The sequence below is a fragment of the Triticum aestivum genome, chromosome 2B, assembly GCF_018294505.1.
Source record: "Triticum aestivum cultivar Chinese Spring chromosome 2B, IWGSC CS RefSeq v2.1, whole genome shotgun sequence".
Classification (NCBI taxonomy): domain Eukaryota; kingdom Viridiplantae; phylum Streptophyta; class Magnoliopsida; order Poales; family Poaceae; genus Triticum; species Triticum aestivum.
Genome location: NC_057798.1, coordinates 60532269 through 60603971, shown reverse-complemented (window position 1 = coordinate 60603971; position 71703 = coordinate 60532269). Strand labels below are relative to the sequence as shown.

The 71703-nt window shown below is 44.9% G+C and overlaps 2 protein-coding genes and 1 long non-coding RNA gene across 24 annotated transcripts; 1 reads left to right on the top strand and 2 right to left on the bottom strand.

The window, feature by feature from the left end:
• Window positions 1-29613: 29613 nt before the first annotated feature.
• LOC780625 (NAD-dependent protein deacetylase SRT1) lies at window positions 29614-38919 on the top strand. Of its 2 annotated transcripts, none has more exons than XM_044465939.1 (15): window positions 29614-29745; window positions 31054-31204; window positions 32028-32057; window positions 32145-32237; window positions 32575-32694; window positions 33109-33209; window positions 33328-33436; window positions 33910-33989; window positions 35664-35742; window positions 36500-36553; window positions 36629-36722; window positions 37102-37181; window positions 37350-37417; window positions 37538-37640; window positions 38348-38919. In XM_044465939.1, the coding sequence occupies exons 2-15, from the start codon at window positions 31106-31108 to the stop codon at window positions 38633-38635; spliced, it is 1398 nt and encodes a 465-aa protein (XP_044321874.1). In that variant the 5' UTR covers window positions 29614-29745; window positions 31054-31105; the 3' UTR covers window positions 38636-38919. The 2 variants fall into 2 exon arrangements, with proteins under 2 accessions (XP_044321874.1, XP_044321873.1); XM_044465938.1 differs by lacking the exon at window positions 29614-29745 and adding an exon at window positions 29813-30617.
• A 313-nt stretch (window positions 38920-39232) lies between these two features.
• Window positions 39233-43327, bottom strand: LOC123043478 (uncharacterized). 2 transcript variants are annotated; one of them, XM_044465937.1, is made up of 2 exons: window positions 42791-43327; window positions 39233-40108 (listed from the first exon to the last, which is right to left on the bottom strand). In XM_044465937.1, exons 1-2 carry the CDS (start codon window positions 42855-42857, stop codon window positions 39525-39527), a joined length of 651 nt encoding a protein of 216 aa, XP_044321872.1. In that variant the 5' UTR covers window positions 42858-43327; the 3' UTR covers window positions 39233-39524. The 2 variants fall into 2 exon arrangements, with proteins under 2 accessions (XP_044321872.1, XP_044321871.1); XM_044465936.1 differs by having other exon boundaries at window positions 39234-40111; window positions 42791-43325.
• Window positions 43328-50510: 7183 nt separating this feature from the next.
• On the bottom strand, window positions 50511-56947 carry LOC123043476 (uncharacterized). Of its 20 annotated transcripts, none has more exons than XR_006419235.1 (9): window positions 56533-56936; window positions 56146-56415; window positions 54950-55059; window positions 54203-54260; window positions 53959-54080; window positions 53722-53887; window positions 52390-52638; window positions 51746-51861; window positions 50511-50965 (listed from the first exon to the last, which is right to left on the bottom strand). It is a non-coding gene; the product is annotated as an uncharacterized lncRNA (long non-coding RNA). The 20 variants fall into 20 exon arrangements; XR_006419234.1 differs by having other exon boundaries at window positions 54950-55011; window positions 56533-56935; XR_006419230.1 differs by having other exon boundaries at window positions 54950-55021; window positions 56533-56934.
• Between the last annotated feature and the right edge of the window lie 14756 nt (window positions 56948-71703).

Below are 71703 nucleotides of genomic sequence, written 5' to 3'. Positions count from 1 at the left end.
AGATGGACTCACGTAGGTGGAGGTCGTTGTTTGTCATTGTGGTGGCGTCGATGGCGGACGACCTGCCAAGGCTAGCGTAGGTCGTCGTCTGGCGTCGTGGTGACGTTGATGGCAGAGGACCTGCCATGGTTGACACCCCAATCTTCTCTGAAGATGGACCAGTGGAAGATGGGCGACGACACATGTGAGTGTGTCGGACCGGTGTGTGCCCCAGACCCGGTAGATGGCTCGGTCAGGGTCTCCAGCTTTAGATGTTAGGCTTAGGTGAGAAGTCTGGATATGTGGCCCAGCTTGCACCCCTTCATCATATGGATAGGAGTAGCGGCAGATGTTGTCAAGATGGCGGTTTCAGGCATATTGTTGTTCTACTTTGTAAGGTCCTCGAGAATAATCAATAAAATGGCCACATGAATCTCCCAGATGCAGAGGCCGGGGTCATACTCCTTTTCTAAAAAAAAAGTTATTTTTCTCAAACTGGCAAATCAAACCAACAAGTCAAATGATGTGGTAGATGTCAGGGTGAATCTACCTGTACTTAAGGGAGTACGTAGTATAGGAGCAGTGCAGTGCAGCTGGCTCAACAACGTTCACCAAGATTTGACACAATTCATAGACTTTGACATAACTTGACATGCCACCAGTGAATACGTGTACTACCACGTCAACCTAAGAGTGGCGCTGCTTCTCAGTTTGCAGAAATTAATAAGTAAGGAAAAAGTTGTCATAAACTCACGACTAACGAGCAAAAATATAGCAAGCTAAATGATGTAAAAAAAATCACAAAGTCATGGCATGAGGGCAAAATATGGAATATACCAATGAGATAGTAGTAGTACTATTAACTGCCAAGATGATTACATTCTATCATAACCGAGTAATTATATTGTTTTACCCGCATATGTAAACAACAAAAAAGTCAGAAGTGTTTATATGAACACGCACTTGTAGTATTGTAGATAATGTAAATGAAATTAATAGGGTAACACATGTTGCATGAGCATCCTTCAGGAATACATAAACTTCACATCAAAGCATGTTTCTGCAGGATACACAGTTACATCAACATGAGCTTGGAGATGTTACTATCACTAGTAGAATTGATGTTACATTTCACTGAGATATCAGCGCTGCAAAATAAATTAGAAAACTATGGTCCAAATGACATCTGAGGATAAAAAGGCAAAAAATTGACATACGAAACAATAGGATATAACATGCAGAATACAATGAGAAAACATGCAAAATGCGTAGCTTAAGGAAATATATTCATGATGTATTCAACTGATGATGACTACCTAAGAAAGTACAATTTTTCATGATGTGGTCTCAATTTTATCAATTCGGCCATTCAAAAACATAATTTGGCACTCTTATCCATCAACAAGGAACAAACATAATTAACCGGTTTCAGAAAATGGACAGTATACATATAAAATTAGGAAATGCACAGCTACTGTTTTTTTAACGGAGACAAAAGTTTGGCCTCATCACATTAGTTAAGAGGAGGTTTAAATTTACAGCCAACAAACATGTAACAACAAGCCTACTCCCATGAGGTGTGGTATATAGCTCAAGTGTTTTTCCCCAGCGATTCCCGAAATAGCAGCCTCGCTCTTGATCTTGGCCACTATGGAAGTGGCATGGAAAGAACATTGTGAAAGCAACATGCATTTCCTCATTCCAGAGTATCCGAGGAATAAGCATCTACACATCACTTGTTACTGTCATTAAAACAGAATCCAAAGAATGGCTCAAATGGTCAAATCTACTAGAAAGAATAGGACCAATGCATAGACTAGTTAAGCTAGTTTGCCTGGATCCACTAACCATTATATATAATGTCAACGCTTAGAGCGACACAACTGTGAATTTGGAAGCAGCCATGAACACACATCGCAGATTAAAACGGCGGGAATGATGGATCTAGTCGGCCATGAGGAAAATTTGAGCATCTATTTTGTCAACTATAATTGTGTACGTCACTAAATCTGGGTACATATGATGTATGGATGTTTCTCTTATGTGGAACACAATCGTACAAGGAACATAATAAACTGAGATGTATTATGTAGTATAGTAGTACGTACTCATTAGTAAGTCAATGAAGAAAGCCTCGGTGTTACAAATATCGATGCAATTAAAATTTATTGTTGAGCATCTTTTTTCTCTAATTGAAAAAAAACTCAAATTGTTTTGTTTTTTTAGTGTAGTTAAATTTTTTGTTATGAGTTTGACTTTTTATATTGCCAGCGATGTTTGTTGGTAATCCTCAAGGCTCCATTTATCAGCGACCTTTATATTACATCTTTTCCCTATGTTGTTGGTTCATGCTCATGAACAAGAGTTTGCTCATTTTTCACATTACTCGTGGACGACAACTTGTTGCTTCAACGGAATATTTGTGATCTTGTCTAAGACACTTCACCTTACCAACTCTGTACATTTATCTGATGGCAATCCAAACTCCCACAACTCATGTATAAACCATCGTATGTTGGTTTCAATTATTTCTGTGCCACACGATGCCCCCCCCCCCCCACCCACCCACACACACTCACACAAAAGAAGGCCGACGGCGTTCTCATGCAGGGCGACGTTGATGTTAAAATGACAAAGATATTTTCCCATTGGATGTGTGGAGCACTTTCGTAGGTTCGGTAAATGAAAGCTCCAAAGATAGCAAAGTCAAAAGATGTACATGACAAGAAAAATCAAAAGGAAAAGGCACATCCATCGTATAAACATCACAAGTATATTGTGTCTTCATGCTGTGCTCGTTTAGTGTGTAGGAATGTACATGATGATTTCTTGATTTTATTATTTTGTCAATTCATACCAAAATAAACATAGAACCTAAATCTTGAAAGAATAAACACATGATGCACCAAGTTTGGAACATTGGGTACACGTCAGATTGCTTTGCTATAGATGAATATAGAGTGAAGAATAGTCGACTGTCCCATATTCTGATAGTCACATGCAGTAAAAAGAATAAGAACAACTCAAAGACTAAGCGAGACTAACTAGATCCACTACCATCACATATGAGTAGTTTAAAGGATCCAAGCGAGGAAACCATGCCTTTTGAAAGCAGCAAGGAACACCTAGATCTACTAATTCATGTTACCTTACCTGCAGAATCGTACCCTTGGAAGCATATACACGACTGGAACATCGGGGAGGGTGGATCGAGTCTTCCACTAGGAAGGAAGACGGGAGCATCTATTTTGTCAACTTCAAATACGTACATTGTCATATCTGGGTGTGTATGAGTTATGTCATTTTTTCTTATAGAACTTGATTGTACGTGAAACATAAGAGACTGAGATGTAAGTATGTAGTATAGTAATACATATTAATTAGCAAGGCTACGGAAAGCATGATGTGATGTAATTATCAATGTAGTTAGAACTCACACACCTTTGTTTCTAATTGTATAAAATCTCAAATTGTTTCATTTATTGCAAGAATAATTAATCTGATTCGATATGTGTTCGACTTTACTACTAGCGATGTTAGTCGGTGATCCCCAAGATACCAGTTACCGGCAACCTTTTCCCCCCATTTTTGTATGTTGATGTGTCTGTGCTCCTGAACAACTATTTGTCAATTTTTACATTACTTTTAGATGACAATTTGGTTTTTGAATGGAACATATGTGAGCTTGTTAAGATACTCCAACACGCCAATTCAGTACAATGCTATGATGCTAAGTGCAAACACCCGCTCTCATGTATGAACCAACTTATAATGATTTCAATTAATTATATGTATACTTGTCTAATATCATATTGAAATTCTATGCCCGACAATGAGATATTTTTTCGAAAATGTGAGTAAACCTTGACCTCATGCCAAGTAGTGATGATGTTGTTAAGGTGACTAAAGATATTTCCATCAGGAGTGTGTGAAATACTTTGCTAGATTGGGTAAATGGAAGATTCTAGGAAGGCAAAATTTAAGATGTACACAACAAGAAAAAATACGTTTGTGGTATAAACATCACAAGTTTATGGTGTCTTCATGATGTGTTCAGTTAAGAGTATACATGATGAGAGTAGGAAACTACATGGTATGTTTTTAGTTTTATTAATTGATCCATTCAAACGGGAAAAATAGAATCTTAATCCATCAAGCAATAAACACCCAATATCCGATTTTGAAACAATGGGCAATACATATAAATCAAGAAATATAGATAATTTTCCAATGTTATGGAAATATGTTGAGCGAAGAATCACTCATAGTCAGAATAAGACTAACATATAGACTTAGCTAGACTGCCCCTAGAGCCACTAGTTTAATCACTCGGATCGAGGGAACCGGGCCTTTTAAAAGCAGCAATGAGAGACTAGATCCACTATTTTGTGTAACTTTGCTTGCAGAATCGTACCATTGAATGCATATACAATATTGGAATGATGTGAAGGGTAAATCGAATCTGCTAGTAGGAAGATGCGAGCATATATCTTGTCAACCTCAGTTACGTCACCAGATCTAAGTCTGTATGACGTATATATGAACCTTTTAGTACAATTTGACCATACGAGGTATAGCGTGAGAGGTGTAAGTGCATGTGTATAAGTCAATGACTAAACCTCGGCGTCGCATTATTTCTAGACCAACGCAAATACAATTTATGCGCTTATTTTCCAACAGGATTAATACGAACGACGAGAAAATACCTCAAATAGATTAGATTATTCAATGTACTTAATTCAACGCAAGATTGGCTTGACTATTAGTCGGTGATCGTTGGCATCTCTCTCCCCATGATACCCCTGTCTTACCTAATTATCTCGAACTCCTCGTAGAGTTGCATGCTATGAATTTTTATTACTTGTTCCCAATGCTCATATGTGGCGCCGTTTCTAACAGTTTGTGTAAAATTATTTATTATATATTATATAATTGATAATGAGAGATAATGAATTGTTTTTATAATAAATATAGTCTCTTCACACAATCCAATATTGAGGCATTACAATAAATACTCATTATCCCATTAAACTCACATAAATAGATCAGTAAAAGTGGAGCTACTGCATTAAATACTGCCATATATAGAAAGACACATCGAATTTGCATAAAACTAATAACTAGGCTACCTTTTGGGATCGACCTATGAGGAGTAACTTGTACCTATGTTACAAAATATATAGATGACATTAGACCTCCTACGGTGGGGCATCATAACACTAGTAGAAAAAGGGTCAAACGTGAAGCACATTAGTGCCGGCTTGTATTTGAGCCGGCACAAATGTATACATTAGTGCCGGTTCCAACGGCTAGCCGGGCCGTTCTCATTAGTACCAGTTCGTGGCTAACCTTTAGCACCGGTTCGTGCCACGAACCGGTACTAATGAGAGTGGTGGCAGGATGTTGTCAGTCTGTGCCCCCTCCAGCACCTTTAGTACCGGTTCTTGGCACGAACCGGTACTAAAGGTCGTCCTACATAAACCCTTCGTCCACCCGAGCTCGCTCTGTTCTTCCCCTTTCCCCTCTCCTCTCTGTTCTTCCCCTCTTCCTCTCGAGCTCATCACACATTTTGCCCAAAAATTGTCAAGATTTGAAGGCCCCCATCCATTCAAATGATCACAAAGGTTAGCAACTTTGTCCTTTCATCTCTCATTGCTAGATTAGCTCTTGCAATGCTTTATATAGTTATTAATTTGTGAGTTTAGTAATTTGGGAGGAAATATATATATGTGCTAGTATTTGATTTATATGCAATTTGAGGTTAAAATAACACTTAGTTTGCATATGTATGTGTGGTTTACTTAGTGCCTTCTAAATCTCCGTCGTAACCACCGTCGATCGCCCGCACCGTCCCGTCGCCGGCACCACCTTGTGGTGAGCCTCTTGTTCATGAAATTTTATATAAAAAATTGATGTTTGTGTGATTTGGATATATAGTTACTCGTATAATAATTATCTTACCCGTACGTTATTTGTTATACATAGTGCCATGGTTTTGATATCCGTCCCCGTCGGCCCTCGTCCTTGTTATGATTCGGATGTGGTATATTCTCTTTTAAAACTATTTGTTGCATTTTGTGTTTATGACAAATTATGCCCATCAAGTTGACATAGATATTTTTATCTAGGAGGTACGTGAACCGGAAATTCCAACCGACCCTATTGTCGAGAGGTTAAATTTAGGTGAAAGAGAAAACGAGTACTTGAAAGAAAAATTGAAAAGAATTGAGGGGGAGAAGATGGAATTGGAGTTGCATGTTGCCGATGTCATCGATGATCACAAGATCAAGAAGGAGAAAATGCGCTTGAAGATTAGAAAGATTAGAAAATATGTCATCGATAGTGAGGCTTGGTATCATTATACTGTTGGATCAATTGTTACCTTAGTTGCGATCTTGATCGCATTTGTTGTTGCATTTAAATGCTTTAGCTAGAGAGTTATTTGTTTGTTGCATTTAAGTGTTGTATGAACTTTATGTATGAACTTGTATTAATTTGGTCTATTCGGTGTTGTGTAATGAAGATGAGCCGGCAATGGATGTACGATGATCGATGCTCTCCCCAGTTCATTGAGGGCGTGCATACTTTTCTGCTTGCGGCTGAGGCAAACAAGTGGGCGGATGGTTTTATGCCTTGTCCATGTGCTGGCTGTAAGAATGGTCGCAATTACTCTACGTCAAGAACCATTCATGTCCACCTGTTTGAGTCCGGTTTCATGCCCCACTATAATGTTTGGACCAAGCACGGAGAAAGAGGGGTTATGATGGAAGACAATGAAGAAGAAGAGGACGATGACAGCTATCCTGGCCATGGGTTCCCTGATTATGATGATACAACAATGGGGGAAGAAGCTGAGTCGGTAATGCGGGAAGAAGCTGAGCCGGCAATGCGGGAAGAAGCTGAAGAAGAGGCATCAGATGAGCTCGTTGATGATCTAGGTCGGGCCATTGCCGATGCAAAGAGAAACTGCGCAAGTGATTTGGAGAAGAAGAAGTTGCAGCGCATGTTAGAGGATCACAAAAAAAATTTGTACCCGAATTGCGTAGGTGACAAGAAAAAGCTGGGCACCACACTGGAATTGCTGCAATGGAAGGCAGAGAATGGTGTATCTGAAAAGGGATTTGGAAAGTTGCTGGTAATGATAAAGGATATGCTTCCAAAGGACAACGAATTGCCCGAGAGTATGTACGAAGCAAAGAAGGCTGTCTGCCCTCTAGGGTTAGAGGTGCAGAAGATACATGCATGCCCTAATGATTGCATCCTCTACCGCGGTGAGTACGAGGATTTGAACGCTTGCCTGGTATGTGGTGCATTGCGCTATAAGATCAGCCGCGATGAGCATGGTGATGTCGAGGGCGAGCGCCCCAGGAAGAAGATTCCTGCCAAGGTGATGTGGTATTCTCCTATAATACCACGATTGAAACGTTTGTTCCAAAACAAAGAGTATGCCAAGGCGATGTGATGGCACAGAGAAGATCGTAAGAAAGACGGAAAGTTGAGAGTACCCGCTGACGGGTCGCAGTGGAGAAAAATCGAAAGAAAGTACGGGAAGGAGTTTGCAGATGACGCAAGGAGCGTATGGTTTGGTCTAAGCGCAGATGACATTAATCCTTTTGGGGAGCAGAGCAGCAACCATAGCACCTGGCCTGTGACTCTATGTTTGTATAACCTTCCTCCTTGGTTGTGCATGAAGCGGAAGTTCATTATGATGCCAGTGCTCATCCAAGGCCCTAAACAACCCGACAACGACATTGATGTGTACCTAAGGCCATTAGTTGAAGAACTCTTACAACTGTGGAATGAAACAGGTGTACGTGCATGGGATGAGCACAAACAGGAAGAATTTGACCTAAAGGCATTGCTGTTCGTGACCATCAATGATTGGCCTGCTCTCAGTAACCTTTCAGGACAGACAAACAAGGGATACCACGGATGCACGCACTGTTTGGATGATACTGACAGTATATATTTGAATAGTTGTAAGAAGAATGTGTACTTGGGACATCGTCGATTTCTTCCGAGCAGGCATCCCGTAAGAAAGAAAGGCAAGCATTTCAAAGGTGAGGCGGATCACCGGACGAAGTCTCGCCACCATACTGGTGCTGATGTACATGATATGGTCAAGGATTTGAAGGTGATATTTGGAAAGGGTCCTGGCAGACAACCTGTTCCAAAGGACGCTGACGGACGCGCACCCATGTGGAAGAAGAAATCTATATTTTGGGACCTGCCATATTGGAAAGACCTAGAGGTCCGCTCCGCAATCGACGTGATGCACGTGACGAAGAATCTTTGCGTGACCCTGCTTGGCTTCTTGGGCGTGTATGGGAAGACAAAAGATACACATGAGGCATGGGAGGACCAGCAATGTATGCACGGAGAAGACGGCATACATCAGGGTCATGCAAGCTACGCTCTTACCAAAGAAGAGAAGGAAATCTTCTTTGAATGCCTGCTCAGTATTAAGGTACCGTCTGGCTTCTCGTCGAATATAAAGGGAATAATAAACATGGCAGAGAAAAAGTTCCAGAACCTAAAGTCTCATGACTGCCATGTGATTATGACGCAACTGCTTTCGGTTGCATTGAGGGGGCTTCTACCGGAAAACGTTCGATTAGCCATTGTGAAGCTATGTCACTAGTAGAAAAAGGGTCAAACGTGAAGCACATTAGTGCCGGTTTGTAAAAAAACCGGCACTAATGTGATCAATAGTGCCGGTTCGAATGGCTATGCATTAGTGCCGGTTCGTAATGAACCTTTAGTACCGGTTCGTGCCACGAACCGGTACTAAAGGGGGGGTGGCAGGCTGGCGTCAGGCTAGGGCCCCACAAGCCCCTTTAGTGACGCTTTGTGACACAAACCGGTACTAAAGGTCTAACCTATAGTACCGGTTTGCGTCAGCAACCGGCACTACAGAGTCTTAACCTATAGTCCCGGTTGAAGACACAAACCGGCACTATAGGGCAATTTTCAAACTCTACCCCCCCCCCCCCCGTGTATCGCCATTTCAGTTTTGAAAAAATCAAAAGAAAATGATAAAAACTTCAGAAAATAAAATCTTTCGAGAGGTAGTTATATTACTACATCTACTAGTTAGGAAAATTTGAAAACTTAAATTTAGACATGTTTTGCAAAAAGTGTAGGGAAAATGTAAAATGGCTATAACTTTTGCATACGATGTCGGAAAAAACGTATAATATATCAAAAAATTCAGCACGAAAATCCGCATCCAATGGAGACCGCCTACGGCTTGTTTGGAATTTTTTTAGAATCCTCAAATTCCAAAAGGAAAAAAAGATATGGTCAAATTTCAGTTTTTCTAAAAAAATTTGGTTAAATCTGGTCAAACTACTTATTCAAGAAGTATTAATGTTACTACATAATTATTCAAGAATATTAGTGTTACTAAATAATTATTTCAACTTTTTGAATTTTGGTCAAATATGGTCAAACTATGGTCAAACTGTGGTCAAACTATGGTCAAACTTATTCAAGAAATATTAGCGTGACTAAATAATTATTGTTTTTTAGAATAATAGTTTCAAACTCAAACGGTGAAATGTGTGACTTCATGCTCAAGCTAAACTCCTGAGGGTTAATAGGATTAACATCTTACTATTGTCAGGAAAACAACAAGTGCAGATGTCGGTGTCAAAACCGGTGGATCTCGGGTAGCGGGTCCCAAGCAGTGCGTCTTAGGATCAATGGTAACAGGAGACAAGGGACACGATGTTTTACCCAGGTCGGGCCCTCTTGATGGAGGTAAAACCCTACGTCCTGCTTGATTGATATTGATATTGTGGATGTTTACAAGAGTGGATCTACCACGAGATCAAGGAGGCTAAACCCTAGAAGCTAGCCTATGGTGTGATTGTTGTATATTGTATATGTCTATCGACTAGCCTGGCCCCGGTTTATATAATGCACCAGAGGCCTAGGATAACAAGAGTCCTAGCCGAATACGCCGGTGGGGGAGGAGTCCTTGTCTTGATCGCCAAGTCTTGTTGATTCTTCCTTGTATGCGGCAGCTGTCCGGACTGACCCATGAGTATACGGCCATGGGGGTCCTCGGCCCAATCCAACTGATCGGGAGACGACGTGGTGAGTACCCCCTAGTCCAGGACACCGTCAGTAGCCCCCTGAACCGGTCTTCAAGTTAGGGACGCTCCTCGATTCTTCCGAACTGTTCTTCATCTTCGGTTGCCGGTCTTGAAAACTGGTTCAACAAATCTTCTCATCTTCGATCTTGAGGATCGCCGAAATGCATTCGACGAGTTTATACGTCGGGTATCCGAGGAGCCCCTTTAAGTTTCCGGCCTTTATCAATGCCTTATTATTTTTATGCCACACCTCGGGTTTGAAGTTGTTCCCGGCGGCAATGTCCTCTTGCGTCCGAGCTCCAACACCGGACCGCATTCGAGGTATCTTTTGCAGCCAAGCACCAACGCCGGACCGCTTCCCAGCTCTAACGCCGGAATGTATCCGAGCTCCAACGCCGGGACGCCGGACTATGTGTCGGAGCTCCAACGCCAGACTATGTATCCGAGCTCCAACGCCGGACCGTATATCCGAGGTGTCATAAATCACCTTGGTTCAAAGAAGTTTGAAGGAGTTTAGCCGAGCTTAATGCCGGAAATGCCCTCTATGGAGCCAACCACTAGCGCCCGAGCTTTATGCCGGACTGCTTCCGAGGTGGTGCACCACCCCGAATGTGGGCCGATTTTTGTCAATATTTTTTATTGATGCAATTTATTCTCTGACGAGATATATAGCCAGTAGTCCTCAAGGTGTGTATCGGTCTAAAACCTAAGATGCACATGAAGGACGACATAAGACCGCTGATCCCCATAGCCGCTGAGACTCAGGTTGATTTGCAAAATCGGTCTGAGGATCAAGTCCTAGCTCAGCAGAATACTTCGGGACACAAAAAGCGGCGTGCTCAGTCCTCAAGACTCAGGTTGGGTGCGGCCGACCAACCTGAGGATCAAAATCTCCTCTGAAACTGTATTGCACTTAAGATTTTCTGCGAACAAGCAATGCAGTAGCCCCCGAGACACTGGTCGGGTGGCAACACCAAATCAGGGGATTGATGTGCCCCTTTAATATTTGTAAATAATAAGCCCGAAGCCCAGTAGCCCCCGAGCCTTAATGCGGGCACGGGAGGTCAAATTAAGGATCGATATCCATAATAAAATCACAAATTATGTGTAATGACTCAATGTATCCAATTACTTTATGTCATTAATGCTCGGATCCGCATTGTACAAAACTTTGCTGACCGACCATCGACTTCAACCTCCTCGGCCAGTAGCCGAGGAGTGTTTGTCCTACTTTATAAAGCCTTTATGAGGGCAAAGATTTACGACAAACAAGGCAATCTGGCCATGTGGTTGTATAAACAAAGGTACGCAGAGAGATATGTTATATTACTGTTTAACAAAAGAAATGTCTTCCAAAAAAAATAGTCCCGCTATCGGTTCCTTTCTTTGGGTTGTCATGCTAAGCATGATCATGAAACCTCAACTCCAATGTAAGGGCAAAAGATCAAGGATTTAGTTTGGGAGGCCAGTTAATAGCCCCCGGTAGTGTTCGGCGACAGTTGAGGTCAAGCCGTAAACACTTCGGCCAAAATGTTATGAATGGCCCGTCATTTAATATAGTCATCGGATCATTGACCAGTTTACACCTATTGTGACAGTCAGTTTTTGGCTTTCTCCACTGAGGTGCTTGACCATGCGAGCTGGAAGCGCAATCACAGTGGTTCTCCCTTTGCACACCTAGCCGAACAAAGCGGAACGTAGGAGGTAAGCGCGGGAGCCGGGCAACCCAACTATTGCACGAAAACACAATTCGAAGCTGATGCATATATAGCAATATCCGAGAATGTTTTTGCCAAATCTCTAAAGGTGTCCGGTGTTGCACTGCGAGACTTGTGCTGAAAACACACAAATAGTTAAAAGTGACATAAGCTTTGAAAACCAAAAAACGTCAGTAAAAACATGACGTCCGAACAAGATCAAGTGTTCGGTGCCGATCCGAAAATTGGACTTTAGAAAAAAGTGCTTCTGCCGTGCTTTAACTTTGCAACAACTAAGAAGAAAAACACTTAGTATGAAACAGCTCAAATAAATATAAGAGCCCCCAAGCGACTTGGGTAAAATTTGACTATAAAATGTAAGGTGACATGTAGAATGCCTTCTAGCCGGATTGTAGATCGTTTGTCGTAGCGGACCTTTTCGCTTCAACCTCTGGACCCAATAGTCCGGAGTGTGTCCGAATACCCCCGCGGTTATAAAAACCGGGGCATGCGTGGAGACCAGGCGTAGGGGTCATTAGTGCTTTATCAGACAAGTGCCCAACTAGTTATGTTATATTACATGGTTAGTAAGAAACATCTTCCAGGGAGAATAGTTCCGTTAGGGGTTCCTTTCCCTGGGAGGCATGCCCTAAAGTGCATGTCCGGACTGCGAAAAGAGCAGAAAAACATCTGGGGGCAGGTAAATAAATAGGTAAGAGATCATTTTTTAGTTCACCGGCCGAGTATTCCCTTAAGAACGCTAGCTTTCGGCTTCACCCAGTCTGAGGTACATATCCGGCTGACCCGGCAGTAACAATCGCAGAGGTGCTCCCTTTACCACCTAGCCGAACAATCGGGAATGTAGGGGTAAGCACAGGAGCCAGGCAACCCAGCTTGGCCAAAACTTAAGTCATATCGATGCATATAATGGTGAATAAAAGGTACATGCAGAAGTGTGACACATGTGTTGGGCATAAAGCCCGTATTAATAAGCTTCTGTTAAAGAAGCCCTCAGGTATAATGAGCGCGGGTAGCGCGTCAAGTGTGTGTGAACAAAGTTTCGACAAGGAAAAAGTTTTTACAAGCAACTTTTTTACAAAAAAGTATAATTCTTGGTCGAACCGAACACAAGTTAGAAATTTAAAACTTTGAGCATGAAGGCAACTTAGCTGGTTAATGTGTTCGGTATTGACGACGCGGTCCGAGCTTGATGCGGGACAAGGTTCCATCCCCCAAGCCGGTCCCGAGGTGGCGGAGCAAGGAGCTCGGCACTCCGAAGTGGTGACATAGCACGGTCAATGCAGGACGGCAGAGTGATGCCGAAGTCCCCGGCATGGGGTAATGAAGTGTTGACGAAGCCCCCCGTCCAGCCGAGGTGACGTCAAAGGATATAGTCCGGCTGGATCATTTTCCTGTGCACAAAAAATAGTGCAGACTGGGGATAATAGTAATAATAGGAATTAAAAAAATGTTGCATAATAAATAATTTATGCAAAGTGAGTAGTAAAAGAAATATGGCATGGCGCCGAAGTCGATGTCGATGCAGGTCGTCGGCGTAATGCAATAAAGGCGTGGCAAAGCCTGGATTCATAGGTCGGTCCGAGTTCCGGATGCGGCGTTCGCCGAACTGTGTACGGAAACTGACCGAACCATCATGCGACCGTCGATAATGCGGCCACCATTTGATAGACCCGTGTACATATACTGGACTAACCAGAGTAATAATTTCTTGGGAAAAATTTAACCCAAACAAGCAAAAAGGAAATACTAGGATTAATAGCACCTGGTTTATTTGTTGTAGCAATCCGAAGGAAGGTGATTCCCAAAATTGGGACTCGATCCGCACACCCATGCCTGGTCGGCTAGTGACGCCGAAGTGTCCGGAGTAGGTTGATGAAGAGATGGCGAAGCCCCCGGTCCAGCCGAGATGTCGAAGTAAGTCGTCATGATGGACACCAGCTTGAAGAAGCAATAGTGCGGCCCTGCCGATGCAGGTCGTGACGTGGTCGATGCCGGGTTGACGAAGCGGCCATGCGGTGATGCCGGTATGCCCGCTCCGTGTAATCCGTGGGGCGGCGATGTTGGTGATGATTTATCCTTCGCGATGCCGGACTCTTGTTCGGCTTGCCGAGATGATGATCCGAAGAAATTGAGCTTGGCTCAACAAAGCGACGACGTGTCTAACGCAGGTCGGCCGCCGTGGAGTGATGTTGTCGGGCTGGTTTGACACCGGCGCGACGGTGAAGTTCGTATTGCAAGAATACTTTTAATACTACTGGGATGTGTTTGAGAATAAAACACAACACCCCATACGAAAACTTCCTTCAAAAAGGATGTCCGAGATCCCGTTCATAAAGAAGACGAATTTGGGTCGGATTCGTTCTCGCGCAGAAAACAGATCCAAAAAGTGATGCACTAATCGGAAGTTTCCCGGAGTTTGGACGGTCGGATCGAGCTGAATTTTTGGCAGGTGGTAGATATGGGAATTCCGCAGCAAATCAACGGTTGGATCCTCCAAAGGACGTCTGAGATAGATGCTGGATACCACGCCCTAAACTCGTCCGGATTCTCGTCCAGATTCAACAGGGCTCCGGTATATCGGAGATTGCCGGAGATTCCTCCATCGGAACTCGACAAAATTTTTGCAGGGTTGTTGTAGACTTAATTTCGCACAATTCCACCGAAGCGATCGTTAAAACGACACCCGAGGAGGCGGTGGCGGCAGACACAAGTCTGTTGTCTAGAAAAATAGTACGGTCGCCTGAGGGCAATGTTGACGTTGAGCCCCCGGGCTCCCTGGATGATTCCTCCATGATCTTAATAGAGATCGGAGTTGATGTTGATGAAGGACTTCATCCGAACATGACGATCGGAGGTAGGGCGCAGTCCTCGGTCAAGCCAAGGGGACCAGTTGAGCTGGTGGCAAAGAAGCCGACGTCGCAGTTGACCTGCAGTCGAGCCATTGATCCTTTCGCCGATCACACAGCGGAACTCACAATGAAAGCACCAATGTCGGTGTCAAAACCGGCGGATCTCGGGTAGCGGGTCCCAAGCAGTGCGTCTTAGGATCAATGGTAACAGGAGACAAGGGACATGATGTTTTACCCAGGTTCGGGCCCTCTTGATGGAGGTAAAACCCTACGTCCTGCTTGATTGATATTGATATTGTGGATGTTTACAAGAGTGGATCTACCACGAGATCAAGGAGGCTAAACCCTAGAAGCTAGCCTATGGTATGATTGTTGTATATTGTATATGTCTATCGACTAGCCTGGCCCCGGTTTATATAATGCACCAGAGGCCTAGGATAACAAGAGTCCTAGCCGAATACGCCGGTGGGGGAGGAGTCCTTGTCTTGATCGCCAAGTCTTGTTGATTCTTCCTTGTATGCGGTAGCTGTCCGGACTGGCCCATGAGTATACGGCCATGGGGGTCCTCGGCCCAATCCAACTGATCGGGAGACGACGTGGTGAGTACCCCCTAGTCCAGGACACCGTCAGCAGACTTGGAAACGAAGAAGAATAGAACTCGAAAGTTAAGCATGCTCGGGCTGGAGTAGTGAGAGGGATGGGTGACCGGTCGGGAAGTTAGATGATTTGGAATGAGTGGTCCACACTTGAGCAGTTAAGAGAGGTGATTAGAGACTAAATTATCAAATAATTCAGAAAAATTAAAAATTAAAAAAAAATCAATTTTTTTCCCAAAATTTTTAATAAAATAACATTTAGTACCGGTTGGTAACACCAAACGGCACTAAAGGTCCCCCATACCAGGGCGTGAGCTCACGCCACGTGGTGGCACTTTAGCGCCGGTTCGTGCCGAAACGGTACTAAGGGGGGGGGCTTTAGTGCCCACACTTTAGTGCCGGTTCCATAACCGGCACTAAAGGCCCTTACAAACCGGTTTTAAAGCTCCGTTTTCTACTAGTGTGTGCATTTCTCAATGCAATCTCTCAGAAGGTAATCGATCCAGAAATCATACCAAGGTTACAGAATGATTTGGTGCAATGTCTTGTCAGTTTCGAGTTGGTGTTCCCACCATCCTTCTTCAACATCATGACACACGTCCTAGTTCACCTGTGCGAAGAGATTAACATTTTGGGTCCTGTATTTCTACACAATATGTTCCCTTTTGAGAGGTTCATGGGAGTCTTAAAGAAATATGTTCATAACCGTGCTAGGCCAGAAGGAAGCATCTCCAAGGGCCATCAAAATGAGGAGGTCATTGAGTTTTGTATTGACTTTATTCCTGACCTTAAGCCGATTGGTATTCCTGAATCGCGGCATAAGGGCAGACTGGATGGAAAAGGCACACTAGGAGGGGAACAAATAATATGTATGGACGAACATTCTCTCACTGAAGCATACTACACAGTTCTACAGAATTCCGCCTTGGTGGCTCCGTATATGGATGAACACAAGAATTTGCTACGCTCCAAACACCCGGAGCAGTCTGATGACTGGATTACACGTGAACAAACCAGAAGTTTCGCCAGCTGGTTGCAGACACGTACCATGCATGACACCTCTATTAAAGATGACCTGTACTTGTTGACCCAGTTACCATCTTCGAATATAATGACTTTCAAAGGGTACGAGATAAATGGTAATACATTTTACACGATCGCCCAAGATAAGAAGAGCACCAACCAAAACAGTGGTGTCCGCTTTGATGCAGAAACCAAGACGGGAAAGGAAACATATTATGGTTATATACAGGACATATGGGAACTTGACTATCGACGTGGTTTAAAGGTCCCTTTGTTTCGGTGCAAATGGGTCAATATGACACGAGGCGGGGTAACGGAAGACCCGCAGTACGGAATGACAACAGTGGATCTCAACAATCTTGCGTATGCAGACGAACCATTCGTCCTAGCCAATGATGTGGCATAGGTTTTCTATGTGAAGGACATGTCTACCAAGCCAAGAAAAAGAAAAGATAAGGAAGCGAATGCATCGTACGATGAGACAAAGCGGCATATAGTTCTTTCTAGGAAGAGAAACATCGTGGGAGTGGATGACAAGACAGACAAGTCAGAAGATTATGAAAAGTTTGATGAAATTGCTCCATTCACAGTGAATATTGATCCGAGCACCCCGTTAAATGATGAAGATTTTCCATGGTTACGGCGCAAAGGGACACATGCGAAGAAAAAGTTTCACACCCAAAGATCTGGGATGTGATCGGCTTCACTAGCTATCATCACTTTCTTCTGTGTTTCGCACCGAGAGGGGAATCTCTGTAAAACTATAGCTGAAAAGAAAAAAACTATATAAAAAAACTACTCAAAAATAAATAGAAGAAAATAAATATAGCAGAAAAGAAAAAACTACTCAGAAATAAATAGAAGAAAAAATAAAGCAGAAAAAAAATTTATATTTGCTATTTTTCAATCGTTTACAAAATGACCGTGAAATTGAAAATCACTACAAAATGAACTCTGAAAATGTTGAATTTTTGCAAACTAGATGAAAAATTACTCACAAATAAATAGAAGAAAATAAATATAACAGAAAAGAAAAAACTATACAAAAAACTACGCAAAAATAAATAGAAGAAAATAAAGCAGAAAAGAAAAAAACTATAAAAAAAATTGGGGCGCTGCCCTATGGGCCTGATAGGCCACAGATGTGTAATTACAGGCCTTAAAGGCCGAGCAGACTCACAGGGCAGCGCGCAGAGTTTAGGCCCACAAGCCTGCTAGCTATATAGAGGAGTTCGAAGTGGTAGCCGTGGCTGGGTTTATAAACCAGTGCGGCTGTCCTTCGCCCGGCGAGGTGGGACTAAACTTTGGGGTGGCAGCGCGACCCCTTTAGTACCGGGTGGTGGCATAAACCGGTACTAAAGGGGGGGCCTTTAGTACCGGTTTGTGCCACCACCCGGTACTAAAGGGGGTCGCTTCCCGCCACTTGGCCTGGCCAAAACAGGCCTTTAGTACCGGTTGGTGGCTCCAACCGGTACTAAAGGTGCCTTCTATATATACAACAACTACGAAAATTTCAGTTTCCCTCTCTGTTTGTTCCTCTGTTTCCGTCTCCGTCGTCGTCGCCGCCTCCCTCGATCGTCTCCGTCGCCGCTCGTCCCCGTCGCCGCCCCCGTCCCCGTCGCCGCCTCGGGCCCGTCCCCGTCGCGCCATCCCCGCCGTCGCCGCCCCGGCCGTCGCCTCGCCGTCGCCGTCGCCCGCTGTGAGCTCTCCCCCTCTAACCCCTCTCCCTCGCCCCCGGCGGCCACCATGGGCGCCGCCCCTCCCCGAGCCCACACACACACACACACAAGCATGCATGAACACACACACACACGTACATATGTATTTTGTATGTTTAATTAGTTTAGATTATTTAGTGTTTAATTAGTATATACGTATTTTGTATGTTTAATTAGTTTAGATTATTTAGATTATTATTTTTTCACTATTATATATGTATGAATGCATGTTAGATGGATATAATTAGTGTTTAATTAGTATGGAAATTTTTTATATAATGTTGTTTTTCAGTTTTTTAATGGATGTATAGAAGTTGTGTTTTCTGTTTTTAGTGTTAGATGCTTAATTAGTATGAAATAGTATACAGATTTTTAAAATAGTAGAAATGTTAGAAATTTTAGTTATCAAAATCCAATCATCAAAAAAATATTACTTTTTGCGGGCATATAGCTAGTATTTGTTCTCGACGATGCCCGGCCCGCATCCTCGCCGTCGACCCGTCCGCGACGACGTCCAGCCGACCCATGTCCGGGACTGGGCTCCGTCGGGCTGGCACTGGGAGGTGCTGCCTGGAGGGGCGCGCCGCTTGATGAGGAACCCGGCCCCGGGTCCCGTCGTCGACCCTGATCTCGTTTGGTGGCGTTCGCGTGGGCCAGTTTCGGTGCGGAGGGACCCGGCCCCGCCGGAGGTGGTACGTCGTCGTGTCAGGGAGGAGGACGAGCACGTCCATCGCTACATGGTTGCGTTAGAGGGCGGCAGGTTCTCCAATACCTGACAGTATCTTCGGGGATCTCACTTCAGTTATGATCCTGTGAGGGTTCGTTCTCTTTGGGTGTCCACCGCCCGCGCCGCAGGAACCGCGAGTGTCCTAGATTCTTCTGTAGTATTCGATCTTTAATTAGCTAGCCAGTGATGTACTATTCAATATTATATATTATTCGAGACGATGTATTCGAGATTATATCTATTATTCTAGACGAAGTATTCGAGATTATATCTATTATTCGAGACGATGTAATTTGAATACTAAATTGTTTTATATTTCTTTTGAATTAGTTAAATAAAAGCTATGACAGACAATACCGACAGAGAGGGAGAACAGACCATGTTCGATATGATACGCGGGCCAGATGATGATCCGAATGAAGAAGATTATGACGGCTCCGAATTTCTAAACAACACCGGAGAGGGTGATATGATATTCGATCGCGACGACCGAATTGATGAAGTCATGAACTACGATTATGACGATGACGAAGAACATGTTGATCCTGAAACAACAAAGACCGGCGAGGTATATATATTTATATAAGCAGGTATCTGGTGATCATCACATGTTTTAAATGACTTGAAGATATATTAACGAATCGGTCTTTGTTCTTTCAGCCATCCGGATCGAGCAAATCTTCAGGCAAAAGGACGAAATGAGGCCCGAACAAAAAGTTGAAGGAGGGCGTAAAGTACAATATCGAGGCAGTCAGACCTAATGGCGAACCATTAGCGCCTAAGAAGATTGCGGACAAGTTCGTTCGTCAGTGCGGAGTTCTTGTGAAGGACCAACTCCCGATCTCCCTTCAAGAATGGAGAGAGCCAGCAAAAGACAAAAGACAAAAAGGCAAAGAGGACGCTGCTCCACGTCCAGATGTTACTTTTGTCGACAAGAATCAAAAAGATCTGCTTTGGGATACTCTCATGGAACATTTCACCCTACCAGATCATTTCACAGAAGCAGATGTGCAGAAAGTCAAGGACGCTGCTCTTAGGAAGATGGCGGTTGCATTCAAGAACCACAAGAATCGTGAATGGGACAAGTACGTCAAGGGAGGAAGGAAGACTCCAGTATTCGAGGGAACACTAGAGAACCAACGTGCTCATTGGGACGATTTCGTGAAATTCAAGGATTCGGAATTAGCTAAGGAACGGTCGAGAATAAACAAGAAGAATGCCGAAAAAAGGATAAGTTCCATAAGCTGGGGCCAGGTGGCTATGCGGTGGCAATGCCTAAGTGGGATAAGTCTGAGAAAGAGATGGAGGATGCAGGTGCCACTCCGGTTACTAAGAGCTGGCCCCCCAGGGTCAGGACTTGGTTCTATGCGCATGGGGGGGAGTTGGACCCGAAGACAGGCAATGTTTCGACGAGGGCAAGTCTGAAGGGAGCCGACGATGCGATACTTGTTGCAATAGAAGAGGCACGATCGGGGGTGTTCCAGCCCAACAGAGAGAACGACGAGCTTACGCGTGCCCTGGGAAATCCTGAACACCCGGGAAGAACACGGGGCAAGGGCGCTATTCCGTGGTATGAGGGGTTTTCAGACTGGAACACCGACTACAGAACCTGTGCGAGAAAGAAGATTGCGGAGGAGAAGAAGAGGAAGATGGAGGAGGAGCAGAGGAAGCGGGACTATGAACGCCTTCAAGGCCTAGAAGCAAGTCAAGCGGAATTGGTAGTCAAATTCCAGCGGCAGCAGGAGCAGATCGACTCACTTACCCAGCAAATGGGGTCTCATCAGCTGCAGCAGCTAGCGAATTATCCAGCATTGGATAGCACCGCCCCATCCATGCCGAGAAGCAGCGTGGGTTCCGCCCTGGACGACGCAATGCTGGGTAGATACCCCGTGGATGACATCACGAAGAACACTAGCTGCGAGCTACACGTCAAAATGAAGAACATATCCATGAAGGTGGCGGACGCCGTTGCTTTTACAAATCCCCCCGAGGCAACCTTCCATTGCAACCCGATTCCAGCGGGCTATGCTCGTGTCTTGGTTGATGAGGTGGTGGACCCATATTCGGAGCTAGAGCTTGACATTCCTGGAGGTGACGACGAGCGCTTTCTCGGAGACGCCAAACATCGTATCATCCTATGGAAAAAGGATTGCATCATCTTTCGAAGGCCACCGACACCGCGTCAGCCGACTCCTCGTCGAAGTCCGCCACCGAGTCAGCAGTCTCCCGCTCCTGCAAGTCCACCAAGTCCGGCAAAGTGTTAGGCCACTCCTCCTCCAAGTCCGGCAAAGTGTCAGGCCACTCCTCCTCCAAGTCCACCACAGCATCAGACGTCCACTCCTCCTCCAAGTCCGGCGCAACCTCAGGCCACTCCTCCTCCAAGTCCGGCACAGCTTCAGGCGGCCACTCCTCCTCGTCCAACTCAGCCCCGTCAGCCGTCTCCGCCGCCTCAGCAATCACAGAAGAGACACCCCGCAGCTATGGTGCGTAGCGGTACGAGTCGAGGTAGTACAGGAAGTACAGGCGGAGGCAAGCGATATAAATATGGTCCAAGCCTCACGCCTCTTCCGCAGAGGGCTTATGACAGGTCCGAGGAGGAAATCGCAGCCATATCGAAGTCCGAGGTGGAAGCCCATTTTGCACCGAAACCGCCACCGCCGCCAAGGGAGAAAGTGCCTGAAGAAACGATTGACCACTTCATTCGTATGGCTCAACCACCAGCTCCCAAGCCTGTTGACACAGACTATGAGCGCCACATCAGGAAGTTAAATCGAGCACGTCTACGTAAGGAGGCGAGCTCGGGATCGAGCAAACAAGAAGCAGCTGTCAAAAAATGCGGGAAAACCATTCCCCAGCTGGGAGAACAGGCGGCGCAATCGATCCCCTCGCTTGTTGTGCCAACAACACGTGACAGTACGCGCGCCCAATATTATTGTGGGCAAACAGTTTACGTTCCTGAGGTGGGCAATGTGGTAATAACGGAGGAGCATATAATGCAGGCTGAAGTTCTCAAAATCACTGTTGGACAACTCCTCGAGATCGAGCCCATGCCTGTGCTTAGAGAGGATGAAATAAAACGGAAATATGTCCGGGGCCAACCTTTGGTCGAGCCAGACAAGGTCAAGAACCTCCCAACGAGAATGTATGAATTGCATCAATGGTACATGAACATTACCAAGATTTCCGATTGATTGTCCCTCATGGTGAATGTCAAGGAGGAGCATTACTACCATGAGAAAGCTGTGTCCGTTGAGTATTCTGAACTGTTTCAGTTATACAATCAAGACGCACTCGACAAATCTATCGTCAGTTGCTATTGTCTGTAAGTGATTTCTTTCTGTAATTTAAGTCTCAAGCTAGCTGTAGTGATCCTTTTGATCAATCATTACCTGTAATTATCCTCACTATATTCTTTTCTGTGGTATTATATGCAGGATGAAGATGTATGAAATGAGAAAAGGTGGACGCTATGGCATTGGGTTCATTGACCCAAACACCGTTAATGAATACACATGGAAAATAGATGCACGTCATCAAAAGGCCGTAGAGGACAGCATGCTAGAGTTCTTGAAGCGCCTCAAATACAATGAAGATATACTACTTCCTTACAACTTCCAGTGAGTCACACTGTCTTGTACTACAAATTCTCTGTTTTTGCCTACTAGCTAGCTACATGTTTTTGCTTACATATGCCCGCTTAATTAAGACATGCAAACGTGTGTGCATGCAGATATCACTGGGTCTTGTGTATCATTAAAGTTGACGCAGGAACAGTTGAAATACTGGACTCACTACTCAAAGAAAAAACTGACTATAACATCTTGTTTGGGATAGTCAACAGGTAATTTCAATCATTATTAACTATATATCTCGGCCTATTTAGTTCGTCATTTCATGATATGAACTATTTAATAACCCCTTTATTCATTTTCTTTGTCGGCGGGCAGGGCTTGGGCAAGGTTCATCAGCGTCACGGAAGGCGAATGGAAAGAAAAGCTTAAATGGGGAAGACCCAAGGTAAGTAATTAAGTAGTACTAGCTAGCTAGCTAGCTGCCATCTCTTTAATTATCATGCTTGATTAATTATTATCTGATCAAATTCCATTCTCGTAAAGGCCCTGAAGCAGGCGCAGGGGACTGATCTGTGTGCATTCTGCGTTTGCGAGAACATTCGCATGATGGCGTCCGAAAGGAGCAGATCTCAAAGACAGGAATGGGTACGCTTGTCAAAACACTATTCACAATTTTTACACCATTATCGATATCTAGTCACACAACTAATACACATGCATATTGATCTCCTTCTTAACAGTTCAGAGAGGTGCGGGAGAAGCTCCTAGAAACGGAGCGCGTAGAAGCACTTCAAGAGGAAATAGCGGGATTTTTGCTCGACCAGGTCATAAATCCGAAGGGAGAATACTATTACCCGCTACCGCCCCCATGAAAACCACTTCCAATTGTCATCGTGCTCCGAAGGCACCAATTAGGCTAATGCCACTGGCTCCGAAGGCAACATGCATATGTAGGAGAAATTGTATATAGCTATACATGTGTGTATGTGTGAATTAATTAATATGATGGTTTGTGAGACATTGATGATATATATATGCATGATTGGTTCTACTAGAAATTCTATTATATATATATATATATATATATATATATATATATATATATATATATATATATATATGCATAACGTGTACAATGTGTAGTATCGTAAAATACCAGCAAATGAAAAAGAATTAAAATGGAAACACAAAATTAAATGAAAAAGAAATTATAAAACTAAAAAACCCCCAAACCTTATAGTACCGGTTGGTCTTACCAACCGGTACTAAAGGGCTCCAGGCCCCTGGAGCTGGCTCGTGCCACGTGGTTTCCCTTTAGCACCGGTTCGTGCTGAACCGGTACTAAAGGGGGGGGCTTTAGTGCCCACACTTTAGTGCCGGTTATGGAACCGGCACTAAAGGGCCTTACGAACCGGTGCTATTGCCTGGTTCTGCACTAGTGTAACATAGCATAATACATTCGCAACTAGGCAGTTGATAACACGACATAAATTAAATGAGGGTGTCATAATAAATGAGTTGCTAGTATGAATCATACATAGTAATAATGAGTTCATCTAACATACCAACATATGACACTATGCACTATGAATATAGTATATCATACACTAGTATCATATATAATTTGCCTGTTGTTATCATTTTCTGATAAATGATGTTTTTATTAACTCATTATATAGCACAAAGGGGATACAAAGCATGATGAGTATACATCGAGCCTCTGCATGAATAGGATGCACACAATCAACATGAATTCAAGCACACAAAATAAAATAAAAATGTTGGCAAGAACAATATCATAGCGGATCAAAGACATGGTTAAGGTGAGGAGGGTGGAGGGTCTATTCGTAGACTATGTCGAACGTCAGTGGTCACCTGCTCCAAACGCGTACAGACCGCCATAACTAACGATTATGTGCCAATCATTGTATAGTATACCATGAATGAAGATAATGTGCTCACCCATAGATAACCTGTATAGGAGATGAATTTTTACCATTAAAAACTATGTCATTTTGACATAGTTAAATTGACCATAATAAGACAGACGCTCCCATCCTTATGAGTGTACTGAACTTGTGAGATGTACCATCGAGCCAGTGGCCATACATATTGACTCCGGTCGTGCGCGCTCATATTATCAGCCAACATGGCCTCAAGAGGGCGCGGCGCCAAGCTTCAATTTGTTATTGGTACCATGGGACGTGTATGTCAAGATTCTCAAGGCACTGATAGAGGTGGAGAAATTCATGGCGGCTATGATTGGTGGTCTTGAAGCTTTGGTGGAAGGGTGTATTGGATGCGATGAAGACTGTGCCAGGTGTTTGGTGCCTTACAACAGCGGCCTCGGCAAGTGGGGGCGGCAACACTAGAGGACTACATTTTTTTGTGGTGCTCCCCGAGTACCGAGTCTCAATTCTCAGAGTGAAAACCCAAGGTCTGGCCTTATTGGTTGCACCTGGCAATGACCTTGTAGAAGGCATTGTTTTTGGGTGAACTCTGACTTTCTCTAGGATGAAAACCCAATATCTTCGACCACGTAACGACAATGCTTGTGCATTGTTTCCTTTTTGGAGGTTTGCTTTTGGAGAACCTCTTTTGTAATCCGGGTGTTGTCTTCTATGGTAGTTAGAGTGCTGCTGATGCTAATGATTCATCACCATGGCGGGGTCTTCTTTTTCTTCTCATCTCTCTATTTTCATTTTTGGTTGTGTGTATCCTGGATGCCTTTGGACATCCTTGGTAGGCCGGGTGTAATTGATATCTTCACAATGTTACTAATTTTCCTTTACCTAAAAAGAAAATACCTAGAAATAAAATATATACTAAAAATATTTCCCATCACAAACCTAACGTCCACTTTGTGTTTAAGAAATTTACACATTCTCTTGTAGTTTTGTTAATTACTAGTTAAAGATTGACCCACTGTATACTTCTTAGAACGTCATGTAGCTAGTCAGGAGAGTACTTCCATCGACAGTCTAGCTAGCTCTAGCTCGCTTCCACACCAATTAGCTTGATCAACGATGCAAAATATCCGCAGATCGTACAGCTCCACCGATATGATTGGCAAAAAATATAGTACAAGTAAATTAACCACTTGCGCAGTTGCATCGTTTACTTAAGCACTATAAAGTACAAGTCCAACCCTTCACACTGAGCACTCACCTCCTCTTACACTCAGTTTAGCAAGCAAGCTTAATAATCAATGGCAGGCACCAAAGTTTTAGCTATGGCTTTTGTTGTTCTCTTGGGCATTGGATTAGCCAAGGCTGCGCGGGTGTCCAGGCTCTCCGATGCTCAAGGGAGTGGAGGGGGCGGGGGTGGTGGAATTGTGGACGGCAGTGGCTCAGGATCCGGGAGCGGCACCGCATCCAGCCGGGTCGTTCCAAATGAAGGTCATGCGAGCGCCGGAGCTACCCATGCAGTCGCCGGAGCTGGAGGCAGCGGCGGTGGCGCGAGCCTGTACCGTGGATCCGGAAGTGGAGCCGGGTATGGCTCCAGCGCCGCTTCTAGCGAGTCAGCTGGAGGAGTATTTGTTGGTTTTCCTGGATACTCTAGCGCTGACGGTACCGGCGGCGGCGGTGGCGGAGGACAAGCCGGAGGTTACGATGGATCTAGTGGTCATGGAGAGGGCAGTGGCACCGGCTCCGGTTCTAGCTCCGCCAAGTCTACCTATTTATGGAGTAGAGGATGCAAATGCAAGTGTTAAGGGTAGTGGAGGTGGCAAAGGAGGCGGGCAAAATGGTGGAAGCGGCCGCGGCGGCGGGAGCGGATCCGGGAATGGCGAAGCAAACCCTTAAGTTGCCTTTTCGATATATGGATGAGTGTTTCAAGTTGTCGCAATCATTTATGTTTTGCTTTTTATCTCTCCCGCTAACAAGGAGAATATGTTTTCTTTCATGTACACTTGTCTTATGATTGTTTGTCTCAAAAAAAAAAAAACTTGTCTTATGATTGTGGAAATGAATAAAAATGTTGCCTTTGTTTTAACTATGAATCTGGACATGCAATCTGAAAGCGGACAAGAAAGACAATGTTAATCTAATGTTTCATATAAACTCCCTATAAATTACTAATAGGTGATGACTTCCAATGAACTGTTTCCACAAAAAGTAAAAAAAAAAATACTCTCTGTCGTAAGTGAAAACATGGTTCCATTCGTATGTGACAAGTGACGAGCGTCACCTTTCTCACCAACTCCAGCCTTTCCACCCTTCACCCTTGTTCTCTCCATCAACATCTTTTGTAGCTGTTTCGATAATGCATCAAGATAATATGAAAGGCCAGTCTCTATATCCACACGATGCCAATACCATATGAACACATTGGATATGGTTTTTTTAATGTACTAAAGAATGGCAAACTATTATCATGGAATAGTGAACACTGACACCCAGTGACAAACTTTAACTTCAAAACCCACCTTTCATAACCCAGAAAGTGCATATTGCAACCCTGAACTCAAGGCTATAGTTGTTGTAAAAGAATCAATGAATTTCTACCATGTTTTTAAATCTATTTGTCAAAAAGTGTGAAATTTCCCCATATTGGTCAGCATGTAGTGTTGATTTTACATATTTATTTTACTTTTTTTGAACACTTTGAATTTTTGGTCAAAAATTGACAAAATGGGCTGAAATTGAATTTCTATTGTGTATCCAAATATGTTTGTCAATAAGGTGTGAAATTTTCCCAGATTGTTCAGCCTGGTAGTATTGTTCAAATTTTTCGGGAGACTTTGATTTTTTGATCAAAATTTGACAAAAAGGATCTAAAATCAAATTTCTACTGTATTATTAAATCTGTTTGTTACGAATGTGAAAGTTTTGATTTGCATATATTTTTCAACTTTCATGTACACTTTGAAATTTTAGTAAAATTTTGACAAAAAGTGAGTGCTGACGTGGTTGCTGCATCCCAATCTATTCGATCAAATATCTGCCACGTATGCCAAAATCACCTTTAGGCCAAGTGAGAGGGGTAATTTGAATGGATTTGAGAGTTGAGTGTTGTGCTCGAACCGGTATTGGAGTTCAGGGTTGTAATTTAAACTAGAGCGAGTTCGGGATTGAAATATATACTTCACTCTTTGTAACCCTGACTCCTTGCAAAAAAGGATAACCCCAAACATCGAAGTGCATGCACCATCGGCGTCGTATCCAACCACTGAATGCCATATATCAGAGAATTTTCCACGTTGAACATGTTCAACAAAACTTCAAACAATGCCTTCAACTAAAAATTGACACATGCATGCCATTATTTGAAATGAATCAAACATGGGGTTTTCACCCCCAAAGTTCTAGAACTTGTCCTTGAAGATCATCACTAACCGGAAGTCATGTCTGTGTTGTCACCCCTGTCGACACTGTCATACTTCTCAGACTCAACCAATTGTAGCAAGACTAGAAACACCGGAGATACCCTAACATATAGTCCCTCCGTCCCAAAATAAGTGTCTCAACTTTGTACTAGCTCTAGTACAAAGTTGTACTAAGCTTGAGACAGTTATTTTGGGACGGAGGGAGTATCTGGTGAGCGACTGGTACAAGTGCTAGACAATCCGGGCCTGTTTGGTAGCAATCTCAACCTAGCATGGTTGTTCTCCTCTCGTACATGCTGAGTGTTGACATGCCGAGTACATGCATTTGATGTTCTTTAGTAGCGGTGTATGTGCTCAGACATGCTCAGCTGAGACTTTATGGCAGCTTGCATCTGTTTAGACATGCTAAACAATTTCGAATTCCAAATATTTTTTTGAATGGCGAACAAAATTTGGAAAATGTGAACGCTTTTTTGAAAATTTAAAGAAAACTTTGAATTTTGAACATTTGTGAAAATTTAAATAAAATTTTAGTATTTAAACAAAATTTGAAAGTATGAACATATTTGAAATTTAGAACATTTTGAAAATTTAAATAAATTAAGTAAATTTGAACACGTTTGTGAAAATTTAAAAAAATTTAAATTTATGAAAATTTCTTCAAAACTAAAACAAAATATGAAATTTTAAACAATTTTTGAAACTCTGAACATTTAAAAGAAGTTTATTTTTTTTTGAAATTTAAAAGTAATATGAAAATAAAAATAAAATCTGAACATTTTTGGTAAATTCAAACAATTTTTGGATTTTTGAACATTTTAAAAAAAATGGGATTTCTGAACATTTTCTGAAACACGTTGTTGCTCGCTTCGCTCGTGCATGCTAACTAGCGAACGAGGGTGTTCTCTCTTCGTGCATGTTACAAGGGTATTTGGGCAGAGCTCATGTATACTTGACTGGAGAACTACTGTTGGGGTGTTCTCTTTCCGTGCATGTTACGAGGGTATTTGAGATCAGCTCATGCATGCCGAGGAAACCCCGTGCAAACTATCAAAGTGGGTTGAGTAGGGAACTTTTACCCTCATGCACCATCCATACACCCTATCAAACACACCCTATGTGTTGACCAGGAACTCAGCAATTCAAGAAACCTTACAAGAAATGGATATGTGACAACAAGAAGGGCTTGAAACATGCATGACACAGATACATACCTGCCTGAAGTGATGTACATGTATGCACTCATGCTCCATGGAGATATGATCCGACACACACCATGGATAATGGACAATACAAAGTCCAAGAGGGCATGGTGTTCAAGTAGAATACTTTCCCATGTTTCCTCCCGCAACGCGTCATACAAAATGCCTATACTCAAAGCAAAGACTAGAAGAATTAACTGCCAGGCCGAGTTATGAACACAAAGAGTCACAAGGCGATAGTAGGAATAAATTAGTATTATCTTTGCAAAGAAAACCTCTTGGGAACTGTCTTGCCCAAGATTATGAGAAAAGATGAAAAACTTACACTAACATATAGTATTGCTTACTTGGATTGGAGGTATGTTTCTTCTGAACTTATTTTTGCGCACGTGCGGGTCTGAATATTTGTTGAGAAAGTTCAGTATTGAAGTAAATACCCAAACTTTGTTATTTTAACATTTTTTTAAGGGGTTACTTTGTTCTTTTACATTTTTTTGAGCAAATGTTCTTTTACATGGAAATCCCTAAACTTTACCAAGAAGGGAGCTCTAATCTTTTTTTTCTAGTATTTCCTTCGTCCTAAAATGTTTGTCTTAGATTTGTCTAGTTACAGATGTATCTAATACTAAAAACGACACTTGCTACATTCGTATTTAGATAAATCTAAGAAAAGAATTTTGAGACGGGGGAGTGCAAACAGGCTCTAATCGAACCGGGCCGCACGTACCCTGGGTCCAAGTCCGTTGCCCACCAGCCTTCCTCTCGCTCTCGTCGCCTTCGTCTTGCCCCCCCCCCCCCCCCCACCCCACCGCCGCCGTCTTCATTTCCCCACCGTCCTCCCTCCTCTCTCCCCGCCGCTCGCTGCTCCCATACCCGCCTCCCGCTGCCGGGGCAGACTGGACTGGAGATCTGCACTTGATTCGCCTATCTCGTCGGTAAGCACGCTCCGCGGACGCTTGATTCCAAAGCATTTTTGCTCGTCGTGTTCCTTTTCCCCGTTCCTGCCAAGCAGAAATCGATGGACTGTGTTAGGTTTTCGACATTAGGGGGGAATTATGCAGGCGGCGTTGATGTAGTGTCAGGAACTTGCCGGTGGGGGGAATGGACCAGCTCGCCTGTGCAAAGATGAAATTTTTGGGGGAACGATTGCTTGACCCAATCCCCTACTTGTTAGGCCCTTTTTCCGCCCAGCTCCTGGCAGCCGCATACCTACCACCTTCCGGCCGCAGGACAGGATGGCCTCCGTCTCCCAGGACGAACTTGCTCTCCTCTCTGGCAGGGAGCTCGTGGCCCACCTCGCCAACTCCTGCCTCAGGGCCGACTTTGAGGTGGTTGCGCGCGTCCTTGATGCGCGGGACCGCAAGCTTGCCAAGGACAAGGCCGCACTAAAGGCCGTGCTCGCTGACCTTGACGCTGCGAGGGCGCAGGAGCGCGAGGTCGCTGAGGCCAATTCCAAATTGGAGGCCGTCGTCCTGCAGAAGAAGCACGAGGCGGCCTTGCACTCGCGCCGCCGACCGCTGGGCAATGCCAAGGAGGTGGCCCTCCTGTTCGGGGGCTCGGTACGCCGGGACGAGTCGCTAGTCGAGGAGGCGCATGAGGGGGAGGTGGAAGACCTCGACGATACTGACCTCTGCGTGCCTGACTGTGTGTGGGAGAGCCGTGGTGGCGGTGGGATGGAATGCAACGGAGTAAGGAGAGGTCCAATGGCGGCGAGGCGGAATGCGGCCGTGGCAGGGGAGGCGCGAAGGCGGGCGGCTGTCGCCGTGTTGGAGGAGATGGGCCCTGCTCAGCTCGGGCAGGGTGAGGGGTGAGTCATGTTTCTTGCTCTAAGTTGCCCAGCTTGATGAATTGCCATAAGGGCAAGGTGATCTTTTCACTTTTGTGACTAGTTAGTCATTGTGCTTGAAAACTGCTTAAGCGTGCAACTGTGGTTTTAGCCAAGTGGTAAGTGCTACTCCCTCTGTTTACAAGTATAAGATGTTCTAACTTTTTTCCGAATCGGATGTATATAGACATGTTTTAGTATGTTTATTCGTTCATTTCAGTCTTTATCTAGTCGATACTGAAATATCCAAAATATCTTATATTTCTGAAACAGAGGTTGTGTACTTTACTAAAACAATGTACAAGGTTGTATATGATCAAGTGCCAAAGTAGAAAGTGATATATGATCAAATTCCCCTATCAAATACTGTTGTCCACAGAATAATTACTGCAATGAACAGTCATTTTGCTTCTTTTAGATCGACCAGGAAGACAGCAACGGGTTTGGAGAACCTCAAGAAGAGCCGAGAGATGTCGCTAGGCTATGCAGAGAAGCTGTCTTACCGAGAGGATGTGGGCACTGTGGGCATGCCTGAGAAGTTCGACTCCCCCAAACTCCTCCAAGGGAAGGTTGATTATTTTGCCTACTTCCAAACCCTTTTTTCGTTTTGTTTGCTCAGGCAATAAGTGACCTGTTGTTTATGGCTTTATGCTTCCCTTTTGTTAGGCTAATTATTTCTTGCATTTTTTTTGGGCGCTATTACTTATCATTGGCTAAGAATAAAGAGAGAAATATTTTTTACCGTAGCGTTCTTTTTTGTGGTTTGTGCAATCAAGACCCATGTGTGCCACTGCTATAAAATTAATAGTGTTGGAGAAGTTGTGGTTAGATAAGTTAATATCAAATTTGGAAACAATTATTTCATGAAAGAACCAGTGTTTTGGGAACTGAGTAGCTACTGCTTGCAAAATTATATCGTGTTACCGTTACATTGGTTTTATAGTTGAATAAATGAAGGAAATAGATATTGAGGCTGTGTGAAACTTGTCGGGCCTACAATTTCTTGGTTGCAGGGTTTCTAACCTCGTGTGATAATTTCAGGCAGAACATGCCCCATGCACACCCTTCAGTATGTTCTGTAGTGCATAATACCATTCCTTCATGCTGAGGAATTGTTTGTAGTCTAATCCAGGAGTCTAGTTACTATGTACTGAAGGGCATAGTGTTTAGACAACAGGGAAAACGCGAAACCACCAGATTGAAACCATTATTGTCAGCAATTATGACAAATGTTTTTTTTGGGGGTGGGGGGGGGGGGTGGGTGGGTGGTGATTTTGTCCTATTCACTTGTAAAACTCTGTTTTTATGACATGAAGTTATTATCTTACTACTTAACATTCTTTCTGAAGAAAACATTTGTTTAAATGTTCATTTTGCTGGATTATGGTGCAGATAGAAGAGCTTGCAGTTATGGTGCAAAAGGTTGGGTTGCCATCAATGGATGCCAATTAAATTTCCAGTTGTGTTTTATATGTAGCATTTTCAGTGAACTAGCCCTGATTGTTTCAGAGTAAGCATCTAGTGGTGTTTACCGGAGCAGGAATATCAACTTCATCTGGCATACCTGATTTCCGAGGCCCAAAGGGTGTGTGGACTCTGCAGGTAGGCTCTGTTGCTTCTTCTTCTTATGGTTCCCTTCCATGCAATCTGTTTCTCTTTAGATTATATTGCAATGCTTGACTGCAAACATGATATATTTTAATTTACTTAAGTGCAGTGTATTTCATGTTTCAATGCATGATCCGTGGATCAGTTAGTTTCCTTATTGTTATCTGACTTAGGTACCCCCAGAAGCTTTATGTAATTATGCAGTTTTACCATGTTAGTGAACCATACTTATTCATGTAGTAGTTATTATCATAAGCCAGGTGCTTCATTTCATGATAAACCATCATTTGAATAAATAATCAGTTGTGTATATGTCACATTTGTTTTGTAGCGTGCAGGAAAAGGTGTTCCTGATGCTTCACTCCCATTTCACCGAGCTGCTCCAACCTTGACTCATATGGCATTAGTTGAATTGGAAAGAGCAGGTCTCCTAAAGTTTGTCATAAGCCAGGTGCATAATTCAACTGAATGTACTGTATATGGCTTTGTATTGGTGTCTGTGTCCACTACCAGTGACTTGCTATTATAAGGTTAATTCTTAAGGACTTATTTGCTCCGAGTCACTTGTACAAGTTTAACTCTTACGGAACTTTGCTCCAGTTAACTATTATATGGTCAACTCTTTAGGAAATTTTTGCTCTGTTGCAAAATTAGTTATATGAGCTGCAGATATTTATTAGTACTAAAAGTGGACTTATAATATACCAGTTTGAATATTTTAGCTCATATTTTGTGTTTCACAGATTTTGCTGCTAAGTATGTCCTCTGTTACAATATTCTTTTTGTCGTGAACAAATTGCTTCATTTACCACAATCGTATTTATGCTATCCGTGTATTTGAGCTTGTGGAGGTTGTGTTTGCCAGAATGTTGACAGCCTACATTTGCGTTCTGGCTTCCCAAGGGAGAAGCTGGCTGAATTGCATGGGAATTCTTTCAAGGAGGTCTGCCCATGCTGTAAAACGGAGTATGCTTTATCTTACCCTGCTTTTATTCTACTTTCTTAGGGAAACACCAAAAATAGTTCCTTTTTCTTCTGTTGGTTTATTCAGATAGCTCTTCCTGAATCCCTCCTCTGTATGAAGGTACCTTCGTGATTTTGAAATAGAGACAATAGGACTGAAGGATACTCCAAGGCGTTGTACAGACAAGAACTGTGGAGCTAGATTAAAAGATACAGTTCTTGATTGGGAGGTACACAGTAAGAGCTACAATGATTTTTTTCATCTCGACGTGTTTACCAAGAAAATGCTTCTTTTTGAACTAAAAAATCTGTTAGACAATACATGATATTACTATTTTAGTGTTGCACTTGCTTAATCTCTGCTACAAGATTTGTGTGTCTCTATTCTAATATGGTTATAGTTGCCTCAGTGCCCACAAATATCCCAATTTGAAATCGATCACTAAAGACAGTATTACCTCAAAATTACCTTCGAGATTCACAGCTAGGATGATACTTGGTGAATTTACTTGATTATTATAATATGTTTGCTAGAAATAATTTTTTAGTGTTGTGTTCTCAAAATAAAATGCTTAACAGTGGAAAGGTAATTGTGTCATACTCTCCAGGCAAAATGTTTTAACAATGAAAAGAGAGAGACATGAATTGTTGTGCATCTTCTTTGAAGTTGTCTCAGTTCATTAATAATTCCACTGATTTCCAGGATGCGTTACCCCCTGAGGAGATGAATTCTGCCGAGGAGCAGTGTCGAGCAGCTGATCTTGTCCTATGTCTAGGAACTAGGTTTGTCATGCTACCCTCACACAATAGATGCAGTTTTCTTCACAGTTTCCTTCTTCATTATGGTTACAAACATTGTCACTTGCCAACAGATGTTACTCGTTTAGTGATAAATCCTCTGAACTCTTTGCCACATTATTATATATATGGAGGCAAATAACGAGGGGCGCATACTTACTGTAGCTAGTTGCTGTTCTTCTCTTTTTTTAGTTTGGGAAACTGTCCAGGTGCCATTTGCTTCAAACTGTTTTCCAATATACACCAACAAACAGTTTTTAGTAAGCATGATCCTCATGTTTTTTTTTTGCATCGAATGATCCTCATGTTTAATCTGGGAAAAATCAATTGCTCGATTAATAGTTGTACAAAAGTCTATATAGATGCATCAAAATTTAAATGCACTATTAGTTATATGCATGTATGAGAAGGGGAGCCTTGGCGCAGCGGTAAAGCTGTTGCCTTGTGACCATTATTGGGCCCTTCCCCCGACCCTGCGCAAGTGGGAGCTAAGTGCACCGGGCTGCCCTTTTCTTTAGTTATATGCATGTATGATTAACCATGCCAGAAACTGCAAGTTTAGTACTCCCTCCATCCGGAAATACTTGTTGGAGAAATTGATGTATCTAGAGTTCTAGACGTGTTTACGGACGGAGGGAGGGAGTATATCATAGTTAGAACTTACAATCCCTGTTTCTTTGCCGAGGTGCTTTGGGAGAGTGGCTTTGTGTGGTTCCTCCTTTCGTGGAAATCTGATGCTAGGATTGATCCCGAGGATGGAGCAAACGGTCACATGTACAACAAGCACCATCCTTCACCTAAGTTGCAAAGATGATCCAGTCATTTCGCACGGTTAAATAAGCACCCCCAACCACCATCACCAAAGTGTCTGGCGCCGAAAAAGATGGGAAGTGAGAAAAACAGCAATTCAGTGGGCATGGTTGTAGCCTGTCCCACCTGTGTCAAAAATGCTTGCCAACGATACATGTTTTTTTTCTCTTGAGAAAGCGCAAAAAGCTTTGCGTCTTGATGCATAGATAGGTAAGGAAAGTTATTTACAAGATTAAGATGGGCAACAACCTGAATGAAATACACACATCTTTCAAGAATGAAAAGCTTTTAATCAGGCCGTTGTATGTTGAAGCCGCACCAAAAAGACATCCTAGATTTAGATATAATGGTCAGTGACCTAAGCTGCTACATGAGATCGATGGATAACAGTCTGTGCATCTCTAGTTCTACTTCAACGAGTGATCTAGTCCTTGCTCCTTTAAAGGATGGAGCTTTGATCTGGATGAAACTATAGTCTGACTAATATTTTCCAGTCACTTTTGATGCATCAAAAGATAAATTCATAATTGAGTCTCAACATTCTTCGTGCACTGCCATGTTGCAGTGCAGTGCATGTTTAGCATATATAGTAGTCAAGAATTTGAGATCCTCTATCTCCTCCCTTTCTGTGCATGGACTGTGCTATTGCTAGTGCTATATACTTGTTGTTTTTTGCCTATGATTCAGTGAGAGGCATTGTGTCCTATCTCCCTCTCATTTGATCAGTCTCACCATTGTTGCTTTCTGTTTGTTCATTGTTAATTCGGAGGTAGCAGGTTGAACATTTTTATGATGATAATGAGCCATGATTCTGTTCTTGTTTCTTTTCTGATATCCAGTAATGTGCAGCTTGCAGATTACTCCTGCATGTAATATGCCTCTGTTGTCAATCAAGAATGGGGGAAAGGTTGCTATTGTTAATCTTCAGGTGCACACAACTAAATACAAGCATATTGTTGTCTTTCTTTTAAGTATGGACCAAAGAGAAGCACTAACTTGCATGCTTATCTCTGTTTTATATGCATGTTATACTTATGATTTAGGCAAATTTTGTTACAGATAAGTCAAAAATATTAATGCTACGTCTGTACTTTTTTATGTTGGGAATTTTTGAAGTAGCATCAAACTGTGTTTCAACTCTTATATGCCACCATATACTGTTTACCTCTGTAAATGGCTGAGACACCATCAGACCATTTTAGAAATTTGAAGTGTTGTTTATTTGTCTGTTTCATTAGGCCTTACTAAACTTTGTGATTCAAGTCACTCAAATATTAAATCTGAACAGTTAAAAAATTGAGGTTTTGAATTCAAGTTTGACTCTGGAACTTATTTTTGAGACATGGCATTTAGAACTTGAAGTCCTGATTCAGTCCAAAGGTGTGAACAGAAGGAGATGATTTTCCATGTTTATGATTTCCTAGGAACTTGTTTTGCAGCCTTAACAGATGCAGTATGCCGATTAAATATTTAAAATTGAACAAAAGGATATTTACCTCATTTAAAGTTTAATAAATAATGATCTAGAATGGAGTATAATGAATGAAACACTGTTCGCTTTCGCATATAAAGAACACCAGCGCAATATGGGATAGTAAATCCAAAATACTGTAACTTTCTAATGGCATTTGATAAACCCGCAATAAGTATGCATTCTGATTGCTTTACAAAATCTTCTCTTTCAGGCAACTCCGAAAGACAAAAAGGCAAGCCTTGTCATCCATGGGCTTGTGGATAAGGTGTCTGTTTCTGTTCAGTTTCCTTTGTTGCTATTATATGTCTCCTTGCTATAGTAATTTAATCGCTCAACACAGGTCATTGCTGGAGTGATGTGCATTCTGAGTCTGCGTATTCCTCCATATATACGTACTGACTTCATTCAACTTCTTCTTCGGCACACAGTCAAAAGTAGGGTCGTCTCACCATTTCTTAAATCTTTATCCTTACCTAGCTCTGTAAAATTCTAGTAGATACATAAACCAGTCAAGGTTAGTGACAAAACTGAATGTTGGCATCATCAAAACTGCCTCATTAACAAGATTTTGAGCAACTGAAGATGGTAAAATTCTTTGCAAACCTTATGGTCACCATATAAACAGTGAAACTAGCAAGTTTGATATATAAATTTCTGTATGGTGTCCTTCCCAAATTGGAAATGAATTTTGAATTCTTATTAAGTTCCTTCTGTGCAACTATCATTGGACAGCTAGATGCTTTAACTGGCTTTGTATGAAAATGGGTTTAAGCACCCGCCTCTCATACTGGATTATCTCTTTCTTCTGTTCAGAGAAATGTGTAAGATGGACAATGCGAGTAACTAGTGTTCATGGCATGCGAGCACCATTGTCATTTCTTCGGTCAATTGAGGTTATTCAAAATAATATGTCCACATCGTTGTACTAGTATACTTATTTTATGCCATTAAATGCTCCTGTAAGGACTAAGGAGATAATATTACATCAACAGGTTGATGAAAGTCTAGTTTTCGTACTTCTGTTACTGATATATGGTAAAAAAAATCGTATTCATCAACAGGTTTCCTTTCCAGACAGATCTGACATGAAGCCTGTAGTTCTTATGGAGCAACCATTTTCTTTGCAGAGGTATATTGGAGATTGCAAAGTCCCTCGGCCAATATGTGCCAACTGATCACGCAAAGAAATGTTTCAATTTTCAAATATTATGTGCTATGCTTCACATCAGGAAATTGCCTACTTCTGTAGGGAAACATCAATGACTAGCATATTTTCCATGTTGCTGACATTGAACTTCAGTGATGGTTGTGGCTGCTCAAGCTCATCAATTGAATGCCATGTTAATTTCCAGGTTAGCAGCTGCTGGAAACCTTTATCTTCCAACTTTGCTGCCTAAAGTTGATTGTGTAGTTTTAAACTTTTGCAACGAACTAGGAGCAGGAGGGGTTAGGTGGTTAATGTGATAGTGCCTTTGTTTTTTGCGTGTTCTGAACTTTTGATGCAACATGGGTTATCAAAACCCTGCAGACCTTATGGACAGCCATCCTATCCCTCACGTGTGGACATGTGTTCAGAGAAACAGGGAAATTGAAAACTCTTATTTGTCCAATCTCCATATTAGCATCAATATTCCATGCAATGCACATAAGTTTGCCCCCATTCCTTTTGTACTGCATCCTGCTCAGATCCAGGGGGCCAGAAACTGGCTGGTTTCTACTGTTCTTATCCTGCTTGTACTACATATAAACAAATGAAACGTCGAAACTTAGGCTGGTGCTATTGTAAAGAGGTGTAATATAAGAAATACCATCACAATTGTACATGACTGATTATAGCTACTCCAGAGAGCTAACTTGTGGAAACACCCTCTTTGTCCATTTCCTCTGGTATGTGAAATGAACAAATGGACCTAATTTTCTCGACTACTTGGTACCTTTTCTGTAATTATTCATTTATAGAGTGGTTATTTTGCATAATGCCTTGTGAACATGTTGGGTAACATCGAGTGAATCTACCGTCTTGCTTGCTTACCATACCATTTCAATGGCATATGTGCAGAAGCAAAAGGAGAGCTTTGTTAGGGATAGAATCCTAGTCCTGCAGGAGATGAAGTGTACTGCAGAGCGCCAGTCTCGTGCCGGGCAGCAATCGATTCTTGAAAGGGAGAGTCTGCCAAGAGCAGAGACATCTATACACGCGTTTGTGACCAACATTATCAGGTACGACGCTGAAGATCCCAAGGGTAGTTGGATGAACAGCGGCAGCAGTACCAGCAGCAACCTTGCAAAACGGCTTGTGGAGGGCGCTAGTGGCTACTCAGCGTCGACAAAGAAGCTGAAGTGCTAGAACCGGCTGCGTCAGGTTTTCTGATCTTTTTGTTTGTAGTAGTTATCTGACTTGGTACATGCGTGAGAAGTTTACAGACTTACAGTAGCAAGAGTGGTGCAAAGAGTTAGATGAATGGGTGAAGGGAAGGTGGAACATCTTTTCGTTGACAGCAAAGTGCCCAAAAATGGGAACTGGTTGAGTCTTGAATCTTGATTGTATCTTTTTTTTTCTTGTTAAGCTCTCTCAAAGTTGAGAAACTTGTGAAATGTACATTGACATCATGATATCCAATTGGAACCGAACGAGGGAATAGTTTGCAAAACAGCCGTGGTGTGCATACACCACTTGATCATTGGCCATCAACTAGTCAGTACTACTGCATCCTCTGTACTGTTTGGGGAATCTTTGTGGTTTTATCTTCTGTAGGTTCCAACATGTCACGGCCACTTCGTTTTTAGTTTCCTACTAGTGCCTTGTGAACAAGCCTATTGTGGTCAGCTCATCACCATGAGGCAGTGGTATAGCGCCTGAATTGAGAAGGTTACATCTTTAAAAATATAAACTGAATTCCTCAACAGCAACAAAAGTACCGTAGAAAACATCTCGAAAATAGAAACTGAATTCCTCAAAATTCAATAAAAGGATGCAGTTATACCAGTTGACTTGGACAACACATTGAAGGAAGTGTGACTCTCCTTTCTTAATTAAGGCAAACTCACAGCAGCTATTAATCCTCTTTTTGTGAAACATAATCAGTGCTCAGACATACTGAGCTGGACACGATAGTTCCACCATGGCAGTGCAGTGCTATCTGGTAGGTAAACAAATGCAAGCTATAGCTTATACTCCCTCCGTTCGGAATTAGATGTCGCGACTGCTGTACATTATGCATTTTGCAAATATGTCCTTATACTTTTGAATCATTTGAAAAAACGCCCTCGTCTCCTTCCTCACTACTCCACCGTCGCTCGCGCGTCGCCGGCTCCGGCCACCATCCCCCGTCTTCCTCCTCCGTTCTCCTCAGCACCCAGAGAGAGTCTCCGCGCGTCGCAGGACCCAGCCGCCTGTGCAGTAGACGACCTGCGTCGTCGCGGAGGAGACGCGCAGGACCTTCACGGAGGCGCCTTGCGCCGCCGCCCAGCTGCGCAGCCGCCATGGGTGTGCCCTCGCCTACCTGAGCAGCGGGATTGCTCCTAAAGTTCTTCCTCTTCGTCACCTCCCTCTGAATCGTGCCAAGAAGCAGTAAATCGACGACTAGGTCCTCGATATGGTCCGCCTTGGCCGCCGTCGCCGCGGACAATTTTGGACGCCGTCGCGGCGCTGGGTCTTCGTCGCTGCTCTGGCCCAGGGTCTTCATCGCCGCGTTGGCCCTGCTCAACCTCTCCTCCAAGCCCAGGGTCTTCCTCTCCGTGTTGGCCCTCCTCCGAAGGTCGCGCCCGCCCTCGCCTCTGTTGCTGCTGGTATTCCCCGCCCCCGCCTCTGTTGTTGCTGCTGCTGAATTAAAGAGAACTTGATTGTAAAGCTGAATACTGGATTAAAGATCATGAATACTAAATACTTGAAAGAGTAGAAGCAAAACTGGATTGCTTAATTGCTGCTTGAAAGATCATGAATACTGAAAGTAGTTTGGTTCTGGAGTACTTGATGTTCTGTACTGAATACTGAATTAAAGAGAACTTAATTGCTGCTGGTATTCCTCCCCCTGTTTGATTGTAAAGCAAAACTGGATTAAACAGAACTTGAATACTGAGTGTTGCTGGTAACACAGTTACACTGAATACCCAATGAAGCTCAATGCTGAATGCTGGAGTAGTTGCTGCTGCTGGTATTCACATGCACTTCCAGAAATTATTCAGTACAGAACAGTTTTATTCAGTACAGAACAGTTTTGTTCAGTATAGAATTTGGGAGTAGATGCAGATATGTTGTGAATGCAAAATAAGTGGAACATTTGGTGCCACTGTTCCTAGTCCACTACAATTCCTAGCATTTTGCTTCCAATGATGCAGATATGTTCTGAATGCAAAATAAGTGGAACATTTGATGCTCCTGATCGATGCTCTTGATTTGCTAGGAACAGTTTTATTCGGTGGAACATTTTGCTTCCAATGATGCAGATATGTCCTGAATGCCAAATGTCATTCCACTGTTCCACTTATCTAGGAATTGTAAAAGAAACAAAGCTTTTACATGTGTGAGAAACTTATTCCTGCGATCCAAGAGCGCTGGCCGGACAAAGATGAAGGATGGACAATCTATATCCAACAAGATAATGCCACACCACATATTCTTCCCGATGACCCAGTTTTCCGACAAATCATAGAACAGACTGATTTGGATATTAAGTTGCTTCAACAGCCTCCAAACAGTCCCGACATGAACATTCTTGATCTCTGCATATTCAGGTCTCTCCAGTTCCACACCGATAGCAGAGCACCTCAAAGCATCAGGGAACTGATAGAAGGTGCGGAGGAGGAATATCGAAACTACCCGGTTGATAAGCTAGCTAGAAGCTTCGTGACGCTGCAGTCATGCATCCGAGAGGTAATGAGAAACAAGGGAGCGATAAACTACTCGATCCCTCACATGAACAAGGAACACCGGCAGGCAGAAGGACGGCTTCCTATAGCTCTATCTATCGACCGTGAACTAGTTGAACAGACCATAGCCTTTATACAAGAGGGAGAAGCAATCTTAGCAGCAGAAAAAGAGCAAAAGCAGCAGGAAAAGAGCAGCAAGAAAAGAGCCGCAGCAGCCTTGAAGAAGCAGAAACACCCTTCGAATACCAGCAGCCTCCAAGCAGCAGGAATAGAGAACCAGGAGCCTTCAAGCAGCAGAAACACCCTTCGAGTACCAACAGTCTCCAAGAAGCAGGAAAAGAGCAGCAACAGCCTTCAAGCAGCAGGAATGACATTTGCAGCCAGGTGATTTTGGCAGAAGATTCAGATAAGTGGAACAGTGGAACGGTGGCATTTCTGAACTTTTTTAGACCATGGTTATGTGGCAGGGGGTGTGATTTTAGGTGTTTCTCCCTAGGAGGAGCTTTTTATGGTGAAATTTTTGAGCACTGGAGACACAGACTTCATTCATTTTTTTCTGAATTAAAAGTGTGTTTGTTGTACAGACTGAATTTGTTCATTCATGCACATTATAAACTACCCCCAGGAGTTTTTCTTTTGTCCCTGTGCTTTGTTGTTTGATATTGCTCGTCCCATATCCTCTGTAAGACCATAGCATGCTTGTTCTATTTTCTCAGTTAGCTTCGGGTATACTCCAATAATTTCAGTTAGCTTAGTTAACTCCCATATCCTCTGTAAGACCATAGCATGCACATTATAAAATTATTGGGATATTGCTCGTCCCATATCCTCTGTAAGACCATAGTACTTGGCTGTTATAATTGGGGTGTTATAATTGGCTGTCTAAGTATATGTACTCCAATAATTGGGGTGTCACTAATATAATTGGGGTGTTATAACTGGAGTATCTTGCTAGTTTCATTCTGGAGTAGCTGACTTTTTCCCTACCTTTTTTTGACAAGCTTGTCTGTCAAGAAAAGTACCCAGATATGGACTGGTACAAGGCCTACAAACAAACAACTAATCCCACAAGGCCTATTCTTTCATGCACACTGCATTGCTGAGGCTGGGGTCCAATGCAATGCTCTTGCATTGTTGGGAAAATTTGCTCTCTGCTTGCTTGATCCTGGCTCATTGTCACTCTGTCAGTCACAGACACCAACCAGTGGAACGGCCGAGTGCTGCTGCTGTACTAAGCATGCAGCAACTGAAGCAAAGCGGTTGGTTGCTGGAGGATCCCACAAGGCAGATCTCAGTCAGTCAGATCAGTGCAGCAAAAGTAGGAGCTGGGCAAAGGTTAGCATTGACCCAAGGATTCACGGGGGTTCAGTACTTCAGTTACCACCACCACCACATGGGCAGCAATTAGCAAAGCTTAACAGCAAGGCTAAAAATAATCAAGAACCTGGGCAAATGTATTCTTTCTTTCTTTCTTTTTTCCTAATCATAATCAAGAACCTGAATGCTGAGATCGATGGTTTCATTCAGAACATTGCCAGTTTGAAGACAGGAACATCAAAATTCAGAGTATCTCTTATGGTGCCACAAGATAAAAATTCAGAGTTCAAATAAAAATTCAGAATTCAGAGTATACCTTGACAGAGCAGGGGCATACACTGCTGCTTGCGGCTGAGGAAGAGGCCGAGCCACTTGAGTCGCATATCGACGTCCTCCTTGGTGAGCTTGTCGGTGTCGATCTACTCCATGGGCAGCTTGGTGAGCTGAGGCTGGTGTGGTACTTCTCCTTGAGCACCCAGTACCCGCCCTCCCGCTGCAGTGCTGCTCCACCCGCGGCTCCAGCTGGACGGCCGAGGCCGACGGCGAGGCGGCCGCCACCGACGGGGCGGAAACGCCATGGCCGCTGCTTGTGGGAAGGTTGCTGCCGGCATCGTGTTGGTAGTGGTCTGGATCTGGCGCCTTCGGCCTCGCATCGACGGAATCCTTCGCCGGCTTGAACTCAAAGGTCCAACCTTTTTGCAAGTTCGCCGCGGGAAGGAGGAGAGGAGCGCGGCGAGGCCACCGAAGGTAGGGGAGGAGAGCGCGGAATCCATGGTTGGGGGGGGGGGGAGAGCGCGGCGGCGAGCCGGAGAACAGCACAGAGCGGACCGCGGCGGCCAGCCGGAGAAGAAAGTGAGGGCGAGGACCGCGGGTTTGGTCGGAAATAGATGAAGGGGGTTTTCGCAAAAAAGCAGTCGCGACATCTAATTCCGAACGGAGGGAGTACGACTTAAGACAGAAAATTTTCGGATAAAGAGGTACAGTATAAAGCGTACAATCTGATGAGAGGTTTGGACTAACTCTGGGCATGAATGATTGTTGATTTGACTTCGTAGTGAAGCTGTCTGAAGTGGAAAGGGCTCATGTGCCTATGATCATTTGGCGAAACTGGTAAACCCGAGATATCGGTGCAGGGGGGAGCTGCCTGCGCCCATTGAAGCAACTTGGAAGTTTCTTCAGAGTTATATATGTCTTCCCAGGAGCAGATTTCGTCGAACGATGGAATACAGGTGAAGCAGAGTTATATACGTTTCTGATCTAGTTGAATTCCGCAACGCCGGATTTCATGTATTCCACCATAAGGGCAACGATGGTGATGATCTCGCCGCCGTTGCTCAGCTGTCTGGCATGAGAATCTGGCCTGCACCGGAATCCTACGTAGAACAGAATCTCGAACCACACTTGGGTGATCAGCTCCAGCATGTTGGCATCAGGTGTTTCCAGCTCTTTGCTAATCAGCGTCGTGCCAAGCTGACATGCTCTGTCAAATGTTTCATTCTCTATGATTGTATCAACATTGTCTTCGATTGTATCAGCATTCCTGGCAGGCTGAGTTCGCTCAGTGATGAGTGGATCTCCATGGCCCTGTATTAACTTGATCAAATCCTCCGCTGAGCTGTAGTCGAGATGGTAGATCACCTTGTTGCACAGTTCAATATACCTTTGGCGACTAGCATTGTCAGGCAGCATGTAGGGACGTGCGGCGAGCAGGAACATCATGTAGTTGGAGAGCTCATGAGTCACCTTTGCAAGATGCGGCAGGCTTTTGCGTTCCGCTTTGTACCAGCTGAGATAGACATGAGTGGCGATGTGCCAGACCAGGATGCTTTCGTCCAGCTCAGTGTCCACACTCCAGGCTAGCAACTCCTCATACAAACCCCTCTTCTTCAGAGCCGCCCTGCCCCGTGAGTTTTGGATGTGGTCTGGGCTCTCTTTGTCGACGCCCACACTTTCCTTCACTTGTTTCTTCAGCAGCTGACTGAAATATGTAGAGACGGGGACAGACGAAGACGCATAAACCAGTGTGTTCCACCAGTCCTCCCGTCCCATCCATCTCGCGATTTTGCTGCTTCGGCTGTCCTTGCAGTGGCTGCCCCATGGTGCCCGACCAGTACCTTGTCTGTATTCCTACTTCTCTTATTGCATTTCTGACGAGCTCTCCACATACAAATGCAGGATAAATTAAACAAAGCAATCCTGTACAAACAATAGAGCGACCACCACCAGTTACTGCAATTATTTGCTGGAGTGTCCAGCTGGAGCACATGGCCCTCAGCGCTGATGTGATCTCCAGGACGACCGCAGCCACAGCCGGTTGTCCTCGATGGAGTAGGCGGTAATGTTGTCCTGGCCACCAAGGTGCAGTAGTAGGAATGGAGCCCACAACACCACCAGCTCGTGCTCCCGCGGCAACCTGCTGGTCACCGACATATGGCCCAGAGTGTATATAGCCGTCGTGTCAGCCAGTAGGTATGCTGACCACACGACGACCCTTACCACTCCGGAGTCTTTGCGACGGCGGATCTCCGCCGTGATGAGGAGAATCACCTGCAGTGCAAAACTCAGCAGCACAAGCATCTGGACCCCCCACTCTTTCCAGAACGCCATTGCTTCCCCACTGAAATAGGCAAGAACGACGGCAGCGACATTTCAAGCACGCTTGCAAAACTTGATGCAAAGAAAGCTTATGCGAACTATTTTTGGACAAATGCGAATACGAGTATTCAGCCAAGAATACTAAGACTGACATGGCTTAATACTAAAACTTACGCAAAGAAAGCTACTAATGCGAACTTCTTTCTGGACAAAAGCTAATGTTTAGTCAAGGATATTAAGACTTACATGGCTTAATGTGCCGGAGAAGTGATGTCGACCGATGAGTTGATCCACCGGCTCAACGCGGGAAGCAGCTAGCAGAGAAGACCAGCAGAAGGAGGATCAAGAAATGAGATCCAGAGTTGAGTTGCGGGATGGATTTCTCCAGCAGCCTGATAATACAATGCGGCGCGTGATGTGTTGTATGTATGCACACCACTCCCACACTACGCAACCATAAACTATACGGATCCACGTGAGAACTAGGAAAGAGAGTGACCCCGAGCTAGCTAGTGTTCGTCTCAGTCTTCCCTTGCGTGAAGACAGTAGTCTCGTTATGAGCAAAAGAAAAACTATAACGCAAAAGGTCGCTAACTCTCTATCCTAGGTGGGATCTCACGCCTCCGCTGCGCGCGAATATTATGGCGTGGATAAAGAAACTAAAATAGGATATTTGCGCAATATTGTCATGTAAGCGACAGAAAATTTGTGACTGGATGGTAGTTGTTGTTTTGAGCTGGGATGGTACTTATTTGCAAGCTGCAGAAAGTTTATCCGACATTTAGAAGCAGAAATTTGTGTGGTAGTTCTCTTTTTCTGTACGGATTTAGTGTCTGTATCGGCTTTCGTCTGTTTTTTTCAATTAACCCGGCAATTCTATTCTTCTAATATGAAATGGCAGAGCTCTTGCGTTTGCTTCAGCAAGCATTACAAAAAAGTTTAGAAGCAGAAAAATGTACAAATTTTAACCTAGCTAGTAGCCATATCGTGTGAATGTTACCTTTTGAAAGATTTGTTTTCCTTCCCAGATATGGATCTGTATACTTAACAAAGATTAGAACGAAATTGCTCTTGTGAGCTCGAGCTCACATGCACCCTTGGTACAGTAAAAACAGAAAAATATTTAAATTTTGCCAACAAACATCGCTGTGTTTTTCATATGCGTGCAAAACTTCCGTGACAAAATGACATTCATGCAGGTCACGGCAAACAAAAAAAAAACCGATGCTCCAAGAACAATTTTTTATCATGATTTTGTTTTTTTGCCGAGACCTACTCTCTACCACAGGTGGAATATCACGCTCCGCTGCCGACGAATATTGTGTTGTGGATTAAAAATAATAATATAGGATATTTGCAACATATCATGCTGCAAGAGCATCTACAACCGGACTTGGCAAATCTTGCCCCCCCCCACCCCCATACGCCTGAGGTGCGTACGCGGACAACACCCGCCGGCCCCTCATATGTTGAGCCGCACATCCACATACCTCAAATGCCGATCATCGAATCCCTGCAATCCATGCACATCGGTCATATGATACAAATTGTCGGAATTCAATAGTTCAAAACAAAACAAAGTAAATCATAATTCACCAAACCGGACATGCCAAAATGAAATCCATGTTCGGGCGTGACGGACGGCTCGCTTGTCAGATCACTGGCCAGACGCCATCCATGTCGCCTACTCCGCGCCCATGCTTGCGTCCTGCTCTGCATGCATACTTGCCGCATGCTTGGTCTACATCCGGGCTGTCTGCTTCGCCTCATCCTGGCCGCATAGATGGTGCCCGAATGAGCTGGACGAGTCACATACGTCCACCGCCGGCATCTGCGTGGGCGGAAAGCTCCCCGGAATGGCCCAGCCGGCCGTCGGATCCTCCTCTGTCCCAACATGGTCGGACGGTGTAATCCGCATCGACGCTTGGATGGAAGGTGTGTGGGTTTCCGGGGGGGAGGGGGGGCAGCTACTCGCTCATGTCCGCACCTCTCTAGCTACCGGTGTCGGCGCATCTTTCGGGCGACATTTTCCGCCTTGCACGAGGATGTCGAGGAAGGGACGCCGATGGACAAGAAGGATTGTGTCTCCGTCGCGATGGATGGGGACGGGCTGGACGATATGTACGGTGGTGGATCAGGACTGGTGATGACGATGGGGAGCAAGGGTGGTGGATGGTGAGGGCTCGGGCAAGGTTGCAGGGCGGCGGGAGGAGGAGGAGGACGAAGGGTTTGGTGGATTTGGTGCAATTGGCGGTGGGGTCGGGCTGCCGGCCGGTCTGACATGCCGGCCACCCTATATTCGTTCAATATTTGGGCTGGATATGAGGGGTGCCGGTCGGTCCGGGCATTTGAGGCCCGTTTAAGGAGCTCGTCTGAGTCGAAATTTCGTGACTGGTCAGTGATCACGCGGCCCATTCGGACGTTTGAGGCGGCTTTGGGGCGCCCTGTTGTGTAAATCGGTAATCCAAAAATCAATTAGCAAAACTGATTTTGTTAAAATCCTGCTACAAACTAGTTTTCCATATACCGCCTGCTATCCAAACAACCAGACACAAGCGCTCATATACACGCGCATACACTCACCCCTATGAACGCACACACGCACACCCTACCCCTATGAGCACCTCCAAAAGACTGAGCCGGCATATCATCTTGAGATTTACGAAGTCACCATGGGCATCCTGAAATAAATCCAGGAATAAATGCGAGCACCAGGATTTAAACCCTGGTGGGCTGAGGATACCACAGTCCCTCTAACCATCCAACCACAGGTTGGTTCGCCACAACGTATACAAAATTAATCTGACGTTTAGAAGCAGAAAACTGCACATACGTCAACTTACACTACTGGAATCTCCGATTTCCAGTGACATGAAAACTCGGCAAATGCAGTTTCCCACTTGGCAGAGAGACTCAGTCCGAACCCTTTAGCCAAAGCCCACTTTGCGAGGATCGTCTGTCAGGGACTCGGCAAATTGTTTGTCAAGCCCTAAGTGGGTTACTCACCAAAAAGGCACTTGATGACGGGCCGGACGGAGACGTCAGCAGCAACGTGGCATGACACTTTGTCGAGAGCCTTCCAGAGATAACCAGCGAACTCAGAGCATGGCACGGGGCGGTGGGTTGAGGAGGAGGAGCGGCAACATGGGGGGGAGGGGGGGGGGGGGGGGGGGGGGGGGGGGGGGGTTGCGGCTGCTTGTGAAGGAGAAGCGGTGGCGACATGTGAGGAGAGGGAGGCCGGGATGCATGACGGCGGCGCACGGGCTTTGCAAAATAGAAACGTGCAGCTGTTCGTGGGGAAATTTTTGGTTAAGTCTCCCCACTCGCGAAAGTTATACCGAGTACAAAAATGAATCAACTCGGTAGAAGTGGACAGATCTATGTCATGTCAAGAACACTTTTCCGAGATCCCGAAACAAAGATCTCGGGACATTGTCCAGATCTAGGTGAAGACACCTTTCACGAGAGCACGAAATAAAGATCTCGGCAAACTAACTATTTTCCCAAAATTACCTTTGCTCTATTTTATTTTATCATTTTTTCGTAACATTATTTGCACAGGTTAAAACAAGCATATATCAAATTCAATGTGTCTGACACTCCCCAAGCGGTTTCGTCTTTCGATGACGCGCCCATCCTTAGGGCCCGCTCGACCCGCAGCAAGAGGGGATAGCCCATGGTTAATCCCTCTTTTTTTGTGTTACGGTAGGTCATGACTAACCGACCAACGGAGAAGGGGCTCCACACACCTTGACAAACCGGATGCATCCCGGCTCGAAAGCTAGATCATTGGTGAAGAAAGTCCCGTTTCCACACAACTTTCATGAAATCGTATGCGAGATGCCCTTGGATTTTTAACATGGCTTCGCAACAGCGCGTCATGTCTCACGACTTTGGGCTCCCGTGAATTTCCATGGATTTAAACGGATGCTGAGGATTTCAAGGTTGTTGATCCGAAGGGTAGTTGGAGGAACATCGGCAACAGTACCAGCAACAACCTTACAAAACGGCTGGTGGAAGGCGCTAGTGGCTACTCCGCGTCGGCAAAGAAGCTAAAGTGCTAACAATGTTAAGATGAACGGCAACGCAGCTGCCTCTTCAAAAAAAAAAGCCTAGGGTTTTATTATGCCTCCTGCTGCGGCGCCGTCGGTCCGCCTCGTCTCCGATGGACTTAGGTCCATGTCATGATGGATCCCGACCCTTATCGGTGAGAGGGATCCGTCCTTAGATGTGCCTTCGAATTTTGTTAGGGTTTGTGTTCGAGTTAGGAAGACAATACGGCGGCGCCTCCCTGAAGATGGAATAAGGTTCTCCCCGCCTAGCCCTCATCCCAGTGGTGCGCCTAGTATTGTCGGTGGGCGTGTGGAGATGTGTCTCCGGCGGATCTGTCCATGCTGGATTTGCTCGGATCTAGTCGTATTTCATCTACGTTTGTGCGTCATCAAGTTGGATCCTTCCGATCTACGCTAGTTTTAATGGCGGCGATTTTTGTTCTGGTGCGCTGGTCCTATGGGGCCTTAACACTACGATTTTCCGACTGTCTACTACAACAAGTTTTGCCCGGATCCGGCAAGGGAGGGGCGATGACGACGGCGTGCGTTTGACTCGCTTCAGTGCTTGTAGTCGTCTAGTGGCGGAGCTTGAGCCAAATATATGGGGGGGGGGGGGGGGGGGGGGAGGGGGGGCATGCGCTAGAGGGGGGGGGGCAAAATGGCCCAAGTTGGCCTCCTTGAAGCTCCGCCACTGTAGTCATCGCTATGTGGTCTACGGATCTGGATGTATTTCTTTATTGTTTCGGGTATTTGTTGGTACTGCCATGATTGAAGATAAATGGATAGGAAGTTTTCTCAAACAAAAAACTAAAGTGCTAGAACTGGCTGGGTCAAATTTTCTGATCTTTTTATTTGGAGTAGTTATATGACTTGGTACATGCGAGAGAAGTTTACAATAGCAAGAGTGGTGCAGAGATTTAGATGAAAAGGTGAAGGGAAGGTTGAACATCTTTTAGTTGATAGCGATGTGACCAAAAATGGAAACTGGTTGAGTCGTAGTTGTATCTTTTTTCCTTTTATTTTCTTGCAAAGCTCTCTTGAAGTCGAGAAACTTGTGTAATGCTGATATCATGATATCCAATTGGAATTGGAGGTCAAGTTAATGGTACGGGATGAAAACAGAATTTTCAGAACAGTCGCAGTGAGCATGCATAACTTGATCATTTAGCAATAACTAGATGACTCGTTGCGCCAATGGCGCAAAGGCCGAGAGGGAGCCAAGTATTGTGAGAATATTTAGACACCCAAGTCGAAAACCAAATGTGACCAACACTCCCGCATCCTCTGCTTGGAAGCCACCTTTTCTCACAGGATCTAACATAGATACATGATTTTTCAAGAGGAAATTTCAGAGAAAATATAAAACATGGAAGGTTTTAAGTTGTACTATTGAGACCATACCATCATATCTTCATTTAGTTTCTTTGGAAATCTAAAGGTCTAAGAGGATGGTACATGTGAGAAGCTGTGAATTCACAAAAAAAACTAAACTAACTTCCAAACAAACATTTCAAGTTTAGAAGCCACAAAGAAGCAGCCTAGATCTCTCGTTGTAGTGCAGGTACATGTCCTTAATCCTACATCCACATCCCATAATTTTTCAACACCTAAATCCACGAAATCCAACTGGAGGAAATCATGGCAGAAACATGCACCGTGGCTTACGTCTCCAAGAAGGACTTCTCGGCATTCTTGTGCAGGTTGGACACAACAATCCTCGCTGCGAGCTGCAGAAGAACCACACAGGCACCTTCCTTCACCTTGCCCTTGGGGAGGAGGGGGGCAACACTTGCAGCACCGCGACAAGGCTTGCTCCGAGTGTAATCATCAACATTCTTAGATACCTAAACAAACAATCAAAAAAGAACAGGCTATAAGCAATCAAAAAAGAGGAATTATACAGCCTCAAAAATATATACGCATGAAATAATATTATTCATTTGATAATTAGTCCCAAACATAGATATGACCCAGCCGCTTCTCTAGGAGTCCCATACGATCCGAGTTTAAATTTCAACAATATTTTTCCAGCCCATATAGCACACAATATTTATGTATGCGTCTCAGAATGGAAAGAAGCTTAAATCCCAGTCCCAATACAGCCAAAACTACATCGAGATACATTTCGTCAACGAATCACAGAAGTGTAAGGCTAAGATTAAATTATAAAGACTATATCCCTCCTTCTCCACCAAAATGTGGCCACATTCATGCTTTGTCATCCCTTAACTAAATTTCAGACCATTTGAAGATCACAACCAAATTTACTTTCTTAGAAACACCACCATGTAGCATTCTAATACAAAACATGCTCTTACATTGGTATGCCCAGGATTAGATCTCCTTAAACCTTACTTTACAATGATACATCTCTAGGATATGAAACGGACAATCCTACTAAACATAATCATCATGTTTGTGAAAAAGATAAAGGATTATAACTAACTAATGCATGATGTTTATTGAACAATTAGCACCCGAATGCAAACCTAAGGGCCTCTGTGTAGCATGATAAGGAATAGGATATTAAATGTTCAATCTGATTCTTTTGCTATAAATAATGCCTCAAAGTAATACTATAAGAAAGGAACAAAATAGGAAGAGACGGGGTACCATGCTCTCACCTACAATAATTTCCTTCCATCTATGGGTTTTCCCTAGTACTGATCAAACCATCTTTAAATAGTAGTGCTGAACGCCAATTTTTGTTCAACACGCCAAGAGGACCCAAAAAATACACCTGCAAGCAATAAAAGATGGGTTAAAAGTTCACCCATCTAAGCAGGTATCCAACCAAAATCAGAAACAAAGATATAGGATGGTCTAATTCCTTCATGATATCGGCGAACCAGATTAGAGCAGATTGACAGGAGTATCAATACCTCAGAACTAAACATACCAAAGTAAAAATAAAAATACTTTATCAGCACATTCTTTCTACCAAATAATTGCATAAGGTCATCGAACCACGCTGGTTTAAACAGGGCACATGGTTCAAAGTAAGAAATGGGAGGGGATGCTCCTGGCTGCTAAAGCAGACATAATTACTAAAACCAAACATTAAGCATACTGAAATAAGTAAGTTCTGTTTTCAATAGAATTCGTGAGATTATTCCATTCTCAAGCAAGTGCACATATGCAGAACACCTTTTCAGTGAAGCACAATGGAATACATGATCGAGGCAAGATTATAAATAAAATAAAAGGACAACCAACGAAAATATTTGCAACAAAATTATTCCAACAATATGGATCATTAGTAAATTACCTGCATCATGTATCCCTTGGCTTCCTCTGCAAACGCCTGCTAAAGCAGAGTAGAGAGGTACCAAGTAGCTTACTTTTTTGCAAGACACACAAGCAAGTGTGAAGCTGCACAAGAAGATACCTTAGAAAAGCCGTCAATGGAGCCGGTCTGAGCGAGCCAAAGAAGTGTGTGACCTTCCGGTGGCCATCATACGGGTGGGGTCCTCCTCACGGAAGCGAATCCTCGTGGTGCCGTTATCGCCTGCTAGGCCTGGGGTGCAAAAAAGTTAGCGCGGCGGAAAAGAAGGGTGATGCTGTAGCGGACGACGAGACTGGGTCTAAATATTAATATGCATCATATTTCATATTGGCAAAAAGGAGATAGAAATGTAGCAGCCTGGCATAACTAACTATCTATACTAATTATTGTCGGATGATTGCATATAATCACTCATCATGGTAACCGACAGACGGAATGATGGAATGAGAGGAGAAATATGTTTAGTGAAATAGAGTAAGAGAGAGAAACTTGAAAGAAAAAAAAACTCAGCCCTTGCAAATGAAAAACATCATATAAAAAGGATAATCACCAATCAGGCGATTTGTAAGATATGAGCTTGTTGTTGTGATTATCACAAATCTAGTTGATGGATGATTGGAATCAGCTATTTCACTGAATAAACAATGGTCATGGCAAAGTTTCACTGACGGGAATCAGCTACAATCACAGAAATGTTTATGACTGGTCTTACACAAGCAGCAAGCTTCAGTTTCGCTCACTGGAATAAGGGATTTGTATATCTATGCGACTATGCCATGTGTATTGCACACTTTATTTAGACAAGCATGCAAGGAAAATATATTCATGGCACAATTTCATTTTTGTGCCCTGAAGAGAGGTAGTCAAGTCTGCTGTCCAGAACAGAGATGACCATATGTATCAAGAATGGTGAGGTATGGAGAAAATACACTCTCTCAGGAACACATGCAGGTTGGTGTTTGTTTTCCTGCATTTTATTTCTTTTACCTGAACTAAAGATAATACTATGACATCTACTATTAACGGAATTAACCAACGGCAGCCTGCTCTCTGATTTCGAAGTTACATGTTTCAATTCTTCTGTAACATATGCGCTTTATTCAGACAAGCACATGAATATGCGCTTTATTCAGACAAGCACACGAACAAGACAATCATCGAAATAGTATTATGTTCTCATCAATGGTGCTTAAGTTGCTATGTGCATTCTTCTCAACTCAGAGATATGCATGTACAGAGGTTGGTTTTAGATCAATTGATAATCACCTGAACTAACTACAGTACACGGTCTGTAAATCAAGATTGGGAACATACCATGAACATGATTTGTGTAGTATTTATCTGGCTGGTACCCCACACACACACGATCTGCTGTTGTTGCAGGAACTCATGGGCAAGGAGGGTAGGCACACATGCTTGCTGGAGCTCCATGTCTGACCGGTTGAGGCCCAGCTACAATTTCAGGCTCCTGATGACCATCCTAAGAACACAAAATGAACAGATCAATCACCATGCACATGTGGAACTAAAGGAAATTGAGGTACATATTACCTTCTGTGGTGGCGTCTTTGGGCATTTTGTCAGATGAAAGTGACACTGCCGCTGATGCTACTAATTGTACAGTGTATTCCTGAAGATTGTTTTAAGAAATGGAAGCGGCCTTTTGTTTATTCCTGGACATGTGACATCAAGCGTATAACAAAATTGGGTTATTTCTGTCGAGGATGTCGGACCATATGTAGTGAATTATGACAACCAGTAAGAAATCATTATCTAAAAAATGCAGAGGCAATACCATAATAATAGATTAGTATTGGCCATCCCCGAATGGCACCTGGGTAAACCAGAAGAACCTAGAAGTGAAAGAGAAGTTCATACACTTCCTCTTGGGTAGGCCAGAGGAAAGAAACATCAAAGGCGTCACACAGAAAGAAAGCTTTTGATGAAAAATATGATGGGGAGGCGCCTCGCTACCGGTTGTACCGAGCTTCTGATAAATAGGGCGATAGGGAAGCATGGTGCTACTGATAGGACACGAGCAATGGGAGGTCCATTGGCAAGAAGCAAGTAGCACATTGTAAAGGAAAAATAACCACAAAGGAGACTAACTAAAGAAACTTGACGATGAAAAAAGAACTGCTACAACAAAAGAAACATTTCTAATCATTTGAACTGTGGGCCTGTTTATATGAAGAATAAGCATCACCAAAGGAAACAACAGATCAAGAAAGAAAACCAAAAGAACTGCAGGCCTGGTTAGGCGCCGGACTGTAGAGCATAAACACATGTTACTACAATTAAATCTTTGTCGCTGAAAAATAAGTAAAAGAAAAGAATGCCCATTATGGAACCATTTTCGAAATTATGACATGTCTCATTGTTTTAATGTTGGGCGAGTGCACTGCTTGTCTGCTTCTTTACAAAAGTTAAACTGATAATGTTATCCTTGCAAGTAAACTCCATGAATCACATAAGCCTTGGTAAGTAACGTTTTAGAAGCAAACATGAGGAAACTGCTTGGGAACGGGTTAAAAATAATTACCTTCAGCAAAAATCAATGTTTCAGCATCCGTGTTGATTCTTGTACACTGAGATTCACAAATTCTGGGACATTCTACGAGTAAATCATCCATACCCAATATATATCAAATACTTCCACATGAAAATGAAGAACAAAAAAATATGGCACAAATCATCCATTAATAAAGCTTAAAACATGATAGATGGTGATAAAAGTATGTCAGATTGACAATAAATAATAGATAATTCCATGGGCACCCACTGTCGTTGGGACTATCAAATTAAAATTTCATATCTATCAGAAAACTAAAGGTTGAGGGCCTCCTAAATACGAAGAAAGGACATGTGCGAAGAGGCCATATATGCTGATTAAGAAAACACACTTTTTAGCAAGCAGACTCCTTCATTTGACGACCAGGATGTGGGGGCATGGTCATGGGATTTGGGCTCAGGAGCAGGCTACAGAGGCTCCTGTAGGATCAAAACAAATAGAAGCGTTTCTTGCATGTTTTACTGTTTGGTTATTCGGTAACTCTAAAGTAATTCAAAATCCAACAGCAAACTGATGTATGTGGTTGCTATAGTATGCATTGGCATGCTCCATTTGCTCGCTGCAAATCCAAACTTAGCACTCACATAATTTGTCTTTCTTCCTTCCCTACAAATTCTTCTACCAACAAAAGAACTTATAGGCATAGAAATAAGTAAATAACCGCCTTTTTTAGTTGATCTTATCAATTCGGCACACATGACCAATTAACTTCAAAAATCCTAGAACAAGTAGAGGTATCAGGTATCTGTAGGAGAAAGAGAGGGGAAACACGAACCGTTCAGTTTCTTTGGTAAAATGCATCAACCACTTGTCTTGCACAGCCAACAGAAGAACACACACACAATAATTCTCAAGACTAAATATGATAACCAGTGACATTAAAAAACTGAGACAATGCTCACCAGTCACCAATAAGGAGCTGAGGCGGCAACTAAACTTCTGTTTTTCACTACATCTAAACTAACTTTTATTTGCTTAATGGGATATATGTCAAATAAAACATTTACACAAGTTGTACAAAGAAGCAGTGCATCAACCACTCGGCTTTCACAACCTAGAGCAGAACACACACTAAGGCACAAAAATTCTCAAGATTAAATAACATAAACAAAGGCATCAAGAACTCGAGATGATATGATACTCAGCAATAAGGAGCTGAGATGCACCTGTGTCGTGCTATGGTCTATCCTTGTGATGATGCTGTTGTCATAGCCATAAGGCATGGGCATCCTTCGCTGAAACCATGGCTGCCATTGCTAAAATGCCCAACCTCTCACCTCCCTGACACAAGTGATAAAAAAAACATGTAAAAACTGAAAATAAAGCAGGAAGAGTGTGCAACGGGGAGGCAGAGGCCGCCGGATCCTTTCCCCTGCTGCTCCGGCCAGCTCGCGACCTCTACCTTCTGCTCCTCGCAATGGCCCTGCAACCAACAGCTTCATCCACGAAACAAGGGGAGGAAACGTGAGTGAGGGCAGGGGGGAAAGGTAGAGGGGCATTGCTGTTACAGGTTCAATAATAAAAAGAGGGAGCAGCAGGAAGGAAGGAGGAACCTGCGGGCGTGAGGGTTGCAGAGAGGCATCTCTACTCCAGCACGGTGTGAACGACAACGAGCCGGCGGCGCTCCCTCCTGGTGACCCTCTCCCTGGGCTCCATTTCCTTCCCCATCCGGCGGCGCCCCGCGGACTCGCCCCTGTTCGGCTGGAGAAGAACGGCCCCTGTTCGGCTGGAGAAGAACGGGATGGAGCAGATGCCTGCAGATCGAATCCAGCGCCGCTGCCGTCGCCGGGAAGCTCGCCTCCGCATCCGGGGCGGACGGATGCGCGCGGGGGGCGGCTGAGGTGGAAGGAGGAGTCGGAGTCGGCGGCTAGGGTTCTTGAGGTGGGAGGAGGGGGAGGGAGGAGGCGACTAAGGCGGGACACGGGCTACGCGGGCTCGTTTTCCCTTTTTCCCTTCGCTCGCTCGCTGTGGCGCGCGCGCACTGTTGCTTCCCTCATCGCTAGCGCACTGTTTATGGACGTAAAAAAGGAGACGTGGCCATGGCCGCTAGTAGGGCGAGTGGCTTCATCTTTTACTATGTAAATGTAAACTAGTGAACACTGCTGCATCCTCTGCAGTGTTCGGTGGAATTCTTGTGGTTATATCCCCTATAGGTTCCAACATGTCACGGCACTGTAGTTCTGTGTTTTTAATTCCCTAGTGCCTTTTAAACAAGTCTATTGTGCTCTTTCAAACTTCGGGCGTGTGCTCATCGATAGAGATTCAGTCATCCTGAAGATTGCTTTGACAAGTAATGAGAGCTGGATTGGTCAAGGAATGGTTATCATCTTCCTTGAAGCAAACTATTTGATGCTTACTCGATTGTGTCGTTCTAATCCCGAGATCAAGCAATACAAACTTCATGCATTTAACTGTCAACTTCTCGTTGGAGAGTAGCCATGTTGCATGTACTAAAAAGCCACATTTTTGTTTGTAGCACTCATTTTATAGTATTTCATCCTGAGAATTTACACACTAGTAAATTATGTACTCAGTATAAGTGTATTTTCTTCAATTTTTTTGAAACGTTTTGATCATTTCAAATTCGATATCCATGGAGGCTGTGCTCTTCAGCATTTTCACAATTGCCACATATTATAGCAACTTATCTTCTGAAGCAACCAATTTAACAAACTAACCAATGCCTAATATTTCCAATGGTAAAAGCAAGTGATCTGCTATTTCCTTTATAGTGGTGTTTATCATGTGGTTATGTTTTTTTTGACAAAAGGGTGAATTTTATTGGCTCAAATGATTAAGATGATACATCACACTGAACACACACCCGGTCTCTGCATAACTAAGATGCACACAGCCAACCCAACACACACACACACACACACATAAAAACACACCGGCAACTAGCGAAGTCATAAGACCAAAAGCTATGTGCAGGTGTGGAAAAAAGAAAAAGAAACAAGAAATAAGCCCCAAAGCGATCAGATGGACGATCAACAAACTACAACTGAGACCATATCCGCACCAACCATCGACACCACATGGATGACAAGGATCTTCAACAGCAACGCCTTCAGGAAGGAAGCGACACTCAAGCGACGCCGTCACCAGATCCAACCACAAAGGCCAGTATAAAAGTTTTTACCCTGAAGAATCAGTCCGAACATATCCGAGCAATGCCTCCAATAAGGTAACGATGTGAAAAACATCGCCATTGCCAGGAATAACCACTCGGGTCTGTCCTAGGCTTTCACCCCGGAGCTCGAGACCGGGTGCACATAGCACCACCATCCAAATCTCACATGTGTTGTCTCCACCGCTTTTCCGCTATTCGAGCAGCTACAATTGGATGGCCGCTACTCCACAAACAGCCCTATGCGTCAAGTCATTGTCCATAATTTGTAATCCACCACTGAAGTCATCCACCGGACCAAGAGATAAAACCTCCCGAAGTCTTTTTGATGCTGTCGTGGATCCGTATGAAGTCGCTGCAGAACAATCTACATACGCCACCATCCGGCCAATCGGATCTAAATCACCTCCAACATCCAGCACATCACCGCAGCCCCAACAATCCAGAGACCGCGTTGCCGGAGCAAAGCCAAGACCACCGTTGCCTCAAGGACCGCCACGCCGGAGCCACCACCACAGATCGAGGGAGGTGGGCTCTGCCAGAGACGAGGGCCGCCATGCATGAGGCATATTTGCGACTGGCCGCGGTTAGGTTGGATTTTGGAAGACATCAGGTGCGGCTCATGGGGAACCGCCACCATGGCCACTGCCAGTCCACGACTCCATCCGACACCAGCCGTAGCAGATCACGACGCCATCTTGGGGAGGAGGTCAGGGGCGCGCGCAGCAAGCTAGGGGATCGATCTGCCCCGTCGCCACCATCCGCCATCGCAGAAACTTGCCGCCGCCGCCCACAGGACACCTCGGCAGCACCACCACCAGCACCCGGGACCGCCGCCCCGACTCCCAAGCTCCGCCGCCTAGACAGTGATTAATAATCCACAAAACATCTTTTAAAATGGGGAGATTTTCACTTCCCGGCCTCTGCCATTTTAGTACGAGTACCAAGATAAACATGGTCCTCAGAATTTTTTAAATGAGTATCAAGATATTTCTTAATGAGCGGTTCCACCACACATCAAGCTTGATCCTCAATAAACGGGGGAAAACCCATGTGCATCACCTGTCAATTCTGGAAATTGAACTCGGGTCGTTGGGTTGCACAACCACATACCCAACCACTGAGCCAAGGCATGTGATATGTCAAAATTAGTTGTTCAACTATATAGAACAAACAATATGATCGAAGGGAAACTTGGCGATCTATTAATCTGATATATAACCGCCTGGTATATATGTAAGAGTGCATGAAGGCTATATTGCCTCTAGGTCACCAACTCAATTTGGAACGGCGCGTCCTTACAGTTTGTGCACCGTCTTCGTCCTGAAAACATCTGCAGAGCTAAGCCAGTGTAGGCTTTGACACTATTTATATTCGCTACAATACTAACTTTACGAACGTAACTCTCAAGGCCTTGCCGATTAGTAGCTATGGTGCTTCTCCATTCAAAGCTAACTTGAGCTCCCGACGAAGCTTTACCACCTTTCAATGTTAAATCTTTACCAACGTCCTGATACAGACGCACACCACCATAACAAGCGCACACACCCAAGACATGATACACAGGCACTGAGCGTAGCAACATCCACTCCTAACTACGAAGAGATGAAGCCGCATACGACCATCTGTGGACTCCAAGGCGGCGCCTTCGGCAAGGATACGATACCGGAGCGCTGCCACCGCCCGATCCAAGGATCAGAGTTCCCCCTGGAGCATACGATGGGCGATGAGAGCCGCGACGACGCCTTCAAGAAGGGAACACGTTTCGTCGCTGCTTGTCTGTCCGCAAAAAGAACATGTTTTCATCCCGCCACCACTCACCACCATCGAACGCTGCATCCCGGTTGCCACGCCGCCCGCACGGCCATGGCCACTGGACAGCACCAAGCCGCGGGCTCTGCCCAAAAGCACCACGCTACCACCATCGGGGCCGCCGCCCCCGGCATCCAAGACCTATGAACCACCTGACCCCGAGACCCGCCGCTACCCCAACCAAAGAGACGAGCGGAAATGCCCCGCCTTTCGCACCCTGGACGACCCCCAGCGCCGAGACCCAATAGGCCGGCCGAAACTGGCCTCCATCGTCCGTCTTGCAGCCCCGAGCGCGAGACAAGCTCCGTCCTGCCGCGGGCGCGAGACAAGCTCCGTCCTGCTGTCGGGCGCGAGACGAGCGATGGACCGCAGCTGGGAGAGGGTCAACCCTTGGACCGAAGTATCATCTGGACGACGAGGAGATGGAGCAACGGTCGAAGCGGTCCGACCGCAAACGAGCCGACGCCAGAGATAGCCGACCGTCGCCGTGGGCAGATCCGTCAAACCACCGTGTAGCCGCCGTGCCCCCGGGAGGCCACCACCATGTGCCGGACCTCCGCACGCCACCGCCCATGGCCGGAGCACCGGCTACACCAGGCCGCTGCCCCACCCCGCGCCGTCCACCCGGATCCCACCGCCAGATCCAAGATGGACGGGCCGCCACCCGCCCTGCAGCCGCGCAGCAGCCACCCCATCCACCCATGGAGGCAGGAGGGAGACCTCTAGGAGCGGGAGGAGAAGCCACCGGTGGCCACCGAGCCATCCGTCGCCCGAAACAGACCAGATCGGGCCGCCACGGCCGTGACGGGTGCCGCCACCACGCAACCCACCTCGCCGGGCCACCCGTCCGTGATGCCGCCGACAGACGCCCGCCACCACGCCGATGCACCCCGCGCCTGCGCATCGCCACTGCCGGAGCTCCGCGGCCCGCGCCGGCCGTTTCCCAAGGGGGGTGAGTAACCCCGCCGCCGCCGATGCCGACAGGGCTTTGCCCAGCAGCGCAAACTGGCGGCGGCGAGGGGAGGGAGAGGGGAGGGAGGACGGCCCGGCGGCGGCGCTAGGGAGAGCCCCACCGGTCGTTCGCGGGAGCGACGCGGGAGGGGAGGGGAAGTAGTACTTCAGCTACACATATTTGAGATGCTTATTTAGGCAGGTAATTGTATCAGCTGCTGGTTGCCACTGTCCAAACGCATGTTTATCCTTCCAACCAAAGGCGAGGCACTGTGATGCATTAAGACAAATGATCAATTATGCTATTCCCAAATTTATGTAAATGACATAAAATTTTCTATTTTCAAAATTGTAAGCATCGAGCGGTGACTTCAGGAAAACTTAGTTTGTTGGTGAATACACAGAAAGAATTCGGCAATAGATTTATTGCAAGTTCTTTTAGTCTAAAAAACAGAGGCGCGTCTAAAGTTGAGAAGGGCATTGTTGCGGCATACCCAAACCCCAATTTCTCGCAAACATGGGAATTAGCTTAACATGCTGGTAGCCTTTCCTCAGTTCTCCACCATCACTAAACTTCATGTTGAGGATTAGGGTTGTAATGATGGATATTGACTTCTGCATTACAAAAAAAAAACAACACTTGCATGCATGAATCTATATATATGCATAATAATGAAAAGAGGTAAATACACCCGAAGTCATAGAACTTGCACACGACGGTCAGTTTGGTGCATAAACTTGTAAAATACGTGTTTCTGGTCAGCAAACTTGCACGAACGTTCATATACGGTCACATTCCATGTACGCAGACGTATCCGTGGCCTATATGGCATGCCAGCATGGCCAGGGCCTACTATAAGCCCACGACGCATGGTAGATCCGCCAAACCGAACTAGGGACGTGCCCCTACTAGGCTCAGGTTAACAACCACCAAACCGATGATCATTCATGTCTAGGTAGCACGGATAATTTTTATATCATATAAACATGGCCGAAAAATCAATTTTACAAGAAATGCAACCCCAAAAAGGGAGCACCGTGGCTCAACTATGTGACGTCGTGGTCAACATTAACTAAGATTACCACCGGGCTTCGACAACACAACATATCCAAATGGGATAAATACTTTTCATGTTGTTATTCCTTCTTGTTCTATGTAAGAAAAAAAAATCTTGTGTTTGTGATATTTAATAAATGTTTATGTGTTACAAAAAAAGGTGTGTGGCATTTAAAAAAGTTTAAACATTGTAAACCACATTTGTGTAATTAAAAATGATACGTTGCATTTTAAAAATGTTCATGCATTCCAAAAAAACTGGTCATGACATTTTTTAAATGCCTATAAAATGTATAAAACTGTTTGTGTAGCTTAAAAATGTTTCGTACCATCCAAAAATGTTAAAAACATAGTTGAAAAAAGTTTCAAAACTTGTATTTGAAAAAAATGTTTATCATATGTTTGAAAAGTATTAAGCATATATTTTTTGAAATACTCCAAACATAGATGTATACTGGAGTATTTAAAATATATGTGTATCCACACATAGATGTATACTGGAGTATTTAAAACATCAAAACATATGTGTATCATATGGAGTATATGTTTCAATACACATAAGTTTCAAAACGTGTATTTGGAAAAATGTTAATCTGGACGTGTTGTGTTGATTAACATTTTTTCAAATACAAGTTTTTGAAACTTTTTAAAATGTTGCTTATCTTTTTTGTAACACATAAATATTTTTTGAATGTCATAAACACAAGAATATAAATTGTTTTCTTACATCTGGACGTGTTGTGTTGTAGGTGGTAATCTTAGTTAACCTTGACCACAAGGTCACATGGTCGAGCCACGGTGCTCATTTTTTCTGTGTTACATTTCTTGTAAAATTTATTTCCAGTCAATGTTTATATGATACAGAAATTAGTCGTGCTATATAGACATGAATGATTAGTAGTCTGGTGGTTGTCCACGTGAGACTACTAGGGCACGTTTTCCCGCAAAAAAGAAAAGACTACTAGGGCACGTTGCAGCTTCAAAACCCCACATCGCTTGTTTTTTCATTTTAGTTTTAGGGGCTTAATACGAAAATAAAAAAAGCCAAAGGCTTCTCTGCTGATCTACATGCTACAGTGGATGACAGTGGGCCCTGGCCACACTGGAATGCCACATAGGCCATGGATACGTCCGTGTAAATGAAATGTGACCGTATATGAACGCTCGTGCAAGTTTGATGACCAGAAACACGTATTTTACAAGTTTGTGCACCAAACTGACCATTACGTGCAAGTTCTATGACTTCGGATGTATTACCTCTAATGAAAAACCCGCAAGAAAAACAAAGCTACACATGTATGTATATATACCTTAGGCATGATCGCAAAGTTGTGCGAGTCTAGCATGGGTGAGAACGACCTTCTGAACCCTAGGAGGAAGTTTATCATCTCTAATGATGTCGGGCCATAGCCGCCATATGTCCGCATATAAGAGCACAATGTTCTCAAGGTTAGGTGTTCCTCGGAAAGAGACCTCTTCAAGCCGGATGTGTGGCCCGATGTACACCTCGACGAGCGTACGTGAGCAAGGGATGAGGCGGCGGAGCTGGTGGACCTTGAAGAGCTGCAGCTTCCTCAGGACCAGACAGCCTGCGATCATGGAGTGCAACGACCCCTCGTCGGAGATCACCACGTTGGACAGGTGGAGATTGTTAGAGATATATTTGGGTTACATGTATTTGGTAGTTTAGGATTCCTACCTTATCTCTAGGAGAGGCGTCTTGTCCTCCAAGTCTTGTACTTCATATATACTCGCCCTCGAGGCTCAATAATACATCCATCATATTCCGCACCAAACCTCTTTCTCCCTTCTAACAGAGATAATGCAGGCTGAGCAATGGCAGATCTACTCCAGGTTGATGGTCGAGGCAGCAGCAATGAAGCTCCAGATGGCGGAGGACGCCGGCGCTAGGCCGTAGGAGGTCGCGACTCGCGAGGGAGCGGTGGGTGGGCGGGGTGCGGCATGAACTTGAGCACGAGGCTGCCGTCGATGCGCCGGTTGGACAGGATTGGCAGCCAGGTAGAGGTTGTCTTGTGGGAGGAGAGGATGCGTGGGATGATGGACTGGTGGTGTGAGCCATGGTTCGTGTTGCTGCTGTCGATGTAGTCAGTTAACATTTGAGAAACCTGAGCTTTATAAATCCACGTTCGTACCGATGTAGTCTAGGTCTACGTCGAGCGGCACTGACGGCCAGATATGGCGCCAGCGGCGGGAGAGGGCCATGGTGCGGGCTGCGTTCTTGATGGGGAGGAGCGAGACGATGCTGCCCAGCAGGCAGTCTGGGAGATGGCTGATGCGGTCTTCATCCTCCTCTCCCTCCATCGTCGATCGATTCATGGTTCGCCACAGAGCTAGGGGAATAGATCTAATGCCTTGGGTCGATCATTATGGACACCGATTTGACCTTGATGAAACGGTGAAAGCTCCAATCCTGGAATAATTCGGATTGAAATACTTATATAGCATCATTATTCTCCGACGTGATGGCTCCCGGGGGCGGCTAGGTGAAGCAAGTCAGGCGAGGTCGTTTATGCTTTTACAAATTGAGTTGGATTCAATCTGTATGATCAATTCCTGGTTGTGACTCCGATCGACCGCACCCGCCTGCATGGAGGAGGAGGCTCTGGCGGTGCTAAATCCGTAGTCGAATCGTGGTTGTTCTATTGACCTTTCTGCCAACCTCTTGGTGTCATATATCATGACTGTCGCTTTGTAGCTGAATTTTTTTCCCACTGTCTGCGATTGGGATAACTAACGGAGTTGGACTGTCGTTCATGGGCTTGTTGTCATTGATCTGTAGAATCTGACAAACATAGTTGCTTGAAAGAATCTTGAAGAGAACTCAGGTTGCTCTGAGACGACAGAGACTTGCACGGCTGCTTCCGGGTTGCTGCTTTTGCAGACAGCTGAGTGTTTTCCCTGAAAAATGGAGAACCATGCATGGCACCGTAGTCACGTCAAGCTGGAAATAATTTTGAGTAGTTGTTCGTGATGAAATTGCATATTTGTATATAGCTTTTGCATTGTGTTGGAGACTTGAGGGCTCATGACGTTCATAGTCTCGCTTTTGTCAGATATTTGTTCCATATGTTAGATGTGTATAGTCCCTTTTCGGTATATCCTTATTATATAAGGGGTTTCTTGCACTTTACCTCACATATATATGTAATGACTTTTGGCCCTCAGTGAATACTACTTGCTCATTATCTAACATGGTATCAGATGTTAGGTTAGCCCCTTCCTCCCGCACGATGCAACTCCGTGCATCTCGTACCTAGTCTCCGGCCGACGTCTCCGGCAGCCACGCTACTGTCTCCGGCCAGCTTCTCTCCACCCCTGGTGCAGCTCTGCTCCACCCCGGCTCGGCCACTGCTCCGCGCCTTGCTTCGCCCTGGTCGTTGCAGTTTGGATCCGCCGGCCGCTGCAGCTCTGGTCCACCCCGGCACAGCCGTTGCTGCTCCGCACCAGCTGCCGCAGCTCGGATGCGCCGGCCGCTGCAGCTCGGATCCGCCCCGGCGCACTGCTGCTCCGCTCCAGCCGCCGTGGTTCGCTCCCAACGCCCGCAGCCCCGCCTCGGCTCAGTCTGCCCGCTCGTTGACTCTAGGAGGCGTTGAAGCCTCCTCCCTGAGCGCTACCCTGCTCGCTCATGAGCGGGGCTCTGAGCAGTTCGGGCCTCCGGATTCAGTTCGGGCCTCCGGATTCAGTTCGGGCCTCTTGATCCGGAATCAGTTTGGGCCTCCTGCGTTGACAAAAAAAGAGAGGAACAGAACCAGAAGAGTGACTTCCTCATGTCATCTTCGGGCTATGTCGCTGTCCCTCGGTGCTACTTGATCTTCGATGGCACCAACTATGCTGAGTTTGTGGGTTTCATGCGCATCCACATGCGGGGTCTTCTTCTGTGGGGTTTTCTCTCTGGCGAGGTCCCCTGTCCGCTATGCCCTGCTGCGCCCGTGGCCCCAATCCTGCCGGAACCACCGGTGCTTGCTGCCGACGCTTCTCAGGCTGATCGGGATGCCGCCAAGGCTCTAGATGATGCTGCGGTTGATGCTTATGATCAGCAGGTATACACTTATTCAGATGCTCTTTTCTGTGTACCGTGAATTCGTGATGATCTGTCTGTTTACACTCAGTGGCGCAATGATGATGCTCGAGTTGTTGTTGTTCTTACTGCGAGTGTCGTTCCTCAGTTTGCTTCGGAGTTCACGGGACTAGGCACAGTTGCAGCGATGTGGTCTTATCTGTGTCAGTGCTATCAGCCCTCTGGTGATGCTCTCTATCTATCTGTGGTGCATCAGGAGCATGCACTTCAGCAAGGCGATTCTTCTGTTGATGAGTTCTATTCACAGTGCTCTGCCATCTGGCGTCAGCTTGACTCTCTTTGGACAGTTGTTTGTGAAACCTGTCATTGCTGTCAGACTACTCGGTTTGATCTGGAGTTTCAGCGGGTTCATGAGTCCTTATCTCGTCCTCGGTCTGAGTTTGAGTCTCGACGAGCTCACTTGCTTGCTCGTCGTCGTGTTCCTATCTCGGAGGTGCTTGCTGAGCTTCGTGCTGAGGAGACGCGCCTTCGCTCTGCTGGGTTGCTTCTGGTTCCGTCAGTGCTGGCCGCCCGAGCTCATGTGTCGTCTGCTCGCCTCGCCGCGACGCCGCTCCTGCCTACTCCTCCAGGGGGGCGAGCCGTCCTCCTTATGCTGACAAAGGCACGTCGCGCTGTGACATCTTCTGTGGTTACTACTCCCGGTCAGATCACCCAGAGTCTGATTGTCGCCAGAAGAAGCGAGATCGGAGGCGCTCCTCCTCCATCAGGACTCCTCTGTCTTCCTCCACTCCGTCACTCACTGACCAGGACATTGTACGCCTCAAGCATCTACTTGCTTCCTCCGGCTCCTCATCGACTGGTTCTGCTGCTGCTGTGACTGCATCCCCTTCACCACCATCGTAGCCACCTACACAGTCAGGTACATCTTCGTGGGTTCTGGATTCTGGAGCTTCCTTTTCATATGTCTTCTGATTCTTCTGCGCTATCTTCTCTTCGACCGCTTGATTCGCCTGTTAATGTTCTTACCGCCGATGGCACACCTCTTCCTGTTGCTTGTCGTGGTATTCTTTTCACTCCATCTTTTTCTGTTCCGAGTGTTTCACATGTCCCTCGCCTTACCATGAATCTTTTTTCCGCTTCCCAACTTACCGATTCTGGTTGTCGTGTCATTCTTGATACCAACTCTTGCTCTATTTAGGATCGTCGCACCAAGCCTTTGGTTGGTGTTGGCCCCCGGCGCCATGAGTCAGAGGGTCTTTGGGAGGTTGACAGGCTTTGTGTTCCTTCCGCTACCATCACTTCTGTTAGCTCTGCTGCTCTTGCTGCCTCTTCGTCTACGTCCTTCCAGCAGTGGCATCATCGCCTTGGTCACATCTGTGGCTCTCGCTTGTCTTCTTTAGTTTGTCAGGGCCTTTTAGGGTCTGTATCTGGAGATGTTTCTTTACATTGTAATGGTTGCAGACTTGGCAAGCAGACCCAGTTACCTTATCCCACCAGTGAGTCGGTATCTCGACGTCCTTTTGACTTAGTTCATTCTGATGTTTGGGGTCCTGCTCCCTTTGATTCGAAAGGTGGTCATCGCTACTATGTTCTATTTATTGAAGATTTCTCTCGCTACAATTGGCTCTACTTCATGAAATCTCATAGCGAGGTTCTCTCTATATACAAACGATTTGCTGCCATGGTTCACACCCAGTTTTCCACGCCCATTCGTACTTTTCGTGCTGACTCCGCTGGAGATCTCCCATCTATTGCGTGGTTTTCTTGCGGAACAGGGTACTCTTGCCCAGTTTTCATGTCCTGGTGCTCATGCTCAGAATGGCATTGCCGAACGTAAGCATCGTCATCTGCTTGAAACGGCTCGTGCGCTGATGATTGCCGCTTTTCTTCCACCCCACTTCTGGGCTGAGGTTGTTTGTGCGTCCACCTATCTCATCAACATTCAGCCATTGACTGCTTTCCTCGGTGGTATTCCCATGGAGTGTCTCATTGGTCGTTCTCCTGACTACTCAGCTCTTCGTATGTTTGGATGTGTGTTTTATGTCCTTCTTGCCCCCCGAGAACGCACCAAACTGACTACTCAGTCGGTTGAGTGTGTTTTCCTTGGCTACAGTGATGAGCACAAGGGCTATCGTTTGTTGGGATCCTGTTGGTCGTCGCTTGCACATCTCGCATGATGTGACTTTTGATGAGTCTCATTCTCAATTACTACCCACGTCCTTCTTCCTCGACCTTCTTTATGAACGATATTTCTTTTTTCTTCTTCCCGAGACACCCTACTATGTGCCTCATGTTTCACCTCTTCATCCTGCACCTCTCATTCCCTCTTATTCACCACCGACGCCATCTTCACCATCCTCCTCCCCCACCTCTCCACCATCATCTCCAGTCCGTCGCCCTCTCTCATCGTTTCCTCTCAACTATACTCATCGCCCTCATACTGAGGATGTTTCCCCTGACTCGCCTGATGCGCCTTCCACCTCTGGTGCCCCTACGCTCACGCCTCCCTTGGTTCATAACCTTCGTGCTCGGCCTCGCCTCCCGCCTGATCGCTATTCTCCAGCTCGGTATGGTCTCTCTGTTATTGTTGAGCCTACTTCCTATCAGACTGCCATGACTCAGCCTGAATGGCAGCTTGCGATGGCCGAAGAGTTTCGGCCCTTGAGCGCTCTGGCACATGGGATCTGGTTTCCCTCCCTTCCGGTGTTCGTCCCATCACTTGCAAGTGGGTCTACAAGATCAAGACTCACTCCGATGGTTCTCTTGAGTGTTACAAAGCTCGTCTTGTGGCCCGTGGTTTTCAGCAGGAGCGGGGCCGCGATTATAATGAGACATTCGCTCCTGTGGCCCACATGACCACTGTCTGCACTCTCCTTGCTGTGGCTTCTGTTCGTCATTGGTCTATCTCTCAACTTGATGTCCAGAACGCCTTTCTTAATGGTGAGTTGCGTGAGGAGGTTATATGCAGCCACCACCGGGGTACTATGCTCCTGATGGAATAGTCTGTAGGCTTCGCCGCTCCCTCTATGGTCTTAAACAGGCCCCTCGCGCCTGGTTTGAGCGCTTCGCCTCTGTGGTGACTGCTGCTGGTTTCTTGCCCAGTGATCATGATCCCGCGCTGTTTGTCCACACGTCTCCTCGTGGTCGGACTCTTCTCCTTCTCTATGTTGATGACATGATCATCACTAGTGACGACTCTGACTACATTGCCTTTGTTAAGGCTCGCCTTCGCGACCAGTTCCTCATGATTGATCTTGGTCCACTTTGCTATTTTCTTGGGATTGAGATCTTCTCGACCTCTGATGGCTTCTACATCTCCCAGGAAAAATATATTCAGGACCTTTTTGCTCGTGCTGCTCTCGGTGATGAGCGCACAGTTGTGACTCCTATGGAGCTCAACGTTCAGCTTTGTGCCTCTGATGGTGACCCTCTTCCTAATCCCACTCGCTATCGTCACCTCGTTGGCAGCCATGTCTATCTTGCTGTTACGCGTCCTGACATCTCCTATCCTGTCCACATCCCGAGTCAGTTTGTTTCATCCCCCACCTCTGTCCACTATAGTCACCTTCTCCGTGTTCCACGATATCTTCGTGGCACGATCTCTTAGCGTCTTTTCTTTCCCCGCTCCATCTCTCTTGAGCTCCAGGGCTACTCTGATGCTACTGGGCTAGTGATCCCTCTGACCGACGCTCGCTGTCTACTTACTGTGTCTTTCTCGGTGGCTCTCTTATTGCTTGGAAGACAAAGAAACAGACTGCAGTTTCTCGTTCGAGTACAGAGGCTGAGTTGCGAGCCATGGCTATGTTGACAGCTGAGGTGATCTGGTTATGGTGGTTACTTGAGGATTTTGGTGTGTCTGCTACTACCTCGACTCCCTTACTGTCAGACAGTACCGGTGCTATCAGTATTGTGCGTGACCCGGTGAAGCATGAGCTCACCAAGCACATCGGTGTGGATGACCACTTTGTGCATGCTGCTGTGCAGGATCAGACTCTCGCTCTCCACTATGTGTCCTCTGAGTTACAGTTGGCGGACTTCTTCACGAAGGCACAGACTCAAGCGCAGCATAGTTTTCTTCTCTCCAAACTCAATGTTGTTGATCCACCATGAGTATGAGAGGAGGGGGGGGGGGGGGTGTTAGATGTGTATAGTCCCTTTTTGGTACATCCCCATTGTATAAGGGGTTTCTTGTACTTTACCTCACATGTATATGTAATGGTCTTTGGCCCTCAGTGAATACTAGTTGCTCATTATCTAACACCATAATCTATAAATCAGCAGTCAAGATCCATTCACAGTTGCCATGGATTATGAACCAATATTATGTCCCAGAACGTAAAGGATTCAGAGCTGCAAATTTCATTTCTCAAAGGTGATTTCTTACAGAGAAGCCTACATTTTCTTACTTCAGCAAACATTGAAGCTGATTTGCCTTTCCCACTAGTAATCTTTGGAACTCTTTTGGGAGTCATCACTATTAACTTTAGTTGTGATATGTTAATTAGGTATTCATATGAGAACCTCTGCTTTGCAAGATTATACTGTTTCAACTATTAATTTATTCGCTTTCGGCAATTGAACAGGTAGAAGCTTTCCTTTAGACTGTAATTGCATCATGAAAATATAGCTTTTACATCTTTTTTGTGACCTGTGTACTACGCGATATGATCAACAATACAAAGATGGAAACTCTAAATGCTCGCTTTCAGGTGACCTGATGGTTGCTAGGTGCTTGAGCCTCGTCAGATGCTTGTGCAAATACGGAGTGGCTATTCGAATAATTTTCCGACGTGAATGAATAATTTGTGTGAACCTTTGCTGCGATGCAAGCACTAATTGTCATCTTTCCCTAAAATTAAACTAAACTATTTGCTTGTTCGAAACTATTATTTTGATCTGTAGTTTGTGCGCACTAGCAAGACTTGGAGTGGTGCATTGCATACACACACAAGGGGTTCAGCAGATTAGTGAATCCGGGAGAAGACAGAGAAATATGTAGAGCTGATTTAATCGTGGCCGTACTCAGCCAGAATCTGCCACCATCAATTAATGAGGATGGGGAGGAAGAAGACCCGGTGACCACCGAGATGGCTGAGTTAATCCAAGCACAAAAGGGGAATGCTCGACAATGGATACCTAATTGCTTGTCCGAGACATCTTTACAAAACAAAGGCTTATCCTTTTACCAATCTTTATATCTATGGTGGTGTGATAGTGTTACTACATAGAAAATTAATATTGGGGGTCCTATTGTTACGGCAGCCCCAACTCAGCTTCCTGCTCTTCTTTTTTGAACTGCAGAATATCGGATTTCAAGTATTCCATCATCAGAGCCACGACGGTGGCGATCTCTCCGCCGTTGCTCAGCTGTCTGGCATGAGAATCCGGCCTGCACCGGTATCCCACGTAACACAACATCTCTACCCACACTTGGCTGATCAGCTTTAGCATGTTGGCATTAGGTGTTTCGAGCTCTTTGCTAATCAGCTTTGCGCCAAGTTGAGATGCTTTGTCAAATGTTACAGTGTTCACCTTATCTTCGCCGGTACGAGTTTTCTCATATGTCGGAAGAAGATACTCTATATACTCGAAAGGCAGAGATCGTCCAGCACTGAGAGTATCACCATAGTCCCGTATTATCCTGAGCAAATCCTCAGCTGAGCTGTAGTTGAGATGAAATATCACCCTGTTGCACAGTTCAATATACCTCTGGCGACTAGTATTGTCAGGCAACA

Excerpts from the sequence above, each read along its gene's own strand:
- LOC780625 (XM_044465938.1), top strand. The coding sequence starts at position 30,046 with ATGGCCTCCGTCTCCCAGGACGAACTTGCTCTCCTCTCTGGCAGGGAG. Across the intron at positions 32,695-33,108 it reads TAAAGTTTGTCATAAGCCAG|AATGTTGACAGCCTACATTT; the intron begins GTGCATAATTCA and ends TGTGTTTGCCAG. Across the intron at positions 36,554-36,628 it reads TCCATGGGCTTGTGGATAAG|GTCATTGCTGGAGTGATGTG; the intron begins GTGTCTGTTTCT and ends CGCTCAACACAG.
- LOC123043478 (XM_044465936.1), bottom strand. The coding sequence starts at position 42,857 with ATGCGACTCAAGTGGCTCGGCCTCTTCCTCAGCCGCAAGCAGCAGTGT. Across the intron at positions 40,112-42,790 it reads TATGCCCCTGCTCTGTCAAG|CAGCAGCAACAACAGAGGCG; the intron begins GTATACTCTGAA and ends TCTTTAATTCAG.